The following is a 59,401-nucleotide window of genomic DNA, read 5'->3' on the forward strand; positions in this document are numbered from 1 at the left end:
CACACCAGCAATCAATTTTCCAATACTTTGAACATCAACAGTTGTCTGACATTTTTCTCTAATTTAAATATGATTCTAATTACCTGGAGTTAGCGTCAGATTCCACAGATTTAAGAGCTCAGTCCCATAAGACTGTGTGATCTATGTATCTCCTGGCTGGGCCAGCCATGCCTGGGGATGATATGACCTGATAAGATGGATGCTGGCTTCACTATACATAGATTTGGTGGGAACCCCTTATTGGGTTACTTTGCACCCAAGATGGAGAGAGGGACAGGGAAAGTGTAGAGCAGAGTGAGGTGACTCCAAAGACCAGCAGCAGTTTGAACTCAGCAGTCCTTGGAGAAAGACGTGTGTTCAGTGGTGGAAGCAGATATTGAGGAGTCCACCTTAACCATTCGCTTTGACTTATTTCTATCTCCCATCTGGCTGCTACTTAATCCCTTGGCCCTCCTAGCCTGGTAGTATCGTCAGAAATGGAGATGCAGGGTAGTGTTGCAGAAAGAGCACTAGACTAGGGGTCAGGGCTTTCATCCCAGGTTTGCCGCCTGACTTGAGTAAGTTCACTCCCTTCTCAATGCCCGTGACATTAGACCAGACCATATATAAGCAGATTATAGTAAAAACACGCACAGGGCTGGAATTGGAATTGGAAGGATAAAATACCTCTAAGGGCATTGGATGTATTTCCCATAATGCAGATATTATATTACAGATCTATAACTTCATTGAAAAATAAAGATGATAGAATGAAAATGTATTTGGTATTATTTTATCATAATTTTGTAACAGGAGTTAATCTTTCTTGTATCTATTTCTTTAGTGAGAGAAGTGGAAGTTATTTTTCCTAGTGCCAGGGTAGAAAATGGCTACGTGGACTTCCCCAGGGGAGTTTTCCCTTAGGAGGATACATATCAATTTACACTGTAGAAGACAGGTAAGTAAAGGGTGAGGAGCCCTGAATATCCAGGGAAAGATGAAATAGAGAGGCCCTTAATGTTTGGAGAGTTGGGGGGTAGGGGATAGATGGTGGAAATAATGCCGCCACTCCACCTCTTGGGGATCACTGGAGTGAAAGGACTGAGAATTCTGTAGACAGTGGAATCCATTCCGACTCAGAGATTCAGGGGCCAGCTCTGCGTGTACAGAGACTAAAAGAGCTGGGTTGAAAGGGTGGCCATATGAGGGCCTCTGACAGAGCCGGGTGCTGCAGGGAACTGTCCCTGAAGAGCCCTTATGGCTCCTTCAGAACAGAGCATGCTATGGGCTCCTCACAGCAGAGGAATCATTTTAAGGTGAACCAACTGGTCTTCAACAGCGACACCATGTGGCCGAGAGAAGTAAAGACAGCACTGGACTTGAAAGATCCAGGGTCAGCCTGCGCCCAAAGGAACAGTGAGTGGGTGTACGTAGGTCAGGAGGAAGACTGACCTTTTTATTACTAGACTAGGTAGGGACTACAGTGATTTTGTTTGGTATTGGTACTTTGAGTTTTGGGAGCAGTTCATACTAGTTAAATACATTCTATGATAAATGTTAAAAATAGATTTTACATTTCTGGAAATCTGTAACTACAATGTTTTGACTTTTGCAGGTTTTGCTGGAGCCTCTGAGCATCACACTGCAGTCTACTGAACACAAGCATTGTTTGGTTTCCTCTTTCACTGCATGGTGTCCAACCTGTTTTTTGAAAAGGAAGAGGGAGAATGGAGGACTCAATTTTTGAATTTCAAATGAGATTACACCGGGGTCATTACATTTTTCTCTAAGGTACCTTTCAGCTCAAATGTCTATAGTTGTATATGGAACTTTTTAATGTTTTAAGAATCTCCTGGAAAAGTTATTCATGCTCTCACTGTGGACTTCTAGTTGATCAAATGTTTCATTTAACTTCCAGCTGAATAGCACAGTATTGGTTTCTCAAAGCATTTATTGTAAATGTATTAGGAATAAGACTGTGTTAACTAGTCAAATGGGTATAGTCCACATGGTTTAGAGTGTCATTCATTCAAACAAATAGGTAAGGTGTGAGTCCCACTGTGTGTCAGGCATTGTTCTGGTCATGGAAGATACAAGGGTGTAGAACAGAACATGGCACCTCCCTCAAGGAAGGAAGGCACCACCTTCCTTCCTTCCAGAGAGGAGGAAGATCTGAGCCAGTCTCAGTTGCCAGCACTGATTTTGAGGGGCATAAAGGCACAGATAGATGAATGCCAACAACCAAGCATAGAACCAGCCCATGGAATCAATAATTTACATGTAGGCAGGGCTGCTCAGAAGTTGTAGTTGAGAGTTGGAATCAAGACTACTTGGGTTTGAATCCCAATTCCACCACTTAGCAGCTATATAATTTCGGGTATGCCACTAAAGCCCCAAGTACCCCTAGTTCCTTACCTGTGAATTGGAGAGAATACCTACCTCAGGAGAAGTTTAAATTAGAGAATATTGGTAAAGTGTAATGTTGAGCAGCATTGCTGTATAAATTGAGCTTTATTTTAATAATAATAATAAATCAAAAATTTGTAGACCAATCAGATCATCAGTGAATTTTTGTTATATTTGAATCAGGATTGACCCATTTAATAAAGACTTGCTGGTTTAGACCAGATGAGATTTACCATATTTCTCTATTGCTCTCGATATTGACCTTGGCTGCATATCAGAGTCACCTGAAGAATCTTAAAGCTGATGCCTGGACTTCAACCCCAGAGTCTGATGCAATCAGTCTGGAGTATGCTTTGGGCTTCAGCGTTTTTAATCATGCAGCCCAGGTCTAGCTGAATATGGAAAGTGAGCAGATCTGTCCTTGGGTCACAGGCAACCAAGGCAGTTACTGATGACTTTCCCCTTATATACCTGCATTCTGAGCTAGAAGTTTTATTGGAAACAACCAGTGGGAGAGGGAGTCACCTCCACCAACTGGTGCTAAAAATTGACAGAGGCACCTGTACTTCTAACCCCATGAGGCATTTGTTAGTCCTAACTGTACCAGGATGTGTTCCTCAGCCAGCAGCTATGGGATGCCTGGAATAGATGCAGTTAGAAAGGTGGATTCCAGGGACAGCTTTGCTATAGCCCAGGCAAGAGACTATCGACAAATCATTCTTCCTGCTCCATCTCGGTTTTGTTATCTGTGTCTGTTTATGGAGACGAGAATACTCTTTCCGTATGCCCATAGACCTGTTCTTAGGTCCATGAGTTATGCTGGTAAAGCACTTTACAAGCCATAAAATACCGTATGAATGAAATAAAATACCCAGTAGAGATTTGACATTGCACTTTTTGAAACTAAAAACTGCTATTTTGTATAGTTTCTGCTGTCCAGAGCTAAGTTTTTAAATACCTTATACAAAGCTGTGATGATTGAGACCATTTTCTATAGCAATTCTATGTCCTGGGTTTCACAAAAACAAAACAGCAGTGAATTCTATTTTCTATTCTAATCAATAATTTATCGTGATAAACCTTTTGCAAAACACCATCTAAGGTGTGGGCCTACAGGGTAAAATGACTTCTTTTTTTTATGGAAAAGTAATTACTGTAATGAGTTTTTGTAATGTGTGAGGCTCCATAAAGGAAATCTAATTCAAATGGAGTCAGAGAGCTGAAGGTAGAGCTCTCAAACTAAACCTCTGGCTGCAGCCCTTGTATTCCCAACAGGAAGAAACCTATACTTTACAACCCCAGCAGGAAGAAAGATTTTCACCTTACGTAGCAACAGCCAAGCCAATGAGAGACTGTTGCAATTCAGCCAATGAGAAGCCACTACCCTTTGAACTCCCAGTTTATTCAGATGGACTTTTTTGTTTATAACAGCCTCTCCCAACTCCCCCAACTTTCCTCTATAGAAGAACATTCCTCTCCTTTGTTCTCTGAACTTGGAGTATGGTTTTGGCATAGCTTGCCTGTCCTGAGTTGAAATTCTCTGCTATTCCCAAATAAACCCATTTTTTGCTGGTAAAATAACTGTCTTTTTTTTAAAAGTTAACATATGCAAATATAAAGCACTTGGGGCCATGCAATTTTATTGAGGATAAAAAGTAACCAGAATTCAAATTAAGGGTTCTAATTAGTAATGTAAATTAGCAACATAAATTAGTGAGGGTTTTTTTTGTTTTGGTTTGGTTTTTGGGATTTTTTTTTTTTTTTTTGTAGAATTATTTCCTTTCAGGTTATGGAGACGTTAGAGAACATTTATTTTTCTTAAAAAACACAATTCAACTAAGTAAATTTTAAAGATCTTACTAACTTTATTCAGAGATTCATGAACCCGGCAGCACCCAAGCTACCAAATAAAAAGGAGCCCCGAGTAGTTGTACAATTCAAGAGGGCTGATAGACGAAAGTGAGCAGGAACAGAAAGTTACACTGGGCAAAAGCAGATTGGTTATTGCAAGGTTACCTTCCTTACAGCTAAGGGACGTGTTGGAGCTGGGTCAGGTTAGCTGCGCTGAGCAGACAAGCACTGATTGGTTGACCTGGGCCTTTCTTTCTTGGGAGGGCTGAACATAGAAACTTAGTTAAAAGTTTTGGTTTCCTGACATCAGACTGAATGTGAGTGACTCCACCTTGAGCCCAAACTGGTCACGTTACCACCTTCCTAAATCTGATTTGGACTGCCTAGCAAATACGCATTGTTGTATGTTCTTCCAGAGCTGTGTGTGCTGTGCTGTGAGCAGCTAGATGCCGATGTGGAGCTGGTAGGTAGGGACCACTGGAGAAATCTGCAGTCTGATCTCTTAATCTCATGCTGCAGGACAAGGTTATATGAAAAAGACAACTTTTCTATGGAAAAGTTAAAAGTATGTTGAGAGGCTACAGATTCCATCCAGAGTCACATTGCCCCCTTTGAATCCCAGTTTCAATTTTTACCAAGTGTGTGACTTCAGGCAAGTAACTTAACCTCTCTGTGCCTCAGTTTCGTTCTTCTATTAGATGGAGGTAATAGAAGTAACTACATCATTAGGTTGTTATGAAGATTAAATGAGTTAATAAAGGTAAAATGATTAAAACAGTAGCTGGGACATAATAAATATCATGTAAGTGTTAAGTAAAATACACTTTTTAACACAGTGTTACAGCATCTGTAATTTACTCTAAGGCATATTGGTATAGACAAACTATAGGAGAATAAATAAACTTTATTCTACATCTTCATGGTGAAAAATTAACAATGAAATACCCAATTTGAGAATCTACTTTCCGAGGATGGTTAGAGCAGAGCTTTGAATATTGCCAGATAAATCTATATCAGAAGGTAAGTGATTTGATTTAGTGTTAAAAAGAAAAAAATAGCGGGGTGCCTGGGTGGCTCAGTTGGTTAAGCGTCCAACTTTGGCTCAGGCCATGATCTTGTGGTTCCTGATTTCAGCCCTGCATCCGGCTCTGTGCTGACAGCTCAGAGCCTGGAGCCTGCTTCGTATTCTGTGTCTCCCTCTCTCTCTGCTCCTTCCCTGTTCATGCTCACTCGTGCTCTCGCTCTCTCTCTCAAAAATAAACATTTAAAAAAAAAGAAAAAAATAATAAATGATGGCAACAGCAAAAAAGCAATTTGTTGAATAATATGCTTCATACACTGTCATTTACATTTATTCAAATGTACTGTCAAGTACATTTATTCACTCAACATATATTTATTAAGAATCCACTACATTCCAAGTACAGTGAGAGGTGTGAGATACACATTGGTCTAAGATGGACGTGAAGCCTGCCCTTTGGGGCTTCAAGATGAGACCTAAAGGATGAGGTGGTGCCCACCAGCCAAGGCAGGTGGGGATAGAGTTCCAGGCAGTGGGAACAGCAAGGACAGGACCTGAGGGCAGGATACTCAGCAGGTTTGGGCAAACGAAAGGCAACTTGGGTGGTCGGATAGTGGGGGGCAAGAGGATAGCAAGCAGCAGATGACTGTCTGGGAGTGTTTTGCTTGATCTTCCCGAAGCCCTGGACCTATTGAACCTTGAAATTGTATCCCCCTTGATTTCCACATTGCCTCTACCACTTGATTTTCTCCCTTCTTATACGAGGTTGAATAGTGTTCCCCAAATTCATATCTACTCATAATATGACCTTATTTGGAAATAGGGTCTTTGCTGATATAATTAGGCAAATGATTACATGGATTACATGGATTACATGGATTAGAGTGGGCCCTAAATCCAAGGATAAGTGTTCTTATAAGAGGCCCATGTGAAGACGCATAGAGAGATGAAGGCCACGTTATTACAGAGCCAAGATTGGAGCGATGCAGCACAAGCCAAGGACCGCCAAGAATTGTCACCACCACCACTGCTGGCATATAGGCATGGAACAGTCTCCCTCAGAACCTCCAAGGAACCAAACCTGCTGGCACCTGAATTCAGACCTCTAGTTTCCCAAACTGTGAGACAGTAAGTTTCTGTTGTTTTATAACACCTGGTTTGTGGTAATTTGTTATGGCAGCCCTAGGAAACTAACATACATCTCTTCAACTGTACATTCTCAGTCCTTTTCCTGGTTTCTCCTTCCCATTCATACCCTTGGTGTCATCCAAGGCTTCTATCCTTGTTGATACTCACTTCTTACATCCTGTCCTTGGCACCTATTGGCAAACAGCCTTACTCTCCACCCAAGGCAAATAGGAAAGAAGTCTGGGAGTTAGCCAATAGGGTTTCCTCTATTTCAGCTTCCACATTCAGTTAGTCACCAAGTCCCATGAACACTGCACTCTTTTTAAAAATTATTTTTCAAGAAGAATGGGTGGGTAATACTTGCATGTGATTTTAAAAGATATAACATGAATAGATAAATACACAGACCAATGGAACAGACTAGACATTGCAAAATAGATCCAAACATATATAGAAATTTATTAAAGAATAAAGATAGTCACTAGAAAAAAATATTTACTTAAAAAACTGGTGTAGGGGGGGCACCTGGGTGGCTCAGTCAGTTAAATGTCTGACTTTGGCTCAGGTCATAAACTCATGCTTTGTGGGTTCAAGCCCCACAGAGGGATCTGTGCTGACAGCTTAGAGCCTGGAGCCTGCTTCGGATTCTGTGTCTCCCTCTCTCTCTGCCCCTCCCCACTCGTGCTCTGTCTCTCCCTCTATCTCAAAAATAAATATTAAAAAAAATTTTTTAATGGTGTAGGGACAACTGGATAGCCATTTCAAAAAAAGATAAAATTAAATCTTTTGTATTTTTTTAAATTTTATTTTTTATTTTTTAAAACTTACATCCAAATTAGTTAGCATATAGTGAAACAATGATTTTAGGAGTAGATTCCTTAGTGTCCCTTACCCATTTAGCCATCCCCCCTCCCACAACTCCTCCAACAACCCTCAGTTTGTGCTCCATATTTATGAGTCTCTTTTGTCCCCCTCCTTGTTTTTATATTATTTTTGTTTCCCTTCCCTTATATTCATCTGTTTTGTCTCTTAAAGTCCTCATATAAGTAAAGTCATATGATATTTGTCTTTCTCTGACTAATTTTACTTAGCATAATACCCTCCAGTTCCATCCACATAGTTGCAAATGGCAAGATTTCATTCTTTTTGATTGCCGAGTAATACTCCATTGTATATATATACCACTTCTTCGTTATCCATTCATCCATCGATGGACATTTGGGCTCTTTCCATACTTTGGCTATTGTTGATAGTGCTGCTATAAACATGGGGGTGCATGTGCCCCTTCAAAACAGTACACCTGTATCCCGTGGATAAATGCCCGGTCATGCAATTGCTGGGTCATAGGGTAGTTCTATTTTTAGTTTTTTGAGGAACCTCCATACTGTTTTCCAGAGTGGCTGCACCAGTTTGCATTCCCACCAGCAGGGAAAAAGAGATCCTCTTTCTCTGCATCCTTGCCAACATCTGTTGTTGCCTGGGTTGTTAATGTTAGCCATTCTGACAGGTGTGAGGTGGTATCTCATTGTGGTGTTGATTTGTATTTCCCTGATGATGAGTGATGTGGAGCATTTTTTTCATGTGTCAGTTGGCCATCTGGATGTCTTCCTTGGAGAAGTATCTATTCGTGTCTTTTGCCCATTTCTTCACTGGATTATTTGTTTTTTGGGTGTTGAGTTTGATAAGTTCTTTATAGATTTTGGATACCAACCCTTTATCTGATATGTGGTTTGCAAATATCTTCTCCCATTCTGTCGGTTGCCTTCCAGTTATGCTGATTGTTTCCTTCACTGTGCAGAAGCTTTTTATTTTGATGAGTCCTAATAGTTCATTTTTGCTTTTGTTTCTCTTGCCTCTGGAGACGTGTTGAGTAAGAAGTTGCTGTGGCTAAGATCTAAGAGGTTTTTGCTTGCTTTCTCCTTGAGGATTTTGATGGCTTCTTGTCTTACATATAGGTCTTTCATCCATTTTGAGTTTCTTTTTGAGTTATTATTTTCTTACAAGAAAGTGGTCCAGGTTCATTCTTCTGCATGTCGCTGTCCAGCTTTCCCAGTCCCACTTGCTGAAGACACTGTCTTTATTCCATTGGATACTCTTTCCTGCTTTGTCAAAGATTAATTGGCCATACATTTGTAGGTCCATTTCTGGGTTCTCTATTCTGTTCCATTGATCTGAGTGTCTGTTCTTGTGCCAGTACCATACTGTCTTGATGATTACAACTTTGTAGTATAGCTTGAAGTATAGAGGGATTGTGATGCCTCCTGCTTTGGTTTTCTTTTTCAAGATTGCTTTGGCTATTCAGGGTCTTTTCTCATTCCATACAAATTTAAGGATTGTTTGTTCTAGCTCTGTGAAGAATGCTCGTGTTATTTTGATAGGGATTGCATTGAATATGTAGATTGCTTTGGGTAGTATTGACATTTTAACAATATTTGTTCTTCCTACTCAGGAGCATGGCATCTTTTTCCATTTTTTTGTGTCTTCTTCAATTTCTTTCATAAGCTTTCTATAGTTATTCAGTGTATAGATTTTCCATCTCTTTGGTTAGATTTATTCTGAAGTATTTTATGGGTTTTTTTTTTTTGTGCAACTGTAAATGGGATCGATTCTTTGATTTCTCTTTCTGTCACTTCATTGTTGGTGTATAGGAATGCAACCGATTTCTGTGCGTTGATTTTATATCCTGCAACTTTGCTGAATTCATGAATCAGTTCTAGCAGTTTTTTGGTGGAATCTTTTGGGTTTTCCATGTAGAATATCATGTCATCTGTGAAGAGTGAAACTTTGACCTCCTCCTGGCCAATTTGGATGCCTTTTATTTCTTTGTGTTGTCTGACTGCAGAGGCTAAGACTTCTAATACTATGTTGAATAACAGTAGTGACAGTGGACATCCCTGTCTTGTTCCTGACCTTAGGGGGAAAGCTCTCAGTTTTTCCCCATTGAGGATGATATTAGCGTTGGGTCATTCATATATGGCTTTTATGATCTCCAGGTATGATCCTTCTATCTCTACTTTCTTAAGGGTTTTTACCAAAAAAGGATGCTGTAAAAACTAAATCTTTATCTCATACCATGGACCAGAATAAATTCCAAATGAATCAGTAATCTAAATGCAAAAAAAAAAAAAAAAAAAAAGCATGAAAGAAAACATAAGCGGGTTTGGAAAGAACTTCTTAAAGCTATAAAACAAGATCCCAAAGTAACAATAGAAAATCTTGATAAATTCAACTACATATATATATATATATATATATATATATATACACACATATATATATGTATATATGTTTTATACACATATATATGTATATATATGTTTTATACACACACACACACATATATATATATATATATATATATATATATATATATATATATCGGTGGTTTTTTTTTTTTTGGCAAGGCATACAACATCACAAAGAAAGCCAAAAGGCAAATGACAAATTGGTGGAAAATACTTGCCACTTACATTGGGACTAATCTTTTTAATATATAAAGAGTACTTAAAAGTAAAAAAGAATGGAATGTAAGACCTGATAGAAAAATGGACAAAATCATAAACAGACAATATGAGAAAGGGATATACAGTTGACCCTTTTTTTTTAATGATTATTTTTGAGAGAGAGAGACAGAGTATGAGAGGGGGAGGGGCAGAGAGAGAGGGAGACACAGAATCCAAAGCAGGTTCCAGGCTTCAAGCTATCAGCACAGAGCCCTCCAGGGGCTCGAACCCATGAACCGTGAGATTATGACCTGAGTCAAAGTGCTACACTTAACCGACTAAACAACCCAGCCACCCCATAGTTGACTCTTAAATATGTAAAAAGATGTTGACATTTACTCAGAATAAATGCAAATTAAAATTATACAGAGATAAAATTTGTCACCTACCAGATTGACAATAATTCAAAAACTTGGTAATATACTCTGTTGGTGAGGCTATGGGGAAATAAACACTTCCATACAATGCCCATGGGACTGCAAAATGATACAGTCCCGGGTGAAGGGAATTGGACAATTCTTAATAATAATTATGTATTTACCCAGGAAAACCACTTCTAGGAAATTACCTTGAAAGGGAACTTTCATAAATATGAAAGAATGTGTGTACAATATTCCTCATTGCAATATGACTTGTAATAGTAAGATAGTGGAAACAATCCACATGACCACCAATAAATTAAACTGTGGTACCGCTACAGGAGTACTATGCAGTCATAATTTAAAAAATATGAAATATTTCTATAACCTGATATGGAGTGGTTTCCAGTATGATATTATTAAGTGAAAAAAATGAGGTGTAAAAAACAAGGAAACATAAAATAAATATATATATATATTTATATATATATACATACATATAAATATATATATATATTTATTTATATATGTACACATATATATGTTTTTGCTTATTTTTTGCAAAAAAAAAAAAAAAGGGAACACAAGAAGGATAAAAGCAAGACTAATGAAAATATCTCCTTCTGGGGATGGTAGGAACAGAGTGAAGAAAAGGGATGAGAGTGGCATTTCTTTCCTTTTTATATTGTTCTGATTTTTGAACCAAGTAAAAGTGGTCCATAAAACAATTCAATAAAATGTAGTAAAAAGATTTTTTTAAATCAAAACCTAAAATCAAATGTAAAAAGAAGCAAATGAATCTCTATCAAATTACTATCAAGATTTCTTTGCACTCCCTTTTGTTGTCATGTGTCTTAGGAAAGATGTACAGAGGACTGTGTTCAAAGTTACTTGAATTACCCTGTTCTGTACTTTACACAGTACCATGATTGCCCATCCTTGGTGTCCTTAATTGTAAAGAAAAAAGGAGATTACAAAACATCTAAACTCTACCTCATAGATTTAAGATGGTATTAACATTAGAATTGAGATTCTCAAGCTATTTTGTATATACAATATTGTAGAATACAGCAAAAAGGTAAATATGTGAATGCAGTTAGGGGCCAAGATTTTCAGAGTGGTCATGTAGAATATTCTTGGTCTTAGAAGATGCCTACTGAAGTTTTTCCAGTGAAGTTCATGATGTCTACAACTTTCTTTTAAATGATTCGGAAACAAAAAACATGTGAGAAACATAGAGCAAAGAGAGCAAAATATGAGCAATTGATAAATCTAGCTGAAGAATAGTGATAGAATTATCTTTGGATAATTCTAATTTTTTCAATTTTTCTAAGTTCAAAATTGCAATAAAAATTTTAGAACAAACAATATATCTCATTGGTATTTTATAAAACACGTTTTGCTATTAACTCTAATCAGAAATACATCATTTATAGCAATAAAAGTAAGCTAGATTTTTGCTCCATTAAGAATCAGCAGGGGTGCCTGGGTGGCTCAGTCCATTGAGCATCCTACTTTGGCTCAGGTCATGATCTCGCATATGACGAGTTCAAGCCTTGCATCAGGCTCTGTGCTGACAGCTCAGAGCCTGGAGCCTGCTTTGGATTCTGTGTCTCCCTGTCTCTCTGCCCCTCCCCCCACTCATGCTCTGTCTCTCTCTGTCTCAAAAATAAATATAAACATTTAAAAAAATTTAAAGAATCAGCAGTAAAATATCAAGGGCTTAGAAAATCAAAGGTTTATTTCTTGTTCATGCCATCTACCCATCACCCAGTCTGTGCAAGAGGAGAAAGAGAACTGTGGAAGGTCTCCCACAAATAATGAATTGCTTGACTAGAAATGGCACACACAACTCATTAATCACATGACCTAACTCACCCCTATAGGGAGTGAGACATTGGGAAATATCTGATGAGCAGTATAAATGATTATCACCTTGCTCGTTCACTATGTTTCATGCCACAGTAAACATTGATAGATATGAGAAATTAATACAGTGTAGAGATTAAGAACACAGGTTCTGCAGCCAGATTACCAGTTACTAGCTCAATCACTTGCTAGCTAATCTTGGGCAAGTTACTTAATCTCTTTGTGCCTCATTTTCTTCAGGTGTAAAAATTGGGCCTAATAATAAGTAACTGAGGAAAGATTAGGTAAGTTAACATAGTTAAAGCATTTAGAACAATGGCTGACATATAACTATCATCAACATTTTTATTTTATAGTATGAAACTCAAGATAATGCATTAAAGAAATTTCGCAATGTCCCTCCTCCAAAGCAAACAGTGCAAAGATTTACAGTGAAAAGTGAGTTACTCTCTCACATCTGAGCCTCATCAATCAGTTTTTCTCCCCAGATATAATTGTTACCAGCTGTGGCATTTATTGGCTGGAATTTATTGCCTTCCAGCTCCCATCTCCTAATCATCTCTCTGCTTCTGATAAATGAAGCATCTTTCCTTGCCCCCTGACAGAATGTTAAGCTTTGCCAGTAGAGGACACTGGTGGGACTCTGGAGGAAAGATGGGCTTCTCTTCCTGGTTCTGGTGGGTTTTCTGTTCTTGCACGTGTGGCTGGGAAGGTGTGTGGGAGACCCAGTGATGGTGGGGGCCCCAGCTGGCTTCCCCAGGGCCAGCTCAGCAACGCTCCTGTAAGCAGTTTATTTCCTGGCAGGTTTCCACCTCGGCCAACTAGTTGCCCAGCCAGCTTCTCATCAAGTTCAACAGCACTCTCTGTGGCAGTTTCCCAGAGAATTCCATCAGTAACCCCCAGCAAGTGATTTCTTTCCTACCAGACAACTGGTTCCTCACTGGAGGTATTTCCAGCTTGTCAGCCCTGGATTGTCAACCAGCTCTGACTCAAGACAACCCAGCAAAATACTGCACCATGGCAGGGAAGGGGCTTCTTTTCTTTTCTCCAAGGAGGTCTCTGGGTCCAGCCTTGAGGCTTCATCTTCCAAGTTTCTTCCTTTCTTGGGAACTCTTTCTCAGCTCTAAGAGTTCCCTTATTATCATTTAGTAAACTACCTGTAAATAACCACTTTTTCTCCAAGAACAATTTTGTGATTTATTCAGAAGACTGGCTTCCAGATCACTGTGGACAAGACCCAACTTGGCTGGAAGACACAGTCCTTGGCAGAACCACACGGACAGCTCAGATGGCCAAATTTTATTCTCAGAAAGGATCAGAGATAAAAATACTCTGATTTCCCTAACGCCTTGTTTAAGTAGCCAGGAGGGTGTAACTCTCGTATTGAAAAGCAAATCGTTTCAAGAAAAAAATTCCACTATAGGGACGTTCTATAATATATGCAATTATGTCATGCAAATTCAACAATAGGCATCCAGCAGAATAGGAAAAACAATAATAACATAATAATAAGAGAAAATACTGGATAAATGAATGAAAGTGCCAGGCAAGCTTTTACCTGCCATTCTTCTCCCAGCGTGAACCTGGAGGCCATTCTGTAAGCCTCTGCCTCTGAGTGCCTCTGTGCCCCAAGCATGAGTCCAGTGCTTAAATATCTACTGTTTTCATATATCTTCTAAAAGCTGGCCAGCTTCTTCATCTGGTGTTCAACTGAACAAACAGTAACCTTCTCCAACACCATAGAAAACCTGGCTGCTCTGGACTAATGGAAAAAACACAATAGTCTCCAATTTAATGTCTCTCAAGGGTTTTCACAGGTCATTTCTGACCATAGAAATGTGTGTTCCTCTCCAGAGTTCCACGAACTATAGAGCTGCCCTACCACATCAGATAGGACTACGCTGGAGCCTCAAAGCTGACCAGAATCAGGTTTGGTCCATATTGTCAAGGCAAATATTTTCTGGAAGCCAGGACTAACCCTATGACTGGGTTCAGTAGGGGCCACCGTGGAGGTAAGATTAAAGGCAAGTCAATCTTAACCATGCTATACCCCTTTTCTCATTCCCTTGACACTTGCACCCTGTAAAAAAAAAATGAAAAGAAAAAGCCCTAGAGAAAACATTTTTAATCTGATTGTGCTACCTGAATGAGATAGCTCTTTAATCCTCAGTAGACTAGCAATGGTCAGTTTATTCCCTTAGCCAACAGCCCGCTAAAGATTGGGGGTGGGGATTCACAGATCCGGAAGGCTCAGCAACTTGGGGAACACCGAATCAGTTCTTGCTCTCTCTCAGCTTCTTCCCCACTGCATACAAACTTCCACTGCCCACAGAATGATGTCCAGTTTCAAGAATCTTTGTCTGCTGGACCAGGATGAGCTGAGTCCCCCAAGCAGGGTCTGGTTCTCACTCATCTGCAGGTATGCCTAGCACTGAGCACAGTTAATGGCACATAAGCCAAATGGAGCTCATGAATGAATGGCAACTGAGTGAAAATGTAACCCACAGAAAACACAGGCACCATGTGTGCAAGTCTTGGTACAGTCTCATGTCAAAGTAAAAAAAAACAAAAAATTAACTGGAGAGCCCTTTATTATTTTTTTAAGTTTGTTTATATTGAGAGAGAAAGAGACAGCATGAGTGGGGAAGGGGCAGAGAGAGGGGGAGGGAGGGGAAATCCCAAGCAGGCTCTGTGCTGCCAGAGCAGAGCCTGTTGCAGGGCTTGAATCCATGAAACCGTGAGATCATGACCTGAGCCAAAACCAAGAGTCAGATGCTTAACTGACTGAGTCACCCAGGCACCCCAACTGGAGAGCCCTATAGATCTTTGCCAAGTTTCTCAAGGAATACCAAAAAACTCTGTTTATAATGTAAAGCAAACTTACGAACTTATATCTCACCTCCATGGCAGCTGGCCCCAAATCTCTCTCAAATTACCCCCAATTTTCTTAACTTTCCTCATTCCCTTCCCAAGTCCCTTTCCAAACACAGCTTCCACTCTTTCCTAGAAGTACAGAGTAGCTGCTTAAAAACGCAAGCTCTGGGGCTTACCTTGATGGTTTCAAATTTCTGTCACCATTTAACTGGAACAGGTACTTGGCATGTGGTAAGTGCTCAATAAATGCAACTGGTTATTTAAATCCTACTGGCTTCTCCAATATCTTTTCTTTCTTTCTTTTTTTTTTTTAACTTGGCCTCTTTTTCCATTAATACAAAAGAAATGTCTATTAGTTTTCCAGGGCTTCCCAAACAAATCGCCACAAACGTGGTGGCTTAAAACAACAGGAATTTATTCTCTTGCATCTCTGGAGGCCAGAAGTCCAAAGTCAAGGTGTTGGTAGGGCTGTTCCTCTCCAGAGCTCTAGGGGAGACTCTGTTCTTTGCTTCTTCAAGCTCTCGTGGGCTTTCAGCATCCCCCGGTTTGTAGCTGCATCACTCCAACAGCTGCCTCTGTCTCCACATGGCTTTCTCCTGTGTGTATCTCCTCTGCGTGTCCACGGGAGTTTTGTCATTGAGTTTAAGGCCCACCCAGATAATACAAGATGATCTCATTTCAAGAATTCAACCTGCTGTGAAATGACCCTGGGTCCTTCCTCTTGTGGGTAGCGAGTGGGGAAGGACTGGATATACCTGTGATTTAATTTTTTTTCTTTTACCCTTGTCATGATGAAGATATCAAATCAGCAGCCAGCATCAACTACTTGGGAACCTGGGATGAAGCCCTGCATTCAGCCGAACACGATTCAAAGTGATCTTCCAGGGCCATGAAGAGGTTCTGGAACGCCATAGCTGTCCGGTGGAGGAAGCGCTCCAGAAGTTGCCTGCACGGTTGCGTGCAGGAACACGCAGTACCCGAAAGCACCGCAGGAGCCGTTGGGCAAGCAGCCGTCCCAGTGGTACTGCTTTGTGCCAGGCAAGTTGATGTTACAGCAGCCATGCCTTTCTTTCACAAATGTAGTCTAGCTCATCTGTGATGAGGTGCTTCCCTTGGATGGAGTCCCAGCATTGGTTGCCAGGAAGACTGCTGTTGCCCAAGTGAAAACGAACTTTCTACAGAATGGGCGGTCATGGTCTTGAACCTGGAGGAGATTCCAATCTCTCACTGCCCTCTCCTCCTGCCTGAAGGTGCTGGTGAGGAAGTGGAGAGACAGCGCCAGAAGACCAGGGTCAGAACCTACCTCTTCCAGAGGAGCCAGTGCCACACCGGCTGACTATTCAAATTATTAGGTCATTACTGTCTCCTGAATGGACCCTGACAGATAAAACAGCTTCTGGTCATAGTCTTCCAGAGATATTCTATGGCTGTGCTGTGTGTGTGTGTGTGTGTGTGTGTCTGTCTGTGTGTGTCTGTCTGTCTGTGTGTGTCTGTGTGTATGTGTGTGTGTGACATTTCTTTTGTTGCATAATTAGCAATATTCTGTACAATGTTTTCTTTTTCTTTTTAAATTTCTTTTAATGTTTATTTTTGAGAGAGAGAGAGAGAAAAGAGAGAGTGGGGGAGGGAAGACAGAGGGAGACACAGTATCTGAAGCAGTTTCTAGGCTCTGAGCTGTCAGTACAGAGCATGACGCTGTACTCAAACTCACCTACTATGAGATCATGATGAAAACCTAAGTCCTAAGCTTAACCGTCTGAGCCACCCGGTGCCCCAGTTTTCTTTTCTTTCTTTCTTTTTTTTATAACTCGCCATCATTGCATATAGGCACACATATATTTGTCTCATGTTTAACAACTACATAGTATTCTGTTGTACAGATATGTCATCATTTACTTATCCATTTTCCTATTGGAAAATTAGATTATTTCCACTCTTTTCTCCTTACAAATACTACAGTAGTATTTTTTTTTTTTTTTATTAAGAGAGAGGGTGAAAGTGAGGAAGGGCAGAGAGAGAGGGGACTCACCTGAAGGGGGACTCATGTTCTCCAGAACCCAGGCCTGAGCTCACCCAATAGGGGGCTCATGCTCACAAACCAGGATATCATAACCTGAGTGGAAGTCAGATGTTTAACAACTGAGCCACCCAGGCACCCCCACAGTAGTATTCTTTTTTTTTTTTTTTTTGGATGATAGGTTTTTTTTTAAATTTATGTTACATTTTTTTAATTTACATCCAAGTTAGCACATTGTGCAACAATGATTTCAGGAGTAGATTCCTTAATGCCCCTTACACATTTATCCCATCCCCCCCCACAAGCCCTCCAGTACCCTGTTTGTTGTCCATATTTAAGAGTCTCTTATGTTTTTTCCCCCTCCCTGTTTTTATATTATTTTTGCTTCGTTTCCCTTGTGTTCATCTGTTCTGTGTCTTAAAGACCTCATATGAGTGAAGTCATGTGAATTTGTATTTCTCTGACTGACTAATTTCACTTAGCATAATACCCTCTAGTTCCATCCACGTAGTTGTGAATGACAAGGTTTAATTCTTTTTGATTACAGAGTAATACTCCATTGTATATATATACCACTTCTTCATTATCCATGTCCATCAATGGACATTTCGGCTCTTTCCATACTTTGGCTATTGCTGATAGTGCTGCTATAAACATTGGGGTGCATGTGTCCCTTCAAATCAGCACACCTGTATCCTGTGGATAAACGCCTAGTCATGCAATTGCTGGGTCATAGGGTAGTTCTATTTTTAGTTTTTTGAGGAACTTCCATATTGTTTTCCAGAGTGGCTGCACCAGTTTGCATTCCCACCAGCAGGGAAAAAGAGATCCTCTTTCTCTGCATCTTCGCCAACATCTGTTGTTCCCTGTGTTGTTAATGTTAGCCATTCTGACAGGTGTGAGGTGGTATCTCATTGTGGTGTTGATTTATATTTCCCTGATGATGAGTGATGTGGAGCATTTTTTCATGTGTCAGTTGGCCACCTGGATGTCTCCTTTGGAGAAGTGTCTATTCGTGTCTTTTGCCCATTTCTTCACTGGATTATTTGATTTTTGGGTGTTGAGTTTTATAAATTCTTTATAGATTTTGGATACTACCTCTTTATCTGATATGTGGTTTGCAAATATCTTCTCCCATTCTGTCGGTTGCCTTTTAGTTTTGCTGATTGTTTCCTTCGCTGTGCAGAAGCTTTTTATTTTGATGAGGTCCTAATAGTTCATTTTTGCTTGTGTTTCTCTTGCCTCTGGAGACATGTTGAGTAAGAAGGTGCTGTGGCCAAGATCAAAAAGATTTTTGCCTTCTTTCTCCTCAAGGATTTTGATGGGTTCCTATCTTACATTTAGGTCCTTCACCCATTTTGAGTTTATTTTTGTATATGGTGTAAGAAAGTGGTCCAGGTTCATTTTTCTGCATGTCGCTGTCCAGTTTTCCCAGTCCCACTTGCTGAAGAGACTGTCTTTATTCCATTGGATATTCTTTCCTGCTTTGTCAAAGGCTAGTTGGCCATATGTTTGTGGGTCCATGTCTGGGTTCTCTATTCTGTTCCATTGATCTGAGTGTCTGTTCTTGTGCCAGTACCATACTGTCTTGATGATTATAGCTTTGTAGTATACCTTGAAGTCCGGGACTATGATGCCTCCTGCTTTGGTTTTCTTTTTCAAGATTGCTTTGGCTATTTGGGTCCTTTCTGGTTCCATACAAATTTTAGGATTGTTTGTTCTAGCTCTGTGAAGAATGCTGGTGTTATTTTGATAGGGATTGCATTGAATATGTAGATTGCTTTGGGTAGTATTGACATTTTAACAATATTTGTTCTTCCTATTCAGAAGCATGGAATCTTTTTCCATTTTTTGGTGTCTTCTTCAATTTCTTTCATAAGCTTTCTATAGTTATTCAGTGTATAGATTTTCCATCTCTTTGGTTAGATTTATTCCTAGGTATTTTATGGTCTTTTGTGCAACTGTAAATGGGATTGATTCCTTGATTTCTCTTTCTGTTGCTTCATTACTGGTGTATAGGAATGCAAGCGATTTCTGTGCGTTGATTTTATATCCTGCAACTTTGCTGAATTCATGAATCGATTCTAGCAGTTTTTTGGTCGAATCTTTTGGGTTTTCCCTATAGAGTATCATGTCATCTGAGAAGAGTGAAGGCTGACCTCCTCCTGGCTGATTTGGATGCCTTTTATTTCTTTGTGTTGTCTGACTGCAGATGTTAAGACTTCCAATACTGTGTTGAATAACAGTGGTGAGAGCGGACATCCCTGTGTTGCTCCTGACCTTAGGGGGAAAGCGCTCAGTTTTTCTCCATTCAGGATGATATTAGCATTGGGTCTTTCATATATGGCTTTTATGATCTCGAGGTATGATCCTTCTATCCCTACTATCTTGAGGATTTTTATCAAGAAAGGATGTTGTATTTCGTTAAATGCTTTCTCTGCATCTATTGAGAGGATCATCTGGTTCTTGTCTTGTCTTTTATTGATGTGATGAATCACATTGATTGTTTTTGCGGATATTGAACCAGTCCTGCATCACAGGTATAAATCCCACTTGGTCGTGGTGATTAATTTTTTTAATGTATTGTTGGAGCCGGTTGGCCAATATCTTTTTGAGGATTTTTGCATCCATGTTCATAAGGGAAATTGGTTTATAGTTCTCTGTTTTAGTGGGGTCTGTGTCTGGTTTTGGAATCAAAGTAATGCTGGCTTCATAGAAAGAGTTTGGAAAATTTCCTTCCATTTCTATTTTTTGGAACAGCTTTAAGAGAATAGGTGTTAACTCTTCCTTAAATGTTTGGTAGAATTCCCCTGGAAAGCCATTTGGCCCTGGACTCTGTTTTTTGGGGAGATTTTTGATTACTAATTCAATTTCTTTCCTGGTTATGGGTCTATTCAAATTTTCTATTTTTTCCTGTTTCAGTTTTGGTAGTGTATATGTTTCTATGAATTTTTCCATTTCTTCTAGATTGCCCATTTTATTGGTGTATAATTGCTCATAATATTCTCTTCTTATTGTTTTTATTTCTGCTGTGTTGGTTGTGATTTCTCCTCTTTCATTTTTGATTTTATTTATTTGGGTCCTTTCCTTTTTCTTTTTGATCAAACTGGGTAGGGGTTTATCAATTTTGTTAATTCCTTCAAAATACCAGCTTCTGGTTTCATTGATCTGTTCTACTGTTTTTTTGGTTTCAATGGCATTGATTTCTGTTCTAATCTTTATTATTTCCTGACTTCTGCTGTTTTTGGGTTTTATTTGCTGTTCTTTTCTCAGCTTTTTACAGTGTAAGGTTACGTTGTGTATGTGAGACCTTTCTTCCTTCTTTAGGAAGGCCTGGATTGCTATATACTTCCCTCTTATGGCTGCCTTTTTTGTGTCCTATAGGTTTTGGGCTGTGGTGTTATCATTTTCATTGGTTTCCATGCACTTTTCAATTTCCTCTTTAACTTCTTGGTTAGGCCATTCATTCTTTAGTAGGATGTTCTTTAGTCTCCAAGTATTTGTTATTTTTTCAATTTTTTTCTTGTGGTTGATTTTGAGTTTCATAGTGTTGTGGTCTGAAAATATGCATGGTATGATCTTGATCTTTTCATACTTTCTGAGGGCTGATCACATCCCAGTATGTGATCTATTCTGGAGAATGTTCCATGTGCACTGGAGAAAAATGTATATTCCGCTGCTTTAGGATGAAATGTTCTGAATATATCTGTTCAGTCCATCTGGTCCAGTGTGTCATTCAAAGCCATTGTTTCCTTGTTGATTTCGTGTTTAGATGATCTGCCCATTGCTATAAGTGGGGTGTTGAAGTCCCCTACTATTATGGTATTATTATCAATGAGTTTCTTCATGTTTGTGATTAATTGATGTATATATTTGGATGTGCCACATTTGGAGCATAAATGTTCACAATTGTTAGGTCTTCTTGGTGGATAGACCCCTTAACTATGATATAATGCCCTTCTTCATCTCTTGTTACAGTCTTTATTTTAAAGTCTAGATTGTCTGATAAAAGTATGGCTACTCCAGCTTTCTTTTGTCGACCATTAGTACGATAGATGGTTCTCCATCCCCTTACTTTCAATCTGAAGGTGTCTTTAAGTCTCAAGTGGGTCTCTTGGAAACAGCGTATAGATGGATCTTGTTTTCTTATCCATTCTGTGACGCTATGTCTTTTGACTGTAGCATTTAGATCATTGACATTTAGAGTGAGTACTGAAGATATGAGTTTATTGCCATTATGTTGCTTGTAGAGTTGGAGTTTCTGGTGGTGTTCTCTGGTCCTTTCTAGTCTTTGTTGCTTTTGGTATTTATTTATGTATGTATTTAATTTATTTATTTAGTTTTTTCTCCCCTCAGAGAGTCCCCCTTAATATTTCTTGCAGGGCTGGTTTAGTGGTCATGAACTCCTTTAATTTTTGTTTGCTGGGAAACTTTTAATCTCTCCTTCTATTTGGAATGACATCCTTGCTGGAGAAAGAATTCTTGGCTGCATATTTTTCCAATCCAGCCCATTGAATATATCCTGCCACTCCTTTTTGACCTGCCAAGTTTCTGTGGATAGGTCGTCTGCAAACCTGATCTGTCTTCCCTTGTAGATTAAGGACTTTTTTCCCTTTGCTGCTTTCGTGATTCTTTCCTTGCCCGAGTCTTTTGTAAATTTGACTATGATATGCCTTGCTGATGGTCCATTTTTGTTGAATCTTATGGGAGTCCTCTGTGCTTCCTGGATTTTGATGTCTATGTCTTTCCCCAGGTTAGGAAAGTTTTCTGCTATGATTTGCTCACATAACCCTTCTACCCCTTTTTCTCTCTTTTCATCTTTTGGGACCCTTATCATTCTGATGTTGTTCCTTTTTAGTCAGTCATTGATTTCTCTAATTCTTAAATCATGGTCATTTGCCTTATTCTCCCTCTTTTTTTCTGCTTCATCATTCTCCATTGTTCTACACATAGCTTATTCTCTGCTCTGCCTCATACATCTTTGTCACCGTGGCATCCTTTCTAGATTGCAGCTTGGTTATAGCGTTTTTTGTTTCATCCTGACTAGATTTTACCTCTTTTATATATGCAGAAAAGGATTTTAATCAATTTTTGACTCCAGCTCGTATTCATATTCTCGCAATTCTAAATTCTGGTTCAGACATCTTGCTTGTAACTGTGTTGGTTAAGTCGCTGGCTTTCCTTTCTTCCTGCTCTATCTTTTGGGGTGAATTCCTTCATTTTGTCTTTTTGAAGGGAGAAAAGGAATTGATAAGGTAAAAAAAAAAATTAAAATTAAAATATTAGAAACAACACACACACACACAAGTGAAATAAATGATGCTAGATCCTAGGTGTGTTTTAGTCTGGGTGTGGAAAGGGGCTTGATAGATTAGAGAAAAAAGGGGAAAGAAAAAAAAGGAAATCATTTGAAAATTTGAAAAAATACATACACTGAAATAGAATAAAATGAAATGATGGAAGTAAATAGAGGTTGAACAAATTTACACAAAAGTAAAAAATATAGTAGGAAAAAAAGTAAAGAAAAATATTTAATAAAAATTGAAAATAATAATAAATTTTTTCTGTTTCTGTATTTAAGAATAAAAAAGGAAATTGAAAGGATGGACCAGCGAACAGACTGAAATATTATTGAAATTACTTTGTTTTCCCCTAGAAGTCAAACTATGAAGGCATTTATAGTCCGGAGACTAAGCAGCTGGAAGGATTTGTGTTCCTGAAGAGCAAGGTCGGCCCAGTTGGGCGGGGCTTAGTGTAACAGCTCTACTCTCCACTAGATGGCGCTGCTTAGCTTACTGAGGTGGATTGTTGCAGTGGTGCTTGTTGGTGTGTGTGCGCATGCACAGGAGTAGTAAATATGGCGTCACCCAGCCACCCAGCCTCTAGTATCAGAATTCTGTTCTGGATCAGCAATCGCACACCCGTCCTTCATTTCAGCTTTCCTCCACTCCCCACTTTTACACTGTCCGTCCTTCGTTTCAGCTTTCCTCCACTCCTCGCTTTTATACTTTCCGTGACCAAGCCCCAGGTAGTACCTCTCTCCCGAGTTTTGTCTCAGATGGGGCTGTTTTCCCCGGCCTCTTACTTCTGAGGGACTGTGGCTTTGACCTGTTCCACCCCTCTGCGGAAGGTCTCACCGAGCAATGGCCGGGTGCCGGCTGCACCCAGGAACGTTCACGGGACCATGCTGCTGCCGGTGACTAGAGACTGTGGCTGGGTGCCAGCCCGCCTCAGAAAAAGTTCACGCGATTGTGTGGCAGCTGCATTTCAGGGATTATGGCAAATCACAACACACATCTGGCAGCAGGCTTCGCCCCCAACGACCTTGTTCCAGCACCAGCAAATGTGGTTGTTCTCCCAGGTCCACTGGGACCTTTGCCTGTGGCAGTCTACACAGCCTCTACCAGATATCCTCCCAGCAGGGGAACCGCCTCTCCCCGTGGCCTGAAGACCCTGGACTTCACTCTGCTCCCGGGTATTCGCCCTTCTCACCAGAGCACCACCAGGTATTGAGCTGCAGAGTTTCAGACTCTGCGCTCCCCCTGTTTTTAGAGTCTTAATGGAATTTAAACCCTCTCCTTTCTCCTTTCTCCCTTTTTAGTTTAGTCTCTGTGGCTGTTTCCAATTTTCCACTTTCTCTCCAGCTGCTTTTGGGGGGGGGGTGCTTTTCCCATACTCTCCCTCCCACCCCGGTCTCCGTCCTCTCTCTGCAAGCAAAAACAGCTCTGCCCTCCGCAGCTTCTCTCTGCCCCAGTTCACCTTTCCGTTCCTGCTGAGTTCTGTGGTTCAGGTTGTGCAGATTGTTGTGTTAATCTTCGGATCAGTTTTCTAGGTGTGCAGGATGGTTTAGTGTTGGTCTGGCTGTATTTCATGGATGTGAGAGGCAAAAAAAACTTCCATGCTGTTCTGCTCTCTTGGCTCCTCCCCCCACCCCCAGTAGTATTCTTATTTGTGAGGTCCATATGCCCACGTGCAAGCATATCTTATCTGGAAAATCATTTCCTGGAAAAGATTCTACCTCCTTAAATTCTCTCCAAACTATCTCCATGCTGCCTTCTTCCACCATATCACAGGTATTTTTCATTAAAAAAAAATAATAATATATATATTTAGTGTTTTTTATTAATTAGAATTAAGAAAGCATTTTGCATGTAAAATCCATGAAAAACATAATCCAGGGAAAATTATCATCAGATATTTGAGACAGGAATGCCTACACACACACACACACACACACACACACACACACACACACACACTTTTTCCCAGAATTTAAGTTTCTTCTTGAGAATCCATTATGCACTTTCTAAAGTTAATAACATTTTCCTCATACTTGCATCAAACTGACCGCTAAAATAATAACATAAAAACAGATGAAAATATTTTAGTACATTGTGAATTCCACCTCTATATAACTTGATTGATCATTTTATTCTTGTAGCAGTTAACTGGCTGTATCAGGTGCTGTCTCTGACATTTACACTTCTTGTATTAGTGTATCTGTTTTCTTGATCACCAAAATATCTTTCACTTTTCCTTTTCCTATTCTCTATCCATTCAATCTTCATGTCCTATTTTTCTTTTTTATTTACCTTTTTAAAAATATTTATTTTTGAGAGAGAGAGAGAAACTGAGCAGGGGAGGGGCATAGAGAGAGAGAGAGAGGGACAGAGGATCTGAGGTGGGCTCTGTACTTATAGCAAACAGCCCAATTTGGGACTCAAACTCACAAATCGTGAGATCATGACCTGGGCCGAAGTTGGACACTTAACTGACTGAGTCACCCAGGTGCCCCATTATTTTCCTTTTTTTGAATTGAGGTATACTGAGATATAATTTCTATACAGTGAAATTCACACTATTAGGTGCACAGTTTTGATAAATATATGTAGCTCTGTAACCACCACCATGATAAAAATACTATATAAAATATTTTCCCATACCCAGAAAGTTCCATGTGCCCCTTTGTAGGCAACTCCTTCCCATACCCTAGCACCTGGTAACTATTGGTCTGATTTCTGTATCAATGGCTTTGACTTTACCAGAATGTCCTATCCATGAATCATACAGTGTGTAGTTTGACTTCTTTCACTTAGCATAAGGCTTTTGAAATTCATCCGTGTTGTAGTATCGGTTTATTCCTTTTTATTGCACGGTGTTTTGTTTATGAATGTACACTTTACCAATTTACTAGTCAATACTCCTAATTTTGGTGATTATGAGTAATGTTGCTCTAAACATTCCTGTCAGAGCATTTGTGTGGACTCCTGTTTTAGTTTTCTTGAGTAAATACCTAGTAGGAAAATGACTGGGTTGAATCATAAGTATATATTTAATTTTGTAAGAAATCGCCAAACCCTTTTCCAAAGTGGCTTGCTTGGCATTCTCCCCAACATTTGGCCTTTTTTATTTCTGATGGAATTACTGCACTTGTCTCTGCAATGATCTCTTAGTTCTATGCCTTCCAAACTCTGATCCGTCCCTCAAATGAGCCTCTAAAATGCTCTCCACTCTTAAGTAGTCTGACTTCCTGGGGATAAAGTCCAAACTCTTCAGCCTGACACACACAAGGGTCTTGAAGCACTGAGGTCCTTCCTCACCCACCCTCCCTGCCACATTCATTTCCACTCAGGCAGCTGGACACTGGCTCCAACTTGCAGAGTTGGCCCCTCTTTCCTAACTCAGTGCTTCTGGGTAGCCTAATGCAGCTGTTTGGGCAGAGCATTTATTTGCTATTTTGAATTCCCAGCATGAATACACTCCATGAATTTTGGGTACATTTATCCACCTGAGTGTGTCTACCAGGTACTTTTTTTTTCCAACTATTTTTTATGAAAATTTTCAAAAACTTGAGAAAATTGAAAAATTAGTACAATGAACATCCAGATTGAGTTCAACAGTTGTTCACATTCTGTTATGTTTGATCCCTTTATCTATCTACCATGCATTCATTTTTCCTCCCCCTGCCCTCCTCTCTCCTCCCCTTCTGATTTCCCTCCCCCTCCCCTACCCGCTCCCCTCCTCCCCCTCCCTCCTTCTTCTTCTTCTGCTTCTGCTTCTCCTCCTCCTCCTCCTCCTCTTTCTCCTTTTCCTCCTCTTCCTACTTCTGTTAAACCATTTCAGATTTCAGATGTTTGCTAAACCATTAGCAAAATACACTTCAAGTATATGTATCTCCTAAAATTTAGAGCAACCTCATTTGTAACCCCACCATTACTTTACCCAAAATAAATTTAAGACCCCTTCTAATATTGTCTAATACTCTCTGTATTCAGAGTTTTGTAATTATCCTCAAGATATATTTCACCTCATTTTCCAAGCCAAGCTCCAATCAAGCATCATACAATGCATTTATCTACCAGTGAATGTTTAACTTTGATTGAGTCTCGTTTTGCCCAACTACCTGTTTCTTAACCTTGGTGATTCAGTTCTTTCCCTGTCCTTTTAAGAAATCTCCCATGAACCCCCAGTTCCATTCAAGTTCCCTTTGCCTACTGTACTTCCATGAAGCCTATGCTTAAATCTACTGGAGATTTGACATTTTGTATCACAAACCTTTTGTTGAACTTTTCTATTTCCCCAATTAGACTCTGAGCAGAGTGCATGTTGAGGGCAAAAAATGGGTGTTCTTTGCCTTCCTGCTAGATGACAATTGCTCAATACACATTTAAAGACTAAACGATGGAATATAGTTCTTTAATCCCTCCCTGTGAAGAGCTGCAATAAATAAATGGACACTGAGGCCTGGGGCCAGGAAGAAGAGGGAAAAGGGCAGGTAAGATAAAAGTTTTAGAGGTCATTCCAAATATAGAACACTGCTTGGAGAGCTTTGAATATGAATTGTATACTTCTTCCCCTCTCTCAGTAGGTGAAACACTAGGTGTTTACCTTTAACTAGAGATAAACATAGAGTCTAGCAGTCCCATAAACACTTTTGGCCAGATAATTCTCAAGAAAGAATTATAAACACAAAAATCAAGGCTACTGCAAGCCAGTGGTCCATTTCTGTTTACACAGCTGTTCTGCTGCTTTTAATGTATTTTTAAGGAAACATCCACTCCCAGTGGGTCCCTAGATTGGGCCATGACTAACACTTTATGCCCCTGGTCACTGAAGAAAATCACAATTCATCCACTTTGAACCTTAGGGATGAAGTTTCTCCCTGAATATTAGCCTTTTCGGCAGTTAAATTTTCATCTTTGTGGCAAACTTTTTTCAGTAAACTTGTTTGAGATACTTCCTTCTTCTCCACTTCCCATCATCTGTAGGATTACTTTCAGGATCCCACGTTAACTTTGATTCCAAAGTGACTCAGAAGCTGCACACCAAGACTATTTTAGGTGGAGTGTTTCCTCCTGAGTCACCTTGTCCCCTGGTAGCAAGCATCCTGCGGATTTCCTCAGCTCTGCCGTGGAGAACAGGAAGCCAACGCCAGAAGCAGCCAATAAGCACAGCAGCCAGAGACTCTTCCTGGTTCCTGGAGGACCAGCAAGAAAATCCTGATTTAGTAAGAATTCCTTGGCAAGAAAATTGGGAGTTTACTGGAGACAAATGGCTTCAGGAATATTTTTTTTTTATGAGTACACATATTTTTTTCAGGAGGCAGGTTATAAAAGAGTGTTCTTAGAAATGAACTTAAGTACATTTTTGTTTTTTTTAGTTGTCCAGGGAGACTTCATTAGATGTTTGTATTAATGGGATAACCAAAATAAGGACATTACTCAACTCCCCCTTTGACAATTTTTAAAACGTTTATTTATTTACTTTGAGAGAGCAGAGCGTGTGCGGGAGTGGGGGAGGGGCAGAGAGACAGGGAGAGAGAGAATCCCAAGCAGCCTCCGCACTGTCAACACAGAGCCCTACATGGTCACTTAACTGACAGAGCCACCCGGGTGCCCCTCCCTTTTAAATAATTTTATCAAGTTTTCCAGCCTGTCATATTCTCTTCATTCACTTCTGTCACTCTTACTGAACAATCTTCCAGATGACAATTAGCCCTGCTCTTCCTCAAGTCTTCATAACTACCTGTGACAAAAACATCACTGGAGACATCTTTCTGGGCTTGACTAAGACTGGGGAATATTAGTCATGCTTGTTGCCCTTCCATGACCCTGTCTCCACAGCAGACATCAATAATCGATCTAACTAACCTATCTGGCCTGTGTATCTCTCTAACTGAAACCAGCGTGTCTTTAAAATAATATTGTAGGCAGCCACTACCAACAAATCAGAATATCCAAATTCAAAACCCATTTGCAATGAAGAGGGGATTAATGCACAGAAGTGTATCAGGCAAGGGTAGGTGAAGAGTCCAAAGAATATAAAATCTTGGACTTAACGTCTAAAGTTGAGCAAGTTGAAATTTTTTTATTTAGATCCATTTTTTTTCACATGCAAAATGAGATCAATAATGCCTTTGCCTCAGTGTCGCTGAGCTCATTTTTTGTTTTAATGTATGTCAGAGCTTCTAATACTGTTTCTAGCTCAAAAAAGAGATATTCATTAGATACCAATTCATCATTATTTTGAGGGACACCCTGTTTAGGGGTGACCATTCAGCTCAGACACTAAAATTTACTGGAAGCAATAGCATTTGAAACAAAATAGAAATTGGTCAACGATTTCTATTCTCTGTAAGCTTAAAAAAAAAGGTATTCCTAGTTACTCCTCTTCAAAGTGAAAAATATGAACAATAAAAACCTTTACAAAATCTCAACTAAACCCTTTTGATTCTTTTTTCCAATCCTCTTGCCTCCCACCCTGCTCACCACTCACTCCCATGGCCACACCTTGTGTTAATCTGCTGGGGCTGTTATAACAAAATACAGACTAGTGGGTTTAAACAACAGAAATTTATTTTCTCACAGTAATGGAAGACAGAAGTCCCAAATCAAGATGTTGATAGGTTTGCTTTCTCCTGAGACCTCTCTCCTTGGCTTACAGATGGCTGCCTTCTTTTGTCCAATGAAGGTCTTTTCTCTGTGCACCTGGGTATCTCTTTGTGTGTTCAAATTTCCTCCTTTTATAAGGACACACGTCAGATTGGATTAGGGCCCATCCTACCAACCTTGTTTTAACTTAATTACCACTTTAAAGGCCCTATCTCCCAAATATAGTCACAATCTGAGGTTATAAGATTTAGTGCTTCAACATATGAATTTTGAGGGGACACAATTCAGTCTATAATATACTGTTAGACTTTATCTTCATCAATTTTGGAAACATCTTAATCTCAAATTCCAGTATCCCACTTCTCAATCACTAAATTCTATCTTTCTACCACTTTCTCTTTCTGCTACCCCAAACCAGTAATTCTTCAACCACACTGGGACACAATCTCCAAATCCAGCCTTTTTTATTTGAACTGTTCTTCACATTCTCTTATGTCCTTACTTGCCTTCTTTCTTGCACTAAGTTCCACAGTCCATCAATGTAATCACTCTCTTACATACATTCTTGAGTCCTTTGCCCCTCTCTCCTCATGGTACTTGTCTAGCAGAATACCAATCCTGGTGATTCCAGCTTTCTTTCTACTCTCCCCGCACCTCTGGAGCTAAACTTCACTAGAAAAAACACTCAGTTATGTTGCCTAGTCTCACCATAAATTCATGACCTCATTGGGCCCTCCCTGCCTGCTGGTGATCCTGCCACATTGCTGTAGACTATTCACCATCCTAGGCAACTGTTTCATACCTTTTTTTCTTTCTCCAAACCGTTAATACTCTCTCCCACTCTCATTCTTGGCTGGTAAACCTGCTTCCTGTTTCACTGAGAAAACAAAAGCAATCAGAAATTCCCACTACTTCCAATCCCATCTGTTCAGTCTTCTCTTCTGTGAGTAGGACTGAAGTGTCCAGGCTGTTAAGACCAGCTCCTCTATCCGTATGCATGCTCCCACCCCTTCTCATTTACTCAAGGACATGTTCCAACAATTCTCTTTCTCTCTTGCATCATCAAACCCTACCTCCCCTCCCCCACTCTCAACAAGAACATGCCCATCAACGAATGGACATGCTATAATTTTTCCCATTAAAATTTTCCCTTGACTTCCACTTTACCTCCAGCTATTGCCTCATTTTTCTGCTTTCCTTGGAGTAAAACTCCAAAAGAGCTCCCTTTGTCTCTCTTTCCAATTCCTCTCTTTCCATTCTCTCATGAACCCATTCCAGTTACACTCCCATGTCTATTGCACCATCAGAGTTTCTCTTATCAAGGTCATTGGTGACCTCCACGTTGTTAAATCCAATAGCCAACTCTCAGTCCTCCCATATTACTTGCTCTATAGGCAGCATTTGACTCACTTGATTACTTTTTCCTAAGCCAGAAACTCAACTTCTAGGATAAGCTTCTGGTTTTTCTTCTAACTCACTGGCCACTTCCCAGTCTCCTTTGCTGGCTCCCTGTCATTCCCTCAAACTGAAGTCATTGGACTACCCAGGACTCAGTCCTTGGGCCTCTTTTCTGTCTACACTTATTCTTGTACTGTCTTATGGCTTTAAATACCATTCAAATGCTGACAACTGTCATATTACTCCATCCCACATCTCTCCCCTAAACTTCATATTTGTATATCTACTGCCTAATTGACATCTCCACTTGGATTTTAATAGGTATCTCAACACTTGGAATGTCTGAAACTTACCACCTCATCTTCCCCCTCCCAAACCTGCTCAACCTGTTGTTTTGTTCATTTCAGTTAATGACAATTTCATTTTTCCAGTTGCTTGGGCCTTGAACTACGTAGTCCTCTTTTTTTTTTTTTAATTTTTTAAAATGTTTTTTATTTATTTTTGAGAGAGAGAGAGAGAGAGATAGAGAGAGAGAGAGAGAGAGAACGAGTGGGGGAGGGGCAGAGAGAGAGAGAGGAAGACACATAATCCAAAGCAGGCTCCAGGTTCTGAGTTGTCAGCACAGAGCCCAACGCAGGGCTTGAACTTGTGAACCACCAGGTCATGACCTGAGTTGAAGTCAGATGCTTAACTGAATGAGCCACCCAGGCACCCCCCCCCCCCCCCCATATAGTCATCTTTGATGTCTCTTTTTCTCTTATACTCAATCCAGTCTGTCACCAAATACTGTTGATTCTGTCTTAAAAACATGCAGGGGTACCTGGCTGGCTCAGTCAGTAGAGCATGTGACTCTTGATCTCAGGGTAATGAGTTTGAACTCCACATTGGGTGTAGAGGTTACTTAAAATAAAATCCTTAAAAAAAATACATACAGAATCCAACCTTTTCTTACCATCTCTGCTACTTCTGTCATGGTCTAAGCCACTATTATCTCTTACCTGGATTACTGACATGACTTCAGAACTCATCTCCTTTCTTTCAGCTGGATCCTTTACAACCTATTCACAACACAGCAGCCCTGGTGAGCCTTTTAATATAGCAAGTCATTTTCCTACTCAAAACTAATCTCAGATGTTACTACTTTTCCCCTCTTGCACTTGGCTCCAGCCACAGCGGTCTCTTTGACAGAATTAACTTCTACCTCGGGGTTTTTGCACACTTGCCATTTTCTCTGCCTAGAATGCTTTCCCCCAGTTTCCCTGTATGCCTCACACTCTCTGCTTCCTTCAAATCTTTACTCAGATGTCACCTTCCCAGTAAAGTCTTTCCTGACCACTCTGTTCGAAATGATAACCCCAACCCCATTCTCTGGCACTCCTACTTGTCCTTTTCTTGATTTATTTTAGCCACACTTATCATTACCTGACAAGCTGTATTTTTTTTTTTTTTTTTTTTTTTTTTAATCATTAGTCTTCCCACAGTAGAATGTAAGCTCTACAAGGGCAAGGATTTTGGACTGTTGTGCTCACGGATCCATCTCTCCCCACCTCTTAGAACAGTGCCTAGCACATAGGAGGTGCTCAATAAATATTCAGCCAGAACTGTTGCTTTTCCCATCATCTTAAGGGTTCAAGTAAATATGATTTTAGTTTGCTTCTATGTCCCTGGGGGAAAAAAAAAGATTTAATGACTAGACTTTGTGATACACTTTGCTGGAAAACACTGTACAAAACAGAATACAACAAAACAAAACAAAATCACATTTACCAGGGGGTACCAAGTAATCTCTTTGGAACCCATCATAGAATAAGACTGTTAGTTTCTAAGTTTGTTTTATTTGAATCCAAAAGTGGTTCAAATATCTCAGTTTTTGAAAATAAGCACTTTAAATATAATATAATTTTAAATTATTTATATAAAAATAAGTTTTTATTCTCTTGAGTTAAAAGTATATATGTTGCTAGAATATTAGTACTCTCTGGAGGACACCAGAAAATTACTGTAAACACTCTGGGATCAAGATTTTAAGAGCTCATGATACAGATATTATTTGGGTACCAAGAGAAGATAAATAAACAGACTTTACTTCTGATCTCTGTATTATTTTGACAATTAAGTCCCTCTAACTTCTCTTCTTCTTCTTCTTCTTCTTCTTCTTCTTCTTCTTCTTTTAATGTTTATTTATTTTTGAGAGAGAGAGCACGTGCATGTGTGTGCACAAGTAGGGGAGGGGCAAAGAGTCGGGGAGAGAGGATCCCAAGTGGGCTCTGAGCTGACAGTAGCAGGCCCCATGGTGGCTCAAATTCATGAGCCATAAGATCATGACCTGAGCTGAAGTTGGATGCTCAATGAACTGAGCCACACAGGTGCCCCATTTCTTTTTATTATTACTGGTGGCTCCTATTTATTGCCTATTCCTTCCATATCACCTGACACTGTGGTTTGCACACATAATCTTGTTTAATCTCCACATTATTCTTCTGAGGAAGGTAACTTTTTTTTTTTAATTCCCATTTCATAGATGAGGAAGTTGAGATTAAGAAAGTTAAGTTGAGCAGGGTTCTGACATTACCAATAAAGGAGCGGCAACGAGGCCGGGCAATCCTTGAGTTCCTTACCACCATTGTCTACATCACTTTTAACATATTAGTGTCAGAATTCCTTCCCTTAATCCTTTCCTCATGCCATCCAAATTGGAGGAGATCTGTGACTCTTTCAATTTAAGACAATCATTTGGAATGGAGAATTCTTAAATCCTTGTTTCAAACTTATTGCTCATAAAGTCTTAATCAAATTACCCCAATTCTTTTACCCATTTTCCTAAACAGTAAGAAAGATATGAATTTAATTCTGTTATTTTTCAGAGAGATAGTAATAACAGGTATGAACTCTTAGAAGGAAAGCTTTACTGGTATTACAACAGTAAACTCACCAACAGTGTTATCTTGTTTTTCTCACTCACCAGCCTGTCTCTTTCTTTGTTCTTTTTGTGGCCCCTACAGTTTGAACAAAGTTTGGTGATAGTGAGCACAAAATAAAGAACATTGAATAAAAGGCTGGTATATAAAGTCAGGATATTTGAGCAAGCGCACCACATACTATGCTATGATATAAACTCTCTTGTTCACTGTTGGATGAAATTTGCCAGATTCAGTTCCAACCCCCACAACCCCAACTTCCTTCTTAAAATTATGCTCAGGGTTAAGTCTTCAGTTTTCTAATCCGGAGGAAAATGACTTATTTTAAAATGCAGTAAAAACACCGCATTCCTTTGGCACAGGATGAAGACCAGCTCAGCTCTTCAGCCGTTGATCATTGTCTATTGTTCTCCAAACAGTAAACCACTATTTCACACCAAGAGACTGTGAGCGGCAGTTCTGGCTGAGTCCTGAGCTTTTCATGAATATGAAGTAAAGGGCTCTGACCCAGAAAGTGGTAGGTAATCTCAAAGAGAAAAAAAAAAAAAAAAAAAAAGGACAGGTAGGAAGAAAATTAGGTTTTATGTAATTCTACACTCTTGAAATCTCCTGCAGGTTCTGAGCAGGGTAAAATGGGGTCTCGGAAATGTGGAGGCTGCCTAAGTGGTCTGCTGATTCCGCTTGCACTTTGGAGTATAATTGTGAATATATTACTGTATTTCCCAAATGGGCAAACTTCCTATGCATCCAGCAATAAACTCACCAACTACGTGTGGTATTTTGAAGGAATCTGTTTCTCAGGTGTCATGGTAAGTGTGACTTTGGAGACTTGGGATTGCAAAGGGGGATGTTTTTACTAAGAATTGTCTTGTTCCTAGCAGAAATGATGAATAATGGAAAAATCATTCTACTAATCCTGGGTTTGGGATTTGGAAGATGGGTGGGGGTAGAGAGGCTGGTAGTCCGTGAGGACTTTGGAGGGCAGCTTTGTTTTCGGTAAGCTGCCCATTTATGTCACTCATGCAATGTAGGAAATTAGTCCTAATGAAAGTTTGTGGGACGCTGGCTTTAGAAATATTATGTCCTCATGAACCCTGTGTGTAGGTTTAAGCTATTTAATTTCCAGTGGCATTGCTCTTTTCCAGAATAGTTTCTATCTGCCCTCACAATTTCTCTAGATTGGAGAGGTATGAAGACTGTGTGGAAATAGAGATTTGGAGATTCAGACAAATTTGCATTCAGATATAAGTTCTGCCATTTGTGTCATGAGACCTTGAGCAAGTTACTCAATGTCTTTGAGCCTCAGTATCCTATTTGGAAAATGGAACTAATGGCATTTACTTTTTAGGGTAATTGTGGGGATTCAATAAAATCTCATGAATGAAGGGCCCAGGATGGAGGCTGATATGTAGTAGGGAGTCAGTGAATATTGTGATTATAAATACTCAATGATGGGCCACATTATCATTAAATAATCTTATATTTTACCCCTAATAATGGAGCATGTTTTTGAAAACTAAATTGAGTTATTTACAGTAAGCATCCATGAGTGTTTTCCTGATGACTTTGTACTCTTTAAAAACAAACTGACAGTAAATCATGTTGGCAACTTAGAGGAAAAAACACTTTTCCTGACCATGTCATATCTAAAAACAGCACATTGTGCACTGTAAGCTTATCATACTTCCAATAACATAAAAAGAAAATGCATTATAATTTATCTCTACATCTTTGTGGGTGTTTATTATGGTATTTGAATAGCTATGATGAAAGGCAGTTTTCATTTGGTTACTATTTTGAATAGCAAGGTAGTCAACTTTAAAGTATTAACACCCAGTGCTATTAAAGTTGCTATGTGATAGGTACATAGTGAGTGTTTGGTGATCAGACTATAAATGGATGCAAACCGTTTGGAGAAGATCTTGATATGCTATATTAAGATCCATGAAAATGTCTGAAAATTCATTCTGAGGAAATAATCCATAATAAGGAAATTGATGCACAGATATTTCTGGCAGAATATAATTAGTAGGAGCACCCTAGCATAGAATTGGCCAAGTAAACTGTGGTACATTCCACTTCATATGGTGATGAAAATTATAATTGCGAAGATGTAATAACATGGAAAGTGCATATTATTTGGTGCTAGGCAAAAAAAGATACAAAAAATGTGAATAAATTACGATTGCATCTAAGTAAAATATATCCATGTGGTAAAACACTGGGAGTAAATACATAAAAGACATGTGAGGGTGGTGGGATTTGGGGTAATTTTCCTTTAGTATGCTTGAGCCCTGTGTTTCAGTTATTTAGTTATTTGGTTTTTTACAATAAAAAAAAGAAAGGAGTTTCTCTTTCAACACGGGCAATGCCTGTGATTCTCTTTTGACACAGGGTTCCTGGGTCCAGGTCTAATGATTTCTAATAATATTGGAATGAAGCCTGTTACTATACCTGATGAACCGTGCCTTCTCTCACCATTGTTTCCCTCGATATGTAATTGTAATAAATGGACCAGTTGTATGGCATCACTAAGATTAAACCAGAATCTACTAAAATCTGTGATACCTAATGGTGTTGAAAGGAGGAGAATATAGGACTCTTTTGTTTATATTCCGTATAAAATTTAAAACTTGGAAAAAGAACTTGTTCTCTATTTTCCATGGTCAAGGAATTCTTGAAAAACATTATTCTTCCTGCATTGAATCCTTTTTGGAGAAAGAAGAGGAATATAGATAAATAAATAAACAGACAAATGAAATCTGAAGGAATTTGGAAACTGGAAATGTTGAATACACATAGTAAAATAACGATGAACTCAGCTTCAAGATTCAGTCCTGAACATTGAGAGTGAAGGATAGGTAGAGAATTTTCTAGAAGCAATTCACGGTCCATACCTGCCCAAATCAGGAACTGTAACAATAAAGAAATCTATGTTCTTTCCAGAACTTGAGCTCTTTGTCTAAGATACCAAGAAAGGGAAGTAGAATACATTGAACTCTCCCAGCCTGTTGGCTTGATAAAGACAAAGCACACTCGAAAATTTGAACCTTAGATGGTTTGAATGCTTAGGGAAATTAAACCGACTTTACTTTGAACTAAGACATGTAGTTTCAATTTATTTTCTTTTTTTTTTTAATTTTTTTCATGTTTGTTTATTTTTGAGAGAGAGAGAGAGACAGAGAGAGACAGAGAGAGAGACAGAGAGAGAGAGAGAGAGAGACAGAGAGCATGAGCAGGGGGAGGGACAGAAACAGAGAGGGAGACAGAATCCAAAGCAGGCTCCAGGCTCTGAGCTGTCAGCACAGAGCCCAATATGGGGCTTGAACTTACAAACTGTGAGTGAAATCATGACCTGAGCAGAAGTCTGACGCTTAACAGATCACCCAGGCATCCCAAGACCTGTAGTTTCAGATTAACTATGCTTCTTACCTGCATTCCCAGAGGGCAGTAAATGGAGAGAGTCTGGCAAACAGCAAAGTCTGGTGAATGATTTTCCTTTGACCTCCACAACCGAGTCAGTGAGAAATGTGGGTTTGCTGCCCAGGGTGGTATTCCTATGTCCATACCATTTACTGCTTAATCATTAACTTTTGATGACTGATAATCAGGATAATAATAGCTATCATTTATCAATCACTTACTATAAATCAAGCACTATATTAAAAATTTTACATACATTACCTCATAACAACCCAAAGAAGTGAGTCTTTAAAACCATTTTATAGGGAAGGACTCTCAAATTTGCACTGCTAGAAAATGGCAGACCTGGGATTCGAACCCGGGTCCCCTTGGCCCCAGAGTCCCTACTCTAAATCACTGTGCTCTGATTATGACTAGTATTCCATTTCTGATATCTCCTCTCTTTCCTACTACAGATGCTTATAGTAGCAGCAGTTCTTCTTGTACTGGAGAATGATAATAACTGTAAATGTTGCCAGAGTGAAAACTGCAGCAAAAAATACATGGTAAGAGCAATAGTACTTTGAGGATGGTTGAGGGAGCCCTGGCTCACTCAGACACATGAAAATATTGACACTATTATACCCTCTGCATGCTCCTTTCAATTCAGAGCCCAAGAGTTTCCTCAAAAAAATTATCTTTCATTTTGTTTACAGTCTTTCCTCCACCTTTGCCCTGCTGATGTTCTTCCAGAAGTTCAGGATTTAAAGATACACAAAATTAGAAAATAATACTACCTTTTCCTAACTGGGTTTCTGTGAGTTTATTTTTTTTCCCTTTTCTACTTCATTGAGGACAAATTTGCATAAAATAAATAGCATCCATTAAAATTGTACATTACTATGAGTTTTGACAGCCAAATACACTCATGAAACCACCATCACCATCAAGACACAGAACACTTCGCATCAGCCCCAAGAGACTCACCTTTGATCTGCTTTATATCATAATTAGCTTGCACTCAATGTAAATAGAATCATGCAGTATCTGTCTCTTGTATCTGGCTTCTTTCAGCATAATGATTAGATTTATCCACGTGTTAGGTATATGTGATGTACGTTTTTTCAACTGGGTCTTTAAAAATAATTTAAATAAAATCAAGAGAGAATAATACAACCAAATTTTCTAAGCCTGTGTTCAATAGGCAGGTGCTAGGCTCCTACATTTCCATCATCGTCCTTCTCCTCCTCAAGGTTAGCTTTGAATCTTATTTGCACAGCACTTTATAGTTTTTTCACACTTATCCAGTGAATTAGATGATTGTTATCCATACTTTCTATGAGTTATCTGTGGCTCAAAGGGAACATGTGATGTATTAACTAAAAAGAACTTTACTAGAGGCCTGGCAGGCACATCTTGCAATGGCAGTTGCCCACCTTGGCTGAACATTGCAATCATCTGAGGGCTTGGAGTTGGAATCCCACCTCCAGACACCCTGACCTAGTTGGTCCGAGGTGCAATCAGATTTTAATGTGCAGCCAAGATGCATGGCCGGCTTTCTTTGACAGATGCCTTTGGATGACTAAAGTAGCTGCTAAATTTAGAACTGTGCTCCTGGTGGAGAAGAATTGAAAACTTGAAATGCACTCTGTGCGCGTGCATGCACATATGCGCTGTGTGTATGTGTTTTCTTAACCAACTGACTCGGCATCCCCCTGTAGCTGCTGGTATTCTGCTTATGGAAACGCTTGCAAAATGGCTTAGGTGAAGCAGTAGATTCAGGTAAACATTAACCTATGATACTCAGGGAATCTCTAGAAAACAAACCATGTGCCATTAAGTTTGTAATAAAAATAAATGTGTCCATTTTGCCTTGACTCACTTTTAGCATCTCCAGCACAAATGGATGCTATAAACAGTGTGGAGTCTGGACAAGGTCTTAAAATGAAATTGAATGAGATGACTGGCATCTCAAAGGGAAGAGCAGGGGGAAGGGAGGAAGCATTCCCTGGATTCTCTGCTTGGCTTTTTCAAGGTAGGCTCTCGAATAGGGTCCCAGTTTATATGCCCCCGGGAGTCAATACCTGATGGAAAAGAGAGAAGTTAGCCTGGTAGCCATTAGAGCAAGATTTCTATTTAAGGAAGAGAGGAAGCTGCTACTGAAGTCCAGCCAAAGTTATCACGACAACACTGGGTAATGTTTCTCCGTTGTCAATAGAAAGTAGAAATACAGAGTTTTATGTAAAACTTCTCAGTTATGTTGGTAATTAATTGTCATTTAAATTAAATAAAGCACATCTTGCAGGCTAAATGTGAGTCTGCACCAGTTTGCAACTGCTGAAGTTCTGCGATGGAAATTGATTCACTTTACAGTGGAGAAAAAGTTTTCCTCAAGTTTCCCTCCTCCTTAACAAAAACACACGTCCATTACTCTTTATTTATTAACCAAAACACATGCCTTTTTTTGAAAACAAAACACATCCTTTTTTGTATACACAGTTGTATACTAGTACTTATAGTAGTTTTATTTTTTTTTCGGGGTTTTAATTACATATATTCACTAGAATTCTTAACTCTTAGAAACCTTAATTTCAAGGGAAAACCAGGAAGTAAGCAATTGTGAAGTGTTGTATATCAACATTCGGTTGATTGGCAAATTCATGAATATGCTATTTCATAATTCCTTTTGTTTGCCATTAATAAAACATATGCTTTGATTTTTATTTTATTCTATCTTTGGCAAAGGGCTGGCATAAACTTGTGGTCGTGATTTGATTAGCATTATTTTTTTTTAATTTAATTGATTTTTTAAAATTTATATCGAAGTTAGTTAGCATATAGTGCAATAAAGATTTCAGGGTAGATTCCTTAATGCCCCTTACCCGTTTAACCCATCCCCCCTCCCACAACCCCTCCAGTAACCCTCTGTTTGTTCTCCATATTTAAGAGTCTCTTCTGTTTTGTCCCCCTCCCTGTCTTTATATTATTTTTGCGTCCTTTCCCTTATGTTCATCTGTTTTGTATCTTAAAGTCCTTGTATAAGTGAAGTCATATGATACTTGTCTTTCTCTGACTAATTTCACTTAGCATAATACCCCCTAGTTCCAACAACATAGTTGCAAATGGCAAGATTGTATTCTTTTTGATTGCCAAGAAATACTCCATTGTGTATATATACTACCTCTTCATCCATTCATCCATTCGATGGACATTTGGGCTCTTTCCATACTTTGGCTATTGTTGATAGTGCTGCTATAAACATGGGGGTGCATGTGTCCCTTCAAAACAGCACACCTGTATCCTTTGGATAAATACCTAGTAGTGCAATTGCTGGGTCATAGGGTTGTTCTATTTTTAATTTTTTGAGGAACCTCCATACTATTTTCCAGAGTGGCTGGACCAATTTGCATTCCCACCAGCAGGGAAAAAGAAATCCTCTTTCTCCGCATCCTTGCCAACATCTGTGGTTGCCTGGGTTGTTAATGTTAGCCATTCTGATAGGTGTGAGGTGGTATCTCATTGTGGTGTTGATTTGTGTTTACCTGATGATGAATGATGTGGACCATTTTTACATGTGTCATTTGGCCATCTGGATGTCTTCTTTGGAGAAGTGTCTGTTTATGTCTTTTGCCCATTTCCTCACTGGATTATTTGATTTTTGGGTGTTGAGTTCAAGAAGTTCTTTATAGATTTCAGATACTAACCCTTTATCTGATATGTTGTTTGCAAATATCTTCTCTCATTCCGTCAGTTGCCTTCTAGTTATGCTGATTGTTTCCTTCGCTGTGCAGAAGGTTTTTATTTTGATTAGGTCCCAATAGTTCACTTTTGCTTTTGTTTCCCTTGCCTCTGGAGATGTGTTGAGTAAGAAGTTCCTACAGCCAAAAAGAGGTTTTTGCCTGCTTTCTCCTTGAGGGTTCTGATGGCTTCCTGTCTTACATTTAGGTCTTTCACCGATTTTGAGTTTACTTTTGTGTATGGTGTAAGAAAGTGGTCCAGGTTCATTCTTCTGCATGTTGCTGTCCAGTTTTCCCAGTCCTACTTGCTGAAGAGACTGTCTTTATTCCATTGGATATTTTTTCCTGCTTTGTCAAAGATTAGTTGGCCATATGTTTGTGGGTCCATTTCTGGGTTCTCTATTCTGTTCCATTGATCTGAGTGTCTGTTTTTGTGCCAGTACCATATTGTCTTGATGATTACAGCTTTGTAATACATCTTGAAGTAAGGGACTGTGATGCCTCCTGCTTTGGTTTTCTTTTTAAAGATTGCTTTGGTTATTTGGGTCTTTTCTGGTTCCATACAAATTTTAGGATTGTTTGTTCTAGCTCTGTGAAGAATGCTCGTGTTATTTTGATAGGGATTGCATTGAATATGTAGATTGCTTTGGGTAGTATTGACATTTTAACAATATTTGTTCTTCCCTCAGGAGCATGGAATCTTTTTCCATTTTTTTGCATCTTCTTCAATTTCTTTCATAAGCTTTCTATAGTTTTCAGTGTATAGATTTTCCACCTCTTTGGTTAGATTTGTTCCTAGGTATTTTATGGTTTTTTGTGCAACTGTAAATGGGATTGATTCCTTGATTTCTCTTTCTGTAGCTTCATTATTGGTGCATAGGAACGCAACCAATTTCTGTACATTGATTTTATATCCTGAAAACTTTGCTGAATTCAAGGATCAGGTCTATTGATTTTTTGGTGGTATTTTTTGGATTTTCTATATTAGAGTATCATGTCATCTGGGAAGGGTGAAAGTTTGACCTCCTCCTGGCTGATTTAGATGCCTTTTATTTCTTTGTGTTGTCTGATTGCTGAGGCTAAGACTTCCAATACTGTGTTGAATAACAATGGTGAGAGTGGACATCCCTGTCTTGCTCCTGACCTTAGGGGGAAAGCGCTCAGTTTTTCCCCATTGAGGATGATATTAGCATTGGGTCTTTCATGTATGGCTTTTATGATCTTGAGGTGTGATCCTTCTACCCCTTCTTTCTTAAAAGTTTTTTTATCAAGAAAGGATGCTGTATTTTGTTAAATGCTTTCTCTGCATCTTTTGAGAGGATCATGTGTTTCTTGTCCTTTCTTTTATTGATGTGATGAATCACATTGATTGTTTTTGCGGATATTGAACCAGCCCTGCATCCCAGGTATAAATTCCACTTGGTTGTGGGATTTTTTTAATGTATTGTTGGAGCCAGTTGGCTAATATCTTGTTGAGGACTTTTGCATCCATGTTCATAAGGGAAATTGGTCTGTAGTTCTCTGTTTTAGTGGGGTCTGTGTCTGGTTTTGGAATCAAGGTAATGTTGGCTTCATAGAAAGAGTTTGGAAGTTTTCCTTCCACTTCTATTTTTTGGAACAGCTTCAAGAGAATAGGTGTTAACTCATCCTTAAATATTTGGTAGAATTCCCCTGGAAAGCCACCTGGCCCTGGACTCTTGCTTTATGGGAGATTTTTGATTACTAATCTATTTCTTTACTGGTTATGGGTCTGGTCAAATTTTCTTTCTATTTCTTCCTGTTTCATTTTGGTAGTGTATATGTTTCTAGGAATTTGTCCATTTCTTCCAGATTGCCTATTTATTGGCATATAACTGCTCATAGTATTCTCTTCTAATTGTTTTTATTTCTGCTGTGTTGGTTGTGATCTTTCCTCTTTCATTCTTGATTTTATTTGTTTGGGTCCTTTTCTTTCTCTTTTTGATCAAACAGGCTAGTGGTTTATCAGTTTTGTTAATTCTTTCAAAGAACAAGCTCCTGGTTTCATTGATCTGTTCTGGGTTTGTTTGTTTGTTTGTTTGTTTGTTTGTTTTTGTTTTGATAACATTGATTTCTGCTGTAATCTTTATTATTTCCTGACTTCTGCTGGTTTTGGGTTTTATATGCTGTTCTTTTCTCATCTCTTTAAGGTGTAAGGTTACGTTGTATATGTGAGACCTTTCTTCCTTCTTTAGGAAGACCTGGATTGCTATATACTTCCCTCTTATGACTGCCTTTTTTGTGTTGCATAGGTTTTGGGATGTGGTGTTATCATTTTCATTGGTTTCCATGTACTTTTCAATTTCCTCTTTTATTTCTTTTTAGCCCATTCTTTCTTTAGTAAGATGTTCTTTAGTCTCCAAGTATTTGTTATCTTTCCAAATTTTTTCTTGTAGTTGATTTCAAGTTTCACAGCATTGTGGTCTGAAAATATGCATGGTACAATCTCGTTCTTTTTGTACTTGTTGAGGGATGATTTGTGTCCAGTATGTGATCTATTCCGGAGAACGTTCCATGTGCACTGGAGAAAAATGTATATTCTGCTGCTTTAGGATGAAATGTTCTGAATATTTCTGTTCAGTCTATCTGGTCCAGTGTGTCATTCAAAGCCATTGTTTCCTTGTTGATTTCCTGTTTAGATGATCTGCCCTTTGCTATAAGTGGGGTGTTGAAGTCCCCTACTATTATGGTATTATTATCAATGAGTTTCTTCATGTTTGTGATTAATTGATGTATATATTTGGGTGTGCCACATTTGGAGCATAAATGTTTACAATTTTTAGGTTTTCTTGGTGGCTAGACCCCCTAACTATGATATAATATTCTTCTTCATCTTTTGTTACACTCTTTATTTTAAAGTCTAGATTGTCTGATATAAGTATGGTGCTCCGGCTTTCTTTTGTTGACCATTAGTACGATAGATGGTTCTCCATCCCCTTACTTTCAATCTGAAGGTGTCATTAGGTCTAAAGTGGCTCTCTTGTAAACAGCATATAAATGGATCTTGTTTTCTTATCCATTCTGTTACCCTATGTCTTTTAACTGGAGCATTTAGTCCATTGATGTTTAGAGTGAGTACTGAAAGATATGAATTTATTGCTATTATGATGCTTGTAGAGTTGGAGTTTCTGGTGGTGTTCTCTGGTCCTTTCTAGTCTTTGTTGCTTTGGTCTTTTTTTCTTTTCCTATCCTTTCTTTTCTCTTTCTTTCTTTCTTTCTTTCCTCTTTCTTTCTTTTCTGTCTTCTCTCCCCTCAGAGATTCACCCTTAAATTTTCTTTCAGGGCTGGTTTAGTGGCCATGAATTCCTTTAATTTTCATTTTTCTGGGAAACTTTTAATCTCTCCTTCTATTTGGAATGACATCCTTGCTGGAGAAAGAATTCTTGTCTGCATATTTTTCCGATTCAGCACATTGAATATATCCTGCCACTCCTTTCTGGCTTGCCAAGTTTCTGTGGATAGGTCTGCTGCAAACCTGATCTGTCTTCCCTTGTAGATTAAGGACTTTTTTCCCTTTGCTGCTTTCATGATTCTTTCCTTGCCTGAGTCTTTTGTAAATTTGACTATCATATGCCTTGCTGATGGTCTATTTTTGTTGAATCTTATGGGAGTCCTCTGTGCTTCCTGGATTTTGATGTCTGTCTTTCCCCAGGTTAGGAAAGTTTTCTGCTATGATTTGCTCACATAACCTTTCTACCCCTTTTTCTCTTCATCTTCTGTTACCCCTGTGATTCTGATGATGTTCCTTTCTAATGAGTCACTGATTTCTCTAATTGTCAGATCGTGCTCTTTTGCCTTAGTCTCCCTCTTTTTTCCACTTCATTTGTTCTCCGTAAGTTTGTCCTCTATATCACTGTTTCACTGTTCTGCCTCATGCATCCTGCTGCTGTGGCATCCATTCGAGATTACAGCTCAGTTATAGCATTTTTAAATTTCATACTGACTAGATTTTACTTCTTTTGTCATTGTAGACAGGGATTTTGATCTATTTTTGACCCCAGCTAGTATTCTTATTGTTGTGATTCTAAATTCTGGTTCAGACATCTTGCTTGTATCTGTGTTGGTTAAGTGCCTGGATGCCGTTTCTTCCTGCTCTTTCTTTTGGGGTGAATTCCTTCATTTCATCATTTTGAAGGAAGAAAAGGAATTAATAAGGTAAAAAAATAAAATAAAAAAATTAAAAACACCTCCCCCCCCACACACACACAAAAGAATCAAGTAAACAATGTTAGATCCTAGGTGTGTTTTGGTTTGATTGTTAAAAGGAGCTTTATTGATTAGAGAAAAAAGGGGGGGGGGAGGAAAACATTTGAAAATTTGAAAAAATGAATACACTGAAATAAAATGAAATGATGGACGTAAAATAGAATTTGAAAAATTCACAAAAAAGTAAAAAATACAGTAGAAAAAAATAAAGAAAAATATTTTTAATGAAAATTAAAAATAAAAAAAATTTTTTCTCTTTCTGTATTCAAGAAAAAGAAAAGAAATGAAAAAGAGAAAAAAAAATCAAATAGATGGACCAGTGAACATACTGAAATGCGATTGACATTGCATCGTTTTCCCCTAGAAGTCAAACTATGAAGCAGTTTATAGTCCAGGAACTAAGCAGGCAGAGAGATTTGTGTTCCTGAAGAGCAAGGTTTGCCCAGTTGTGTGGGGCTTAGTATAATGGCTCCATCCTCCACTAGATGGCGCTGCTTAGCTTACTGGGGTGGATTGCTGTCGTGGCGCTTGTAGGTGTATATGCCCATGCACGGGAGAGGTGAAAATGGCATCACTCAGCTACCCAGACTTCGGGGAGAAGTCTCTTCTCCCTGATCAGCAATCACACACCTGTCCTTTGTCTCCGGCTTCCATTCACCCCCCCGCTTTTACACTGTCCGTAACCAAGCGCGGTCAGGTTGCCAGGAGGCACCTCCCTCCTGAATTTTATCTCAGATGCAGCTGTGTCTCTCAACACCTCACTTCTGAGGGACTGCGGCTTTGACCTGTTCAGACCTTCTGGGGGAGCGTTCACGGAGCAATGGCCAGGTGCCAACCCCACCCAGGAATGTTCATGGACCATGCTTCTGCCAATGCCCAGAGACTGCAGCTGGGTGCCAGCCCGCCCTAGAAAATGTTCACGCAACCGTATAGCAGCAGCGTTTCAGGGATTATGGAAAATCTCAACACATGGCTGGCACCAAGCTTCACTGTTAACGGCCTTGTTCCAGCACCAGCGAATGTAGTTGCTCTCCAGGGTCTCTGGACACCTTTGCCTGTGAGGCCGTGGGGAGGGCACACAGCCTCCACCATATGTCCTCCTAGCAGGGGAACCGCCTCTTTTCTGTGGCCTGAGGACCTTGCTCTCTGCTCCTGGGGATTCGTCCTTTCCACCAGAGCACCACCTGGTATCCACTGTGGAGTTTCAAACTCTGTGCTCCCCTTGTTTATAGAGTCTTAGTGGAATTTAAACCCTCTCCTTTCTCCTTTCTCCCTTTTTAGTTCAGTCCCTGCGGCTGTTTCCACTTTTTCTCCTGCTGCTTTTCATGGGCGGTGCTTTTCCCATACTCTCTCCCCCTCCCCTCTGGAAGCAAAAACAGCTCCCTGCCCTCCACGGCTTCTGTCTCCCCCAGTTCACCTCTCCATGCAGCGTTCCTGCTGAGTTCTGTGGTTTGGGTTATGCAGTTGTTGTGTTAAACCTCAAATCAGTTTTCTAGATGTGCAGGGTGGTTTAGTATTGATCTGTCTGTATTTCATGGATGCAAGATGCAAAAAAAAACTTCCATGCTGTTCCCCCATCTTGGCTCCTTCTCTGCTATTTTATAATATCTAAAGTATATGTTTCCTCATAGTGTGATTTTTCAGTGTGGCACAAGACATTTACTAACAGACCCAAATATCTTTAGTTCCTCCCTAATAAAAAGAGAAAAGTAGGTAAACTTACGTTCAGTAAGCAATGTTTCGGTAACTTATTTTGTTTGCAAGTGATGTACCTATTCAATGAATTACCATCATTTAACTTGACTTAGTGTAACTTTAAGGTTTTAAGTTAGCAAAAATATTTTGGAAGCTAATTTAAAACCGATGTATTTTATAAAACCTAATCATTATTGAAAAATTCAGTATTAAACTTTTATCACATATGTATTTAACTTGCTCTGAACACTTAGGTTACTTAGATTACTCATGAAGATTTCCTGACACAATAGACAAAGTTAGCTATCATTTTTTTTTTATTTTTTTATTTAAAAAAAATTTTTTTTAACGTTTATTTATTTTTGAGACAGAGAGAGACAGAGCATGAACAGGGAGGGTCAGAGAGAGGGAGACACAGAATCTGAAACAGGCTCCAGGCTCTGAGCTGTCAGCACAGAGCCCAACGCGGGGCTCAAACTCACGGACTGCGAGATCATGACCTGAGCTGAAGTCGGCCGCCCAACCGACTGAGCCACCCAGGCGCCCTGTTAGCTATCATTTTAAGTTATTTTCTGGTTGACAAATTTTGTGAATTATATATATATTAGGCAAGCTTCAAACACCATAGAAATGAAACACCTAAAAAGTTGAACATGCATTTTCTCTCTTTCTCTCAACTGCTGTGCTTGACATACATTCAGCAATTTATTTTTACTGTAGGCTTTTGTTTTAGGTTGAATTTATGGTTCTATATTCTTAAACACACAGTAGAGGTAAGTTTCTTTGACTAGTAATACTAGATAGAAAAAAATTGTATGACTGTGTTATTTTTAATGATGACAACTCTAAAGATATGCTTGTTAGGTTTTGTCCCCAACAATTTTTAAACTAGCTTTATTTACCAAGGATTATCCCAGATCTTGTGAACTTAAATTTTTTTTAGATTAGTCTCTGTGTTTCTGAGAGTTTTAAGAATACTTAATTTATATGAGAACTCATTTATCTCTACTCCAATTAGAATAGAACCCTTTTGAGAGATTTTATAAATTGTTTTGGTAATATCATCTGAAGGTAGGAAAATATCACACATCTGTAACATACACATATAGACATAAAGAAACATATAGACAGACACAGAGATTGTGCAGCCTTTGTTTTGATACAAAACTCACTAGTTTATAAAAGAGTCCATATTGTGTTTCTGGTAGAAGAAATCATGGCTACCAGCTCAGTTAGCTATAGCTTTTTACTAACATTTGTGGAGAAGACTGTTAAGATTTTTATCTGCCCTTGACAAATCATTTTATGAAGTCTGCGGACCAGATTTGGGGTGAAGGAATTTCTATAGCAGTTTTTTTTTTTAAACTCCTCCCCTACCTCCAGGCCCTCCCTCCCCCACCCCTTCAGTCCCAGGCAATTGTGAGCAGTGTTTTAATTATCTCCTGGGATGTTTACATTTCAAAGACATGGTAAGAGTTATAGCTCCCAGGGATAGAGAATATCGATTCCCTTTCAGAAGGAGTTTGGGGGCATATTTGTCTATTATTAAGAGGTCTAGAAAAATTACTATTTAGATTTTTTCCTCTTTTACTGAAGCTTGGGGCAATTCTGTTTCCAATGTCCTGATCTTTTACAACATCTACAGGCATTTCGAGATGAATAGGTTTGGGAATTGGTAAGGATAGATAGGTGGAACTTTGAATTGCTTTTAGCTTCTAGTTCCATAAAGACTAGATTTGTAGGGCAAGGAGAGTTGGTTTTTAATTACTGAAGGAACCGGGTCACAGCCTGAATGTTATCAAGGGACTGGCCCACCCATCCAACTACATTATCTTCAGTTTGCTTCTTTATATCAGGAAGACAAATTTCAACTAAGATGGAAGTAAAAAAATTTCTGTGTTCTAGATTTACAGTGGTGTATCTTCCTAATATTTTCAAAATTATTTCACAAAGCCTTCAGCATCCTTTCTTTCCCTCTGAGGGCCCCATTTCAGCTTAGGAGAGACGGCCTTGATTTTAAGTGTCTATCAGGATCTGAATATGAATTTTCAGTTTGGCCAACTTCTGACCATAGAGCCCCTTAAAAAAATTGTTTCAAATATTTAAACCGAAAGTAAGTCCATCACGTGACTCAAAACCAAAAGTAAGTCTATCAAGTGACTCAAAACCAAAACCAATACTTAACCATGAATATAAAAGATGTCCCCAAAGAGGATGCAAAAGATACAGTCCTCGCAAGATCCAGAACCACTCCCAAAGGTAGCAATAGCAAAGACATAGACACCTCCTCCTGAGAGCTGGTGGACAGTTGGTAGAATGCTAGCCACAAGGGGGGGTGCAACCCAATTTCTGTATGGCGTATTCTTGGGGGCCCAATCTGACAGTTGGTCATCTCCAAGAACTGACACTTGCCTGCCTGACAGGCAGAAAGCCAAGCCAAGTTCTCAGAATTCAAATAAGAGACAAACAGGAAAGTGATAGCTGTTCCTGGGAGGGAAAGGATCAATAACTAATGGATGACTTGAAACCAGATTTTAACCAGAGTTACAATCCAAAGAACCAATTCTGACTATGTTTTTCTCCTGCCAATCTGAATCTGAAAAGGAAAAGACTCCTACCACCTTTGCTCGACCAGTCCCCCACAGGCAAAGATCCAAAGAACTGACATGGCAAGAATTCTTCTGTGGATTTTGTCAGAGATCCAGGATCTCTAACTGTAGCTCCTGAACTGAGCAAGGTGTCCCTGGCCAGTGTGCCCTGTGTTGGGTGCCAGAAACTGTGGGGGAGAAAAGTTTTACTCAGCTCTCTTACAGTTCCCGGCTCAGTCTGAAAATTAAAACTGACAGATTAACCAGAGAAAGGCATACACATTTTGTTAAGATTTTACGTGTACATGGGAGCCTTCACAAGAGAATGAAGACCTGAAGAAGTCAGAGTAGCAAGTTTCTATGCCTTTTACATAAAGAAACAGCAATGAATTTGTGAAGAATTGGTAGGGTCACCTGGGTGGCTCAGTCAGTTGGGCAACTGACTTCGGCTCAGGTCATGATCTCACAGTTTGTGGGTTTGAGCCCCGTGTCGGGCTCTGAGCTGACAGCTCAGACCCTGGAGCCTGCTTCAGATTCTGTGTCTCCCCCTCTCTGTTCCTCTCCTGCTCGTTCTCTCTCTCTGTCTCTCAAAAATAAATAAATGTTTAAAAAAAATTTTTTTAAAGAATTGGCAAGAGTGGGGGGTTTGAGCTAGGGGTAGTAAGTGGTGAAGAAGTAACTAGGAAGATAAGGTTTAGTTTATCAAGGTTTGTTTATACAGGTTTCTTGGCCCCAAATTCCCTGTCTCTGCTGATAAGAATGTCTTCCTTCCTCCTGGTACAGAGAGGGTAATAAAACACGGCAGTTTTATGACCTGTTTCAGCAAAGAAGGGCAAAGAGGTTGGGAGGGGTCAGAGTGACCATCCTGCTTCTGCCATTTTCTTGAACTCCTTCAGTTTAAGGTATTCACTATGCTAAGGTGCCATATTTTGGGGGTGATCTGAACCCTATAAACTTATTGCTTACTCTTCATTCTTCTGTGGAGCCTCATTTTCTACCAAAATGCTGTAGGTTGTTATCCCTGGAAGCAACTATCAGCTAAATCAAGGCACTTGGAATAATAGATAATATTTTAATTATATTTACACTTTTCAAATAATTTTTATATCCACTCTGTCCTTTAATTTTGAAACAGTCCTGTTACGGAGTTACTATAATCATCTATATCATTTACATTTTATAGAAGATGAAACTAACTCAGAGAGATTCTAATTCTGGATTTATTTTGAGGCTTATCTGGGTTGTGTAATGGTATGCACTCATTAGACTGTAACTTATATATGTACACACACATACGTATTATTCTATGGTTGCCAGTTTCCCCAAATGAAAAAATTCTTCACTGATCTTTCCAGTGAATGTCCTAAGAGCACATTTGGTAAACAAGGAGCTCAATCTTTTCAAAACATCCTTCTTCCTTTTTGGAAGACTGCATCAGTGAATAGGTAAATTTTCTTTATAAAGTGTAACAAATAGTAATCTACTGTTAAAAAAAAGGGTAAGTGTGTTTATCGCATCCCATGATGGGGCAACATTCTATTAAAGTCAATATGAAAAATATAATTTGAAAGATATTTTAATCATATGTGAAGACATCAATGAAATAATACCAAATAGGTAAAAAGCCGAATTGTTCTTTTCTTATGTTTTTAAAGTATATTTTTCTGATTTTCCATAATGAGCATGTATTAATGTTATTAATCAGTAAAATAATGCTAACTTACTTGAAATATATATGATTTGAGATTACTTTTGTTCCAAAAAAATCACAGGGTTGTTTTGCTCAGTTTTTCTGGTTTCAGTTTTTGAGTTTATTGTTAACTAGCTTGGCTGTTCTACTCTCACTTGAAAGCAACATTTCTAAAACTAGATTAAATTGTCTCCCAAACCAAACTACCCTTCTTGGCATCCCTATTTCTGTCCTTTTTGTTCAAGTTCCAAACTCTGGAATTTTTTTTTTTTTTTCAGTCCATCTCCAGCTACCTATTTCCATCCCAATGTCTTTTCTTTAGCGCATCTCTTTGTCACCTCAATTTAAAGTTGTCTCCACATGGAATCCTCATCTTGGGCTCTGTTACTTCCAGCTAGCATGCTGTCACTGCCAGAGCCATCTTTCAGAATTATGTATTTGCTCACGTCACTTCCTTGCTCAAAAACCAAGTACATGGCTTGTTGGAAAAAGAGCTATTCTGGGTCTTTATCAATTCAAAATGAACTGGGTACATTTTGTTTCAGGAAGCAAGGAGGTGCTCAAGGAATGATAGGGGTGTCTCAAAGGGTACAGAAATTGACTTAATAAGATGTTCCCACTGCCATACTTGGACCAAATGAGCATCTAAAAGAATAATAACAGTTATGAATTATAACACATTGAATTAGAAAATCCATGAGTCCACAATAATAGGAAGTTAAAAATGCAGAAGAAACGATAGAATTAGAGAAGTGGCACCCTGCAATCAATCACTGTGATAACTGGTAATCAGTGGATATGAGGATCATGAGTGGATGGTAAATCCATTAGTTGAAATGTCCTTAGGGAATAGCATATCACACAGTCTCAAAGTTATTACTGCACAAATTACTAGTTGCAAGGGGGCATATGCTTATAGATCTGAAAAACATCACCTTAACCAACAGATCAAAAGCATCACCAATTGTAGTGAGAGGCCCATAATGTACGCACATCCATTAGGTGTTCTTGACAAAATGTTGAACCTAAGTTTGGTTGTGAGGAAGCAATCAGAAAAGCCCAGGTTGTGGGACATTCTATAAGGCAACTTGCTGGTATTCTTCAAAAACAGTTTAATATTCTAAAAAACTAAACGGCAGCAAGACTAATGTAGATTAAAGGAAACTAAAGAGATGTAACCCTGTGTGTAAATTTTCATTGGGTCCTGTACAAAAAAGTAAAAAACAGTTGCAGAACAATAGAATATCTTTATTTTGGGGAGATATGTACTGATATGTTCAGGTGTGAGATATCACAATATGTGCAACCTATTTACAAGGGGTAAAGCAACAAAAATGTGTAAATAAATAAATATATGTGCATGTATATGTGCATATACATACAGAAAAAGGGAGAGCAAGCAAAAATGGTAAAATATTCACAGAAGGTGAGTCTAGATAAAGAGTATACAGAGGTATATTGACTATGCATTCAGCCTTTTGGTAGATTAAAAAAAATTAATGAAATGCTACTGGATATAACAAGTTGTGCTCATTTTGTAAGCAACTCAAGGGCTGAGTCATGTCCAATAACCTCATTTCCCCAGCATTAGCACCCCATGTCAATCTGGTCTTCATAAACTTCTCCCCTCTGATGCTTGATAAGAGCCCTCTCTTAGGTCAGACCAGTCTACTTATGCTTACAACTCTGCTTGTACCCATCCGCCTATGAATACTGCTCATTCTCTCTACTCAAATGAAAACGTTCTCCTCCTCATCAATACCATCCTCACCTGAACATAAATATGGTCACCTAGGGGGCGCCTGGGTGGCTCAGTCGGTTAAGCGTCTGACTTCAGCTCAGGTCACGATCTCGCGGTCCGTGAGTTCAAGCCCCGCGTCGGGCTCTGGGCTGATGGCTCAGAGCCTGGAGCCTGCTTCCGATTCTGTGTCTCCCTCTCTCTCTGCCCCTCCCCCGTTCATGCTCTGTCTCTCTCTGTCTCAAAAATAAATAAAACCTTAAAAAAAAATTAAAAAAAAAATATGGTCACCTAGGCTGACACCTACTGTTTCCCCCTCATATTTATATAAGTGAAGATATTCACATATCATCCTCACATGAGAAAAGCAATGGTCATAGCTTGATTCTTAGAGAACCCACCCTACCTAGAAAATAATGTCTTCAATAAAGAAATATAGGTTGATTGATCACACACCTTCACTGCATTAATGTACGATCATTATTTTGATATCAAAATTCCATAAGAAAGGAACAAATTTACTAAATTAACTAGTTTCCTCTGTGGAATGCCGAGCAAAAAGTCATTTTAAAAACTTATTTTAAACATTAGGTGCTTTTGAATTAAGTGTTTCCATTTTTATGTGGACATTTGGTATTACACAGTCTGCAGTAGGCGTGGATGAGTAGGGGAAGGTACCTATCTGATCATTTATCCACAATATCTCCTTGTCTCATCCTATAGCATTAACCGTCTTCTTCTATGTTTAATTTAGACACTGCTGTCAATGATTTTTTCTTCCCTTGGAATTGCTTTCTCTGGATACTGCCTGGTCATATCCGCTCTGGGCCTTGTTCAGGGTCCATACTGCCGCACTCTCGATGGCTGGGAGTACGCCTTTGAAAGCACTGCTGGACGGTAAGGAATAATTCTCCAAATCAAGAGGCTCAGAAAACCAGAAACACCTGGCTTCATGCTCCTGCTCACTTTCCATGATAACTTTGGGGTTCCATGTGGGTACGTTAGTGCAGAATTTTCCTATTAGTTTAATAACACACAGCCAATTTCTTCCTATACAGATCTCTGGTTAGATGGAGGGTTTTTTTTGCCAGTCTTTTAATGTCCTATGCATTCACTATTTTGAGGCTGATGTGGAGATATCCAAATGAAAGGTGTGCTTTTCCTATACTTCAGAACAAAGCTTTGTGGTTATTGTGGTCTGGCAACTGCTGGAGCCTGGGACTTGAGTGGTTCTAGCAACTCAATCTTGTTTTGTGGCCAATTTGGATGTGTGGTCCATTACAGATGGGAAGGGGCTTGGCTGGGAAAGAATCACAGTACCCATGGATGGTGTTACCCATGCTATGCCATCAAGGACAACACAGAGATAGAACTGGGCAGGGTGAGCAGCAAAGTGCAGAATGAGATCCAGGGACGTGACCAGGTGCAGGAGTTTATGGAGGAGACAGGAGATTATCTAGCATGTATTGAAGAAGAGTCTAGGGCGGTAGCCTTACTTAGAGGGCTGGTGGTTCAGTCAGGTGTTGAGGAACCCAATCCTAGATCGAAGAACACCTCACACTGACATTGAGCCTACCAGCACCTGGTTTATTGACCTGCCAGCACCTGTAGAAACAGCTCTAGAGGAAGCAGGGCCCAGTCGGAGATATAGGAGAGGTTCATTGAATCTCTCCCTGTCTCATCTTGTGCTCAGAATTCTAATGGTATAAATTGAGGGAGTGTCAGTATCACTCCATAGGGAAGTTACAGTTTCTTCTCAACACCATATGACTGGGTCTATTGTTCAAGGCCCACATTCATTTGAAGGCTTGCATGCTCACCTAGGCCTGCATTGCAAAGCTACTTCTGTGCCCATAGTCACCTTCATTCATTCTGAAGCTTCTAGTGCCACGTGCTTGAGCAGAGCTCTCTTTCAGGTCAGGGGAACTAGAAAATAACTCTGAGCACTCTTGTGAGACACAAGGGGCTTAGGAAAGGGGACCTAATGTAGAAAGTCCCACTGGGTGCAAAAAATCATTTTTTGTGCCATCATCCCCTGAACTTTCCTCCACACCCAAACCAATGAAGACTTCCCTTTCAAAGCAAGAACCTCATACTTCTCACATGCCTCTCCATTACTCTTTAAAGTTGCCCTTGATAGTCGTATTCATCCAATCCCAACTATATACAAATATTTGGAGGTAAAACATCGGCAGCCACAAAGGGAAGTTAAGTCTCTGGTCTCCTAAAGAAATTTCCAAGGCTTGGCAATTTCTGGGTGAAACAAGTGTTAATGTTGAAATTCTACAAATCGGTTATCGATTTGCACATTTATGCAACCAAGATTTATTGAGCACCTACTATGTTCAGGTCTTGAATTAGGTGCTAGAGAGTCAAAGATAAATTACATAGGTTTACTTCCCTCTAGGAGCTCAGACAGACCTTACAGAATAGAATGCTAAGATGGGAGCTTTTTTGTAGCAGAGAGTCTTCAATGCTTATACATCTGGGTTCAAGTCTTCTATATGCTACTTACAAAATCTATGACTTAAACAAATATCCCTAAGCCTCTGTAAACGGGAGATCATGATCATTTCTATCGCATAGAACTCACAATTAAATGGAAGGAAAGCACAAATTAGATTTCATAAATGCTTAAGACATGCCAGCTTTTATTACTAACATCATTACCCTGTGTAATCTTTTATGCCACATGAGGTCCTTCACCTGCCCAGGTGGGGTGGGGTGGGGGACAGTAGACTCAGCCACCGACATGGTGACTGGTATTTGTTGATCTTTGCCATGTACCAGGCACTGCTTTAGGTCTTAGACCTGGCTATTCAGGGGTGCATAAATCACAACAGGGCTCTCAGAGTACACAGTTTAGTGAGGGAATAGATATAGATACAGATAAGATAAAATTACAATATAATAAAGTAAAAGTTGTGATAGAGACATATATGGAGGTTGTGGAGGAAAGGACTATCAGAAAAAGTGTCTCTATTCCTTCCAGACCCTGCTAATGCACTTACTAGTCTGTGGTTTACACAAAGAATAAATAGCACCATAGTCCAGGAGAAAAATCAAAACCCTGCAAATCACCTTTCTTAAAAGTGTTGGGTGATCTGTGCATAGCATATACTGGGAACAGTCTAGAGTAAGGATCTTGAAGGGATTAGCTTCCCTAGTGGCTGAGACTGAGTTAAGTGTATGAGGGTGTATGAAATGGGTCTAGGGTAATAGTAACAGAAAATTATATCTGTACCATGCTTTACAGGCTCCAAAGAATTTTTTACACACTTTTCAACAAATATTCATAATAACCCTAGGGTTAGATATATTAAGCCCATTGTCCAAATAAGCCTCTAGAGGTCAGAGAGGTAAAGTCTCTTGCTCAAGATCCTACAGATTCAGGAGTTCCATATTGAATACTCTTTGCCGCTTGAGACCTAAGGGCCATTAACAATATCAGGAAATTCTCAGAGTGCTTCTGAGTGTCCTGGAGCATAGAGAGTAGGAAATAAAGAGAGGAAACAGAGAACGAAAGAAATAGGAGAGAAATGGAGGGGGGAGAAGGAAAAACTAAGAGAAGAGAGAAGTCATGGTGGTAGTGTTCCTCAAAATGCAGAATTCATCTTTTTCTACCACAGACGCTAATGCTCAAGGCCACTTGTCCAGTACCCAGGTTGCCTTAGTTGCTGTCTTAAGGAAAAGCATATTGCTGTTGACAAGACATTTATAAACAACTCTGCCATATAAATAGGTTCGATTGTTTTTGTTTGGGGAATTTTCTGAGGAGGCCAGTTTTCCATTTTGATTCAGTTGAACAGTGTCACCCTTAGGACAAGTGCTGATAGCCATAGCATTTCTGGAAGTGAGCATAAGTCAGCAGGGTAGATTCAGCATGGTTTTAAGATTATCTTCATAGTGGTTTAATTCTCACAATCTAGTGCAAAACTAAACTAATTGAACCTTTCAATCTTTTCATTCCCACCTCAGAATCTAAATCTTAGCAGCAGTCAAGCAGCAATGTTCTAAAGTCACCCTGTGGACTCCAAACCAGGAACAATAGTATCACTGGGAACTTAAAATATCTTGGGGCGCCTGGATGGCTCAGTCAGTTAGGTGTCTGACTCTTGATTTCGGCTCAGGGCATGATTTCATGGTTTGTGAGATCGAATGCTTTGTTGGGCTCTGCTGGGACAGTGTGGAACTCTCTACCTCTCATTGCCCCTCCCCCACTTACTGCCTTTCACACGTGCATGCTCTCTCTCAAAATAAATAAAAACCAATTAAAAAAAGAAAAAAGAAAAAAGAAAAAGAAATGAAAAATCTTAAGCCCCATCCAGACCTTCCAAATCAGAAATTCTGGGGTGTATCTCTGTAACCTGCATTTTCAGAAGCCCTCCAGATAATCCTGATCTATGCTCAAGTTTGAAAACCAGTTTGAAAGGTCTTTGGGACAGAGTCTAGGAATTTCTAGCAGCATTTACCTTTGCTATTTTGCCACATGTGTGATTTTTGTATCTAGCACAAGCTCAGCTTTGTCTCTGACAGCCCAGGCTAACTTCTGGACTTTTAGGGAAATGAACAATCTTCAACTTTCTTGGTATTGACACATGCTGCCTTTTGTTACTAGTGAACTTATCCATATGTGCGTGCTTTCTAACTGAACTAAAATGGTCTCTGAGGCAGGCATCATGTTTAAATAAGCATAGCTCAATGCTATGCATACTATATATTATATATATATATATATATATATATATATATATATGAATGATTTTTTAAATGTATTAATTCACATTTAATAATATTATGTATTTCAATCATATATATTAATTTCCCAAACAGACCAAACATCTGTGGCCTTCTTGCTTGGACCAATCTTGCTGACCATATGCCTCCTCTCTGTCAGTTTCCTTACAGATTCCAGCATCTGGATTCAGTGCCTGGAACCTGCACATGTAGTAGAGTGGAATATCATTTTATTTTCCATTCTCATAGCACTCAGTGGGCTTCAGGTGATTGTTTGCCTCATCAGAGTAGTCACTCAGTTATCCAAGATACTGTGTGGAAACTATTCAGTCATCATCCAGGTAATAGATCATTAGTGGCACCTGTACGTCTTCCATTTTACCCCCACTGTCCAAGATTCAGTGACTCTTGTTGAATGGTTTTTAGACTCCCATCATTTTCTTTCCCTTCCTACTGCCCTTGTCTTTACTCAAACTTTAATATTTCATTTTTTTTATATTCCAATGTGTCTGTTGGCTTGCCTATATGAAATGAATCAATGGAATAGTTGTAAAATCTGCACTCAGTGTTTAGTGGTGAAAATAGCAGAAGTGTTTTGCATGAGCAACATTTCAGTGTTCTGTGTAGAAATAACCCAAAGCACAGAGAAGTCTTACTGTTTATTGAGAATTTCCCTGTTCATAAGATAACTGAAGGCTCATAACATTATCCTATTGAAATAATTTCTCTTCTGAATGCTGCTACATTAACCTAATAACTATTCTTTATACTGAATCATTAGCAATTGATTTTAAAGGAGAGAAATCTGTTTTTATCCCTTCAAAACTGCTTCTGCTTCATCTACTAAAATACTGATGTTAATTTAGTTTGGTTGAAACTGCTAAAACTACCCGGCAAGTCCCAAGTGAACAGAAATCATGAGTGAGTAATCTTGCGTCTTATTTAAAAATAGCTACACCCTTCCTGGTAGTTTCAAATAGATATTTTCCAAATTCATCATGTTTTGATTATGAACTATAATTTTAAGTTGCTACCTGGATTATGGATCATTAATCAAGCCAAATTTACTACTTTACTCACTTTATTTTTCTTTTTTCATAGCCTGGAATTATTTGAATAAGGACAAGAATGTTTTCCATTATCAAGATATGCCATCTGTTTTTCTCATATCTACTGTATAGACTTAAGGGCAATATTCCAGTGATGATGTTTTCTCCATTTGGTGTTTGTTGTGCCTGCTTATGAAATTTACATTCCTCACTGAATGTGCCAACTATGCTACCTTTCCACTTAGAATATTTTTCTAAGCAATATGTGTCAGGATCTTCAGAAATGTTTATACCCTTTGGTCAAACAAATCCATTTCCAATAATCCATACTATGGAAATAAATAAGAATAGAAGATAAAACTTTATGAAAATATAAATAATACATTATTTAATATTCTGGAAAATTAGAAATATCCAACAGTCTAAAGTTAGGGGAAGAATTAAAGAGTAGTATATTAGTTGTAATATAAAGTCATTACAAAATATGTCACACAGTCATTACAAATTACATTTTTAAGATTATGAATACTGCTAATTTACAAAACAGATTATAAATTCATGTTTATAGTATACATATAACCACCTAAAGTAAACACCAAATAATCAAAATTTACAATAAAAACTAAATCTAGAAGGATTTTCAGAAAAATGTCGACTGTCATTGACTTGGATCATAGGTGACCCTTCCTACTTTTCTATATTTTCCAAATTTTCTTTATTATGTTTTATCATTAAAATACATTTTTAAAACTCATATTTTTACTATCAAGATTTTTTGCTTTTTTCTGTTTAAAGATACTGCGTTTTTCATATGTTTTCCTACCTTGAGTATCTATAATATATCATAAACTAATACTTAATGTTCAGTAAGGAAAGTAGTGAGGTAGAAAAGACAAAAAAAGTTTTATATAAGCCTATATAATCTTACTGAGCTGTTAGCCTAATTTTCTCATTCCTGATGATGAGTGTGGTCGGCTACAAGAGGTAGCCTTGAAATAAATGATCAGTTGAGGATATGCTCAATGGGTTAAAGAAAGTGACCATTGATCAGTTGATACCTATATTATGGGCAGTTACCACTACTTGCATTTATAGAAAAAAAATTAAGTAAAACATTTAGAAACTTTCTACCTATACTTACCATGACTTCTTGGAGAACAGCAGCCATGTTTTATGTTTCCCATCATCCATAGGACATAGCATAAAGTGGGCATAGTAGACACTCAGTGTTGGATATTCATGTCAGGCCCTTCTCCCCTTCATTGTTGCTCTGCTGAACACCTGTCTCCAACATAGGCCCATCAGGCCATAACACTTCTGCCACTTG

At 39.0% G+C, this 59,401-nt stretch overlaps 1 protein-coding gene and 1 pseudogene across 1 annotated transcript; one reads left to right on the top strand and one right to left on the bottom strand.

The window, feature by feature from the left end:
• Positions 1-15,589: 15,589 nt before the first annotated feature.
• LOC122229333 lies at positions 15,590-32,920 on the bottom strand (annotated as a pseudogene).
• A 706-nt stretch (positions 32,921-33,626) lies between these two features.
• On the top strand, positions 33,627-58,756 carry TM4SF18 (transmembrane 4 L six family member 18). The gene is made up of 6 exons (XM_042955633.1): positions 33,627-33,731; positions 33,830-34,023; positions 37,093-37,182; positions 53,043-53,185; positions 57,186-57,366; positions 58,127-58,756. Exons 2-6 carry the CDS (start codon positions 33,847-33,849, stop codon positions 58,139-58,141), a joined length of 606 nt encoding a protein of 201 aa, XP_042811567.1. The 5' UTR covers positions 33,627-33,731; positions 33,830-33,846; the 3' UTR covers positions 58,142-58,756.
• Positions 58,757-59,401: the final 645 nt, after the last annotated feature.

The sequence above is a fragment of the Panthera leo genome, chromosome C2, assembly GCF_018350215.1.
Source record: "Panthera leo isolate Ple1 chromosome C2, P.leo_Ple1_pat1.1, whole genome shotgun sequence".
Lineage (NCBI taxonomy): Eukaryota > Metazoa > Chordata > Mammalia > Carnivora > Felidae > Panthera > Panthera leo.

Coding starts and splice junctions, on each gene's coding strand:
- TM4SF18 (XM_042955633.1), top strand. CDS start 33,847: ATGGGGTCTCGGAAATGTGGAGGCTGCCTAAGTGGTCTGCTGATTCCG. Junction 37,183..53,042: donor ACTGCAGCAAAAAATACATG/GTAAGAGCAATA, acceptor TGTTTAATTTAG/ACACTGCTGTCAATGATTTT. Junction 53,186..57,185: donor TTTGAAAGCACTGCTGGACG/GTAAGGAATAAT, acceptor CCTCTCTGTCAG/TTTCCTTACAGATTCCAGCA.